Raw genomic sequence first — 63,074 nt, forward strand, 5'->3', positions numbered from 1 at the left:
GGACCTCAGTTGTTCTCATACGTCTTGCACTCTAGGCCCTTCACCATATTTGTAGTCCTCCCCTGGACACTCTCTAATAGTTTTATGTCTTTATACTGTGGTGCCCAAAACTGCACACAGCATCCCACAACTGTGTCACAACTCATTTGAGGCTGGGAGAAGCCCTTCCATAGTGTTAGGTGTCTTCCCCCTGGTTTTGGGCAGTACCAGAGAACAGACTGTGGATTCAGACAGGCCCCAGGGAATGATCGAGTATGGACATTGTTCTGATGTGTCTGATTGATTTCTGCCCATGTCTTACATGGGAAGTGTAAATGTAAAATTCCCTACATTTGTCTTCATGTGCTCACAGTAGGTTAATTCCTCAGCAGCTTTCTTTTAACCTCTTTTTGACAAATGCCCATGGCCAGGTGAGAAGGTTTTAATGGCTTGGCACAGGATTCAAGGTGTGTTGCAGGTGCACCCGCTGAACTGTGATTGAATCTCAGCAAGCCGTTAGCTGCCATTTTGTTTGTCCCAGGCTGACCACTTTGCTTCCACGTAGAGCCCACCATTAACAACTGAGCATGTTCATCTGACAGCAGGTGGGCCATCATCACACCAGGCTCGCTTCAGCGCAGAGCCCAAGGGCTGGCAGCAGGGATCTGCAGGCAGCACCTGGCTCAGCCCCAGCCCTGCTGGCTGGAAATGCAGCCGTGGGCTGTCATGTGCCTGCAGCCAGCCTGCGGCACTACCCAGCCAACTCAGGAACGGCAGCGTCCTTTCACTCACAAGACCCTGACATGCCTCCGTCCAAAGAGCTCTGCATAGTTGGCAGCCAGCCTGCTTGTGATTTTCCAGTGGCACGTGTTCAGCGACGGCTGCCGTTAGCTTTGGCAGATGCAAGGAAAACATTTTGTAACCCTGGAAAATTCCCAGCACTCACACTCTGTCTGACTGCTAAGAGCATCCTCCTCCAATGGTATCTCCAGACTGAGAAGCATCAAGGAGAGTGAGCAACAGGCTAGAGCCATAGAAAAGAAGGAAGAAGGGCAGGGAGAGAAGGAGGAGAAAGCAAGGAGCAATTTTTTGTCTCTTCAAGAATTTCATGATAATATTTCATATTAAAAGTATGGAATAATCAGTAGTTAGCCCTCAAAACCATGCAGCTTTCAAGCCATGCAGTTGACTTAAAAATCAGGCTCTTAATACAGCTGAGATTCCTTTCCATTTGTCTTCTGATCCTTTACCTTTAGGAGGTGACATTCTCCAGCTTTTCTCTGCAGTCTCAATGGCTAGAAACTTACTTTTTATTGTGAAAGCTGTGATCCTCACTTAATCATATGACTACAGAAGCTGGGGACTTAAGAAGTACATTGTGTGCCGTGGGACCAGCAATCAGCATGTTGGCAACACTGCAGCATTTCCCTGGAGAGCTCATCCTGCCATGATTAATGTCCCAAAGATAATGTACAAGGTGGCGGATGAGCCAAAGGAGGGATCTAAAGGTCACATTCAGCCCTGCACGATGAACCATCACAAGCCTATGGATCACGTACCTCTCAAGTAGGACCTCTACAACTTGGCTAGGCTGATTTTCATGGTGACCTCAACACTGGAGTGAATTTCACTCAGAGTGCATTTAGACGAGCCAACAGCTATGCTGGTGGTTGCAAAAGTCAGTAGATGCAAAATCTCAGAACTAGAAAAAGGCTTGGGATTTGGGCCTCCTTATGTATATATAATTTTTATTTTTATTTTCTGATAGATGTCTTATTACCCTCAAACCTCTCTCGTGTTGACCAAAAAGTTGTTTCTAATTCAGAAAGTAACTTTTGGACAAAGGTAATGGCACGATATATACAAGAGAGGGAACGAGATATGAAAAGTTTTGGTTAGTGCATTACATGTGTGTTACATACATGTATAGAAATAAAAAGGTTTAATTTTTACACATTTTCAATTAAAATGTTGTCATTTTTCATTTTGAAGGCAGGCTTTATTCTGAAACTTTTCTAATTTGATAATGAGAATAGAATAAAAGCTAAACAGACACAAACCATAGTATTTTGGATCCAGCAGAATATTTCAACTGTGTGTAAATAAATTGTTCTTTATTTCGACTACTCTGTTAAGAAAATCAATCCTCAGCCTGGGACTCATCTCTGGCACTCTGACAGTGCAGAAGATTGCACAGGTGTCCCCAGGGAGCCAGGATTTGAGGGAGCAGAGCCCCCAGAGCTGCCCCACGCTGCGGCGAGGCCAATAATGACTTTGTTGCTATGAGAGCTGTGCTGGGCAGAAGCGGTCACATTGCACCCAGCTGCCACTTCCTGCTCCAGCCGGTGCAAGGGCACATTGCTCGGAGCCAGAGCTTGTGCAAAAGCTTGCAAGGGAGCAGGTGACGACTGTGGGATGTGCAGTCAGCCAGCAGCATGTTTTCTGTATTTCTGTATTATGGTAAGACCCTTAAACACCCTTGCCAATAGCCATGGACATCGGCAGCACCATACCCAAGCAGATCCTACTTCTCTTGGGATCTGTTAGTTCTTTTGTTTTGTTGTTGTTGTTATTATTATTATTAAGGAAAGAAAAAGCAAGAAGAAGGATTGCTGGTGTTTTGTTTTGTTTTGTTTTTCTCCATGATTTGCACAGCCAGATAGAGGGTTTCATTAGATTCTGGAGCAATTTCTGGGTGAAGATCATTCCAAAGGTTGGATTTCTTGGCCCCATTTTCATGGACCACTCCAAAATGAAGGGGCATATGTTGCAAAATGGGCCCTCAGCTACTCCAAGGCCCCAGAAGACTCTGCCATGGCAGTGCATTTCTGGGGAAGGCATTTGGAGCAAGTATAGAGTGAGCACTTTGGGGCATATTTTGCCTCTATGATGTTTTCCCCATGCCACGGAATGGGGTAAAGCGTCCAGTGCAGGGTGGGGTGATATGCATGGCTGTGGTTTAGCACAAAAATAAAACGCAGAGTGGAGGAACATGCTCAGACAGGAAATCACTTATTTCCTTGTGCTGCTGCTATGACAGCAATGTTGCTATTGGATCTTCCCTAGTTAAAAGAAAAAAGCAAGTTAACCAAAATAGGGCCTGATTCCTGTAAGGACAAGCTGTCACCTTCCCTGAAAGGTGATTTTCTACAGCCCCTGTGCACAGAACATCAACCTGCCAGAGGTGGACAGTTATACATTTGTCTTCCTTTATCTACAAGATGCACAGCTCTGAGAAGGGAAAAAATAGTGATTTAATTCTGTTTGGTTGAACACAGTAAGAAACGAGAGGGATTTTCCAATAATACTTGTGACACTTTCATTCCCATTGCCCTTGAGACAGAGATTTATTGTCCTGTCACTCAGTGGCAGCTGCTTGTACTCTTAACTCCTGTGCTGCCTTGGGGAAGAGGATAACAGTCTTCAGTGACCAAAAGACCTTCTCAGGTCACTTCATGAGGGAGACCTTAGGATTTCCTGGCTCTGCTATGGTTTTCTGCAGCCTCTGTGGCTTCCTCTGAGAAGATGCTGTGCTCTCTGCTCAGCCTATCAGCAAAAGGGACCAACCTTGTTTCTTTTTTTTCCTTGGAATTTGTTCTCACTGTGTTGCTGAGAAAAGTCAAAAAGAACTATTGTTTTATATTTATTGTTTTATATTCCCAGCACCACAGGCAAATTTGAACTTTTGAACAAAGTTGGAGCAGGGAGTATTTGTGAGTTGTGTGGCAGCAACTGACTGCAGAGGAAAATCAATGCTCCCCATCAGAACAGCTCCATAGCCTCGTGTGCACCCACAGCAGTTTCGTTTCCAAGATGCCATGTTTTGCCCTAGTAACTTTTCCAGTAGCCATCATTAACCTGAGTCTCTGTTTCACCTGCAAACATTTCAGTCTGGCTGGCATATGAGCAGGCTCAGGTCAGTTCACCTTCTTTAGAATGTGCAGAAACGGAGACCTGCACCAAAGAGCTGGGGGTTCTGTGAAATGACATACAGGAGACTGCAGCAACGTGCATCTAATGACTCAAAGGGACCTGTATCTGATGTATGGGGATCTATATGAGACTGGAGTTGGGCACAGCCACCCCGGAGGTTTTAAGGCCCAAGAGGACAGCACACTGAGCACCCTGCCCTGATCTCCTTAGACCCTGGTTGGAGCAGGAGCTCAGCTTCAGCCTTCCAGCCCCAACCATTTGGTGATTTTGTGATCTCTTATGCAGGGCTCCCCATTGAGAAGCTGTACCAACTCAAATCATGCGTAATTTAAAATCAATGTGGACTAAGCAAAACAGTGGTTTTTGTTTTTGTTTTTGTTTGTTTGTTTTTTAAAAAATATTATTTCTAGATTGAAGGCTGTAAATTTACCAGGGCTCCAGCAAGTGCAGCTCCTGCACTAAGGCTGGGCTGATGTGGGAATCATGCTTGGGCACCCCTGCCTCACGCCCTGGGGCCAGGACAGTGCAGTTCCCTCCTTGTCTTGTTCATGGAAGCAAAGCATGAAGCATCAGCAGGATCCCCACCTCTTCTAGAGTTTCCTATTCTTGCTTAAAAAGTAGTTCTTTCCTTGAAAAGCAATCTATTCATGCCTGTCTACTTGCATGGCATCTCCCTCTCCTTTCCTTGGTTCCCTCCCAGCCTCACCTGCTGTTTGTCCTACTCTACGGAGCAATGTCCTCATTGGTCTTGTGGGCAGTGGCCATCATGTTGGTTTGTTTTCCAGGAGCATGCCACGACCCTCAGATCTGTCCTGGTGTGTCCCTCCCCAGCTCTGACTAACTGCTTTCAAATTCATCTCAGCTGCAGCTTTCTGGAGTTTCCCAGCTAGACCGAGACAGGTATCAGACTTCCCCTGCCCAGAGTCACCCCACCAGGGCTTTAAAGTCCACCTACTTTCATCAAAAATAAATGAGATCGGTTAGAGCCCAGCGGTCATGCTAGCAGCAGGGATGAATGATGCGGTGACTTGTGCAATGTGGAGGCTGCACTGTGTGCCTGCTGTGCAGGCATTTCTGTGTCCACACACATGGAAACCCCACGGTGAGGTAGTGGTGGCAGTGTCCCCACCAGCCAGCCGTCAGCTGGAGATGGGGTACCCAGTGCTGGGGAACACAGCAGGAGGGAGACACCTCTCCTGCCCTGCCTTCCTCAAATGCCTGCAGAATGGGAGTGAGGAGTCAGTCGAGGAACCTGCTTGGGCCAAACTGGGATGTGGGACGTGCTCACAGAATGACGTGGCCCTTCGTGTAACTGAGGCTGGAGCTACCAGCACTGAGATCGTGCTGTCCAAGACACCAGCTTCTTCCACAGTGCATGATCCCACCCCGCAGTACCATGTCAGACAAGTGACCTAGCTCCAACATACTGCTCAACCCAGTCGTGAAGGCATTTGGTTGTCACCTATGTGTCGAAAGACATAGACGTGCTGTTGTGTGCATGGGATTACTCCAGCAGATGCCAGCCTCTGGGAGTCAGCGCCAGCCTGAATGAACCCATCACTGCCTTGAGGGTTTGCTGCAGAAGGCAGCGCAGGATGGCACTGATGGGGAAATTTTTGTATCATGTTGTCCTCTGAGAAGGACAAACCCAGTCGTTTGCTCCAGGAGATGTCAACCCTGGCTCAGGGCAAAATGTATCTCTAGATCCTATCTGTGGGGTTCCTATGTAGCTTTCTATCTAATTTCTGATTCTGATGCGAAATCAGGCAAGGTTCATTATAATTTTCATAGCTATATGTGGGCCAAATACTTATGCCTAAATGTACTTGTTTTCACAAAGCATTTGTTTGAAATATTTGGGGCCAAAGGCAATAAAAAGAGAGAAGGGGAGGAGAAAGGCTCTGTCTATTTTAATACATGCAGCGGCCTGAAACGCCAGCCTGTGATGCCCGTGGCAATGGGTGTTGCATTGCAGCCTCCACCACACACGAGCCCCTGAACAGGGGCCAGAGCCAGCGCCTCGAGGCGAGGCAGCCAGCCCCTGCCCCTTTTATTTAGCAATATGGGCGTGAGCAGCAAGCCCACGACAGTTTGCTATAAGGCAGGTATTTCATATGGGAAATGCATTCTTCAAAATGAAATGATTTCAAAACAGCCCAGTCCTATTGCATGTATCAGAAACAGCCTGGTTTGCCACTAGATCCTTCAAAGGTCCTCACGCTGTGATTTCAGCATGTTCTCCCCTGAGCTCCTGCCATTTTTGTGGCAAACCTCACTCAGCCTGACTTTGCAGGGGCTCTTCAGACCACTTTACCTTGAAGAAAGTACATATAATCATAGAATGGTTTGGGTTGGAAGGGACCTTAAAGATCATCTCATTCCACCCTCCTGCCATGGGCAGGGACACCTCCCACCAGGCCAGGTTGCCCAAAGGCCCATCCAGCCTGGCCTTGAACACCTCCAGGGATGGGGCAGCCACAGCTTCTCTGGGCAGCCTGGGCCAGGGCATCACCACCCTCACAATAAATAATTTCTTCTGAATATCTAATCTAAATCTCCCCTTTTTTTAGTTTAAAACCATTTCCCCTTGTCCTATAACTACACCCCGAGAAAGAGTCCCTCCCCAGCTTTCCTGCAGGCCCCCTTTAGGCACTGGAAGGCAGCTGTAAGGTCTCACCAGAGCCTTCTGTTCTCCAGGCTGAACAACCCCAGCTCCCTCAGCCTGTCTTCAAAGCAAAGGTGCTCCAGCCCTCTGGTCATCCTCATCAATTGTTCCAATACATCCATGTCCTTCTTGTGCTGGGGGCCCCAGAGCTGAACTCAGGGCTCCAGGTGGGGTCTCACAAGAACAGAGGGGCTCAGTCACCTCCCTCACCCTGCTGGCAGCACTGCTGTTGATGCAGCCCAGGACACGGTTGACTTTCTGGGTTGCAAGCACACATTGCTGGCTCATGTTGAGCTTCTCATCCACCAACACCCCCAGCACCTTCTCCTCAGAGCTGCTCTCAATCCATTCTCCACCCAGCCTGGGTTTGTGCTTGGGGTTGCCCCAGCCCAGCTGCAGGACCTTGCACTTGGCATTATGGAACCTCATGAGGTTCACACAGGCCCACTTCTCAGGCCTGTCCAGGTCCCTCTGGATGACATTCCTTCCCTCCAGAGTGTCAGCATTAAACAGTGCTGGTCCCAGTACCGACCCCTGAGGAATGCCACCTGTCACTGGTCTCCACCTGGACATCGAACCTTTGACCACAACCCTTTGAGTGCGATCATCCAGCCAATTCCTTACCCACCGCGTGGTCCTCATCTTCACCGTATCATCTGGAGAATGGATGACTTTTATGGGTTACAAAACAACAGAAAGCTCACAAAACAAAACAACAACAGCAAAAACAAGCAGAAAAGGGGCATAACCACTGCTCAGGAGGCTTCCAATGGAAAGGCAAAGCCAGGTGTGAGACACGGTACCTGTCACAGCTGAGCAACTCCAAGCTGAGAAAACTAAAGCAGATCAGTCCCAAAGCTGCTGGGTTAGGTCTGGAGTTGTGGAGGTATTTTTATAGCAGTTCGACTGTCTTGGGAGTTCTGTGGCTCCTGCAGGATGAGATCAAGCCTCCGGGGTTCAGACTGGATTTACTGCAAGAACTCCAGGGACTTTCTTTATGGCTGGGATTTTTTATGACACTTGAGTTACCTGTTTCAGATGCCAAAAAGTCTCCGTATCGCTCTATTTATTATATTTATTAGATATGTTTAAGCCTGATATGCTCGATTCTTGGATATTTTTAATCAGACTCAGTGCTGTGAACTTTAAAGACAACCATGATACAAATTTATTCCTGGCTATTCAGGAAAGTGTCTGGCTAAGCTGCAAGTGGGCAAAAAATAAATCAAAACATAAATGATGGATGATTTTTTTGAAGAGAAGACATTAATTCCAGATGAAGGTTCCTCATGTACAGCTGTCAGGGAGAGCAGTTTGGAAATGATCATCTGCGAGAGGGTATGGTTTTGTCCTTCTTGGTTTCAAATAAATACATCTCTTGCTCCAGCTGGGGACCTAAGCAAAGGCAGGCTTGCACTGATTTTACACTGACTGGTATTAAAATGTCATTTCAGCCCCTGGAGGATAAAAATCAATGGCAGCAGCTCTCAGGAAGAATTGCAGCAGGATGTGTTATCAAGCAACAAGGGGGAAAGATAGGGCACTTGGTGTCTCCTCTAACAACCACAAACCTGCTCGTTAATTTGTTAGGAATTTGAATAAGAAGGGCACAGCTGCACACAACCTGCTCTGCTGCAACCCCGGTGGGTTATGAAACACACTGTGCAAATATAAGTCATTAGCATTGACTTTTTTGGCCCTCAGCCACAATAAAAGGTATCTGCAAGCAGCCTTTGTTTCATGCCTTTGGTGTGCCATGGGGGGGTACGGCCAAACGCAGCATAATTTCACCCAGCTGGGAAGTGCATTTAGCACCTTGCCAGTGCAGGATCCGGAGGGTGTCATTGCAGGATGAAGACTTTTTTTTTTTTTTTTTTTTTTTTTTTTTTTTTTTTTCACTAATAAAAAAAAACTATTTTTTTTTTTTTTTTTTTTTTTTTTTTTTTTTTCCAAAATTAGAGTGAACGTAATTGGCTTTGTGTGCTCTTTCTCAAATCTTTCTCTGGTGTGGGAAGTAGGGGAAAAAAAAACAACCAAACAAAAAACGGAAAGGCAGTTTACTTACCTATCTTTAATTATTTCCTTCGGTTTCCGCTACCCACCATATTTCCTGGAGAAGACTATCTTTAGCAGAGGATGGGGTTTTGACTGGACCTTTATCTTGCTCTAAAGATGCCTCACGCTAGTTTCAGCCACGAATACATCCTTTTTGGGATAAAAATCAGCAGCAAAACAGTACTCAGTCTTCTAGCTATTTTAGAGAAGCAGGACATGCCTTTAGTGTAAAATTTTGTTTTGTTTTGTCTGTTTGTTTGTTTGTTTTTCATTAGACTCCTTTGGTAAAAAGGGAGAGAGCCAGAAATGCTTCCTCTGTTGCTTTGAAGCTGCGCTATTTGGAAGAAACTAATTAAAACAAAACTGTCAAATAGCAGGAGATCAGTGACACGGGGACAAACAAGGACAAGCCAACATCTCAGCCGTCCTCCCTGTGCTCAGGCTCAGGCAAACTTTCCAGTGGTTGTGTCCCACCTTGTGGCTGCAGGGGCAGGGGAAATGAGGCAGAAGGGGCTGCCCTATTTCTTTTATTTTTTGCATCAGTGTATCAGAAAGTAATGCTGTAACTTTTAGCAGCTTATTAGAGACCACAGGTGTGCAGCCACAGCCCCACAGGCCCCATTTTCCTCCTGGGGCTGGTTACAAAGCTCTTCCTTGGGGGTGGACTTTCCTGCTCCCCAAAAATTGAAATTACAAAACTTATGAACTGTTGATCACAACATCTTTTTGCTTAGGTCAGTTTAAACATCTTTGTTCTAAATAATGCAAACATTTTTTACTTCAGTTCTATTTATTTCTTTGACTCATTCTATTTTTTAACTCAAACTGTAGATAAACTTAATATTTGAAAAGTTTTGCTGACAAACTCAGCATTTCAGAAGTCGTCTCCAAACTATGCATCAAATGGGTAGATTTATTGAAACCAAACCTTTCTGCCAACAGTTCTGGTTTTAACAAACTGGCATTTTTAAAGGAAAAATATGCTTCACAGGAGAAATTTCAGCTCTCTTTGCTGAAGTTATTGTATAAAGGCTTTCATAACAGTCAAAAGGTCAGTTTGTTTTCTTGGAGAAAGAAAGTTCTTATTTTCTTCTACTCTCCTCTAACTGAATAGGAAATAAAAACAGATAAACATTCACGGTAGTAAAATTCCACTTTGGCACTTCTATAAGCACTTTATATATCTGAAATACCGTAGAAAAAAAAAGTAATTAGGTAGCTTAAAACTTTGGTAGCTGAGCTGGGGATCCTGAAGCTTTGAAAATACTGAATTGTTGAGGCTGGGAGGTCTGGCACTTGCTGGTGGCTGGAGCCCAGGTGGAGGGCTCTGCATTTCAGAAGCCACCAGAGCAAGCAGCCAAGGCTGTGCCTAAAGCAGCAGGCAGGAGTGTGTGGTGCTGCATCAAACATTTTGTTAACACTCGAATTCATGTAAAATAGATAGCACATGGGACACTTCACACTGAAACCCATGCATCACCAAATGACAGCATATGTGGGAACTGCATTCCTTGCTTTAAGCAAGAAGCTGCTTGCTTGCGAACAGGGCACAAGAGATGGCATCCAGATGGACAAACAGACTCTGCCTGTGTGAGGGATTGATCAGTTCAGTTTAATGAAGACTGTCTGGACTTTCCCTGGGTTTGTGCTTATTATCCTGTGTCTTGGAGAAGCAACCTTGAGGGCATTTCCAAAGCTATTGTTTGTGTTCTGGCTTGCTGATGCTCTGGAGATGTAAACAGCTCAGAAAACGAGTCCAGTTTTTTTGGGTACTCTTCGGACCCTCACTGGAAGCTCAGGGTATGCTCTCCTCCCCACTCAGCATGTTCCCAGCAGAAAAGTCCCAAGTCACAAACAACTCAAAATAGCAAAATGATCTCATAGATCAGTTGCTAAAAATACAGGGAAGACTCTAGTTACAAACAGTGTGGTCTGCTGGTTTATTATTCAAGTGGCAGAGGAAGGCATCACAGAATCCTGGATTCTTCTACTTTTGAAATAATTTTTCATTTCTGCTGTTGCCTACTTTCCTGTCCTAACCAGCACAAAGCTAACACCAATCCTGTTAAGAGGACCTTATGCAGAAGAAGTGTCAGTGTGCAAGGCACATATCATGTGGGCCACCAGCTTTGCCGACACCTACCTAACAGCCGGGGGTACTCTGTCCCAGGCCTGCACCAACAAGCCAGAGAAACCCACACCCTGTTCTGGGATGGCAGGCAGCTCCCTGAAGGAAATAATCCCTATGAATACACCCGCTGGGTGTAATAGTGTTGGCCAGCAGCCTGACACTGCCTGAAGACTTGATGCATTTTTGCCATCGCTGGAGGTGGGAGCAGAGTCACTTCAGGGGCTGCTCCTTGCTCACGCTGGTCACCAGCTTGGAAGCTGAAAGGTCACTGGTAAAATAAATCCTGGCCTGTGCAGGACTCCTGTGGCAGCACCCATTCCTTTGGCTATTTTAGATGTACGCAGAGGGATTCAGCATCCACAGTGCTGTCTGCAGGGTGCCATGGTATGGATGACTGTGCTGTCCCCCAGCGTACAGCCTGGTTGACCTGGAGTTCATCTTTGAAACAAAAACGCATCCCGCTGGGATGGCTCAGCATGGAGGGACACTCCATGAGTGCATGCCAGATGACTTCCCTTCCCTGCTCACACCTAATGAGCAGGAGGAACTTGAAAGGGGAAAATGCCTCACATAACACATCCTTTTTGTCATTCTGTGGTATGCTGGGAATTTGAGGGGAGTGTCCTCTTCATCACTGCTCAGTTTGTTGGCCTCCCCACACTCTTCACGACATTGTGCTTCTCTGATCCAGGCATGGTTTGGATGTAACTCACTACGTTGAATTTTACACCAGCATCAGCTGTAGTTTGCTCTGGCAACGCCAATACCACGGTGGCCTCTCTGGTCCCAGAGCTGCACACTGCTGTCCAGAGGCCACAGGAGCTCGGGGGATGGCAGGGCAGTGTGGTGGCTCCACCAGGGGATAGAGGAGGTGCTCCTCCACGTCAGGGCCTGTCCTGGACAGTTGGAAACCGCTCCAAGCAGAGCCCTCTGCTACTCCACAAGGAATTTCACAGTCCCCAAGGAGCTGCACTTTGGGGCTGTGGTGGGAGTGTGAGTGCTTCTGCAGAAGAGGAAAATTCCTGGTGAGTGAACAGGACTGGAGGAACCCAGGGAGGCCACTGGGGCAGGCTCTGAAAAGCATATTCCAGTGCATTATCTCTGCCACACTTAGATAATCCCAAAATACAGCACATATCTGTGTCTGAGCTGCTCTAAAAATGCAGAGACCTCCCAGAGAGGTCTGTGGTGCCACTGTGGGTGGTCAGGCCCTGGCTGATACAGTCCAGTCAGTGAGCTCCTCCCTTCGCAGATCTGCTCCCTGTACAGCTGCCTGGCACCTGTGAGCACAGGGAAGGCCGGGACTTTCTTCTCCAGACATGTGTGGAGGCCTGTTCTGTGGAAAAGTTCATCACTGGTCAGACACTGTGCCTGTGGTGGGTTCCTGCTGCTGCTCGTGCTCATCCCACCCATGTCCACAGTTTCAGAGAACTCCAGAGCCCTGCGTCCCCTTTCAACAAAACTGCTGCACATGGATAATGGCATTCCTGGCTTTTCTTGAAAGGCAAGCAAGCCCCAGACTCATTCAATGCATTACCTTCTTTCTGCTGACAGAAAATTACCTGGGCTGGCTTATGTTTGACTGTTTGCCACTAGTGTAACAGGGGCTGGGGGCTGGCTGCCCCTCCCCACAAGGCAGCGGGTATCACTGGCTCATTCTGAACCTTGCATATCTCAAGAAGTTGTGCTCCCCTTACAAATTTTGTTCCTTGACTATCTTCTTCTACCTTATCAGCATTGCTCACTGTTTTGTGCTGACTTTTGGCACATCAACATTGCTGAACATTTATGCTCATTTCAGGAACCTTTAAATATTGCTGAAGCAGAATGTTGGGGACATAATATCAGCTAGGTTGTGGCCCACCACAGCTGTCTTCCACCTTCTGTATCCTCCAAGTACATGGGTCTAATTTCATAGAAGCAGAGCTGCAAGCTGCATGACAGTGTGATGATTCTGCCCCGCTGCCAGCCTCTGGCTGCCTGTCCAGACTCGGGTGGGACCTGTCCACCCTGCCCATGGCCCAGGAGCCCCATTTCAGTCTAGCTGGGGCTCCGGGCCTGTGGCTCAGCAAGGTTGGTCTGACACAGACATTTGCCCAGGGAGAGAAGAGCTGTCAGGTGAGAGGTGTGCCAGGCAGGACAGCCCCCAGGGTGATGAGCTCCTCTTCGTGTGTGACTTTACCAAGCTAACACACAACTTCTGCCTCTCCCCTGAGAGCAGTGATTTCTCCAGCCAAACATTCTCAGCACATTCCTTACCTAAAGGTATTTCCTTTCGTAATTAGGAATTGCAGCAGAAAGGAGGATTTGGCCAGCAGCACTTCCTGCTGAAAGCTAAATAGAGAATGAGGTCCTAAATGGAGAAGGAGGTATGTATAACCTTCCCGTTCAGAGCATTTTAGTGGCCAGTAGTGGCATAGGCAAATACTAGAGCATGGGTCTGAATGCTGTTGTCCTTTTAATGATGGGATTGCAGATATGTTGGATAACAAAAAATACCATGATAAAATATTAATTCTTCTAGGGAATTAATACACCATTGTATTTGGTTTTAAAAACTTGTGCAATGTGGAGTTACCAAGGAATTAACTATATAGATTAAAAACTGCTTCTTTCACAGACCTCTGATCATTGATTCATATTGGTCACTGGGAGCCACCAAAAAGCATGACCACTTTCAGCAGGGAAGCCAAAGGGTTGGTGTCTTTTTGCTACAATTCAGTTTGTTTATCAGTGAACTAGACAAAGACATAAAACTTCTGCTGGCAAAGTCTGTGGAAAATGCAAACTGGAAGGTAGTGAAGAGGGAGAAAGATGGGTTACTGTTATGCAAACCTGCCTTGCCTGGTCACAGTACCATAACACCCACTGGCAGGTAGTTAAATACCAACTTATACAACACCAGAGACAGACATGCAGACTGTCTTGGCAAGCAATAATTCATAGACAGATTTAGGAGTAATCATAGATGAACACTCCAGCATAAGCTACAAGTCAGTTGGCAGCTGAAAAGGCTGATTACACAACCCTTTCATCTACAAAATGAAGCTATCAGGAAGAAATGGGACAAGGATCCCTGTTCATGTTTGCGAAAAATCGTAACACATGAAAGATCACAGCCCATGAAAGAACACAGTTAGAATGTCTTTAGTCTTTATGGACATTTCCTTCTATATGTAGAATATACATGCATATGCATTCATCTATCTATTCATATATAGAGATTTGCATGTGTCTGTAATATATGTATATATACTTAGATGTATGTGATTCCTATACAGCCAATATGTATAAAAGAACAATTAATTATCTTGTCCCAAGGGACTCTGCTGAAATAGGTGACTATTAACAGATGAATAAAACTGCAGAACTGCACCATTTGCCACTGAGAATTTTATTCCTGTAAGGCAAAGACAGCAGAAGAACAAGGATCAGTTTCACAAATGCCATGAATTTTCTGGAGTTTGATTTTCCAGATCTCCAAAGGATTCTTGATCTTGTTGAGAAAGGCATAGAAAGGCCAGGTGGCTGAGGTTGAAGTTAGACAAACTCAACTCCAAAACTGCAGTGGTAGGAATGAACTTGGGCTGCTGGGAAAGAAATGTCCCTAGATGACATCTCAAGAGGAAGTCACGTTTCACAGGCCAGAGTTCTTTGAAGGAAACAACAGGTGTGTGGATAAGAGAGATCCTTTTAATACAACCTACTTTTATTCCAGAAAGGCATACAATGAGCTTTGCTTATCAGACATCTTCAAGGAAGCTAAGAAATTTTGTGATATGAAGGGAGGTACTTACATGTATACAACATTGATCAAAATATAGGAAACAGTAGGAAAAATACTCAGCTTTCACAGAGAGGAGTGGAGTTTCTTAGTGATCTGTGCAGGAACTCATGCTGCTCAACATATTATGAAACAGTCTAGAGAAGGATGAGTAACGAGGGGACAGTTTGCTGGAGATGCTGTTATTCAAGGTAGTAAAGACATGTATTGATTGTGAAGAATTGCTGAAGATCTTATGAAACACCATGACAGCATATTCAAATTGGAGATGAAATCCAGTGTACATAAACTGATGTATATAGCACATAATCCTACCTCACACATGAAATGATGCATTAGGAATAATCTACTACCACTTAAACACAAAATCCTGGAGTTATAAACAATAGATTAATAAAAATGCCAGTACAAAGCTCAATAGCACTAAAACCAAGCAAACTAAGCAATTCAAGTGTTAGGAAAGAACGGAGAGTGTGACACAAAGCTTTATGCCATTGTATAAGCCCTGGTTCTCTTGCATCCAGCACACCTTTCCATTGATATTGTCCCATTACAGAAAAGGATGAACTTGATTTAGAAAAGGTTTAGCGAGATGAAAATGAAGATCGAGAGCATGGAAGAGCTTCTGTACAAGGAATAACTATGTAGGTTAGGACAGTTCAGCCTGGAGGAGGACAATACAGATCCATACACACACAAATGGCTTAGAAAAGGTGAAATGTGTTCTTTCCTTTTCTGAAGGGAAGACTTAGAGTGAGAAAGTAGCTGATGAAAACAAACAAAAGCACTAGCTCTTAACACAGTGTCTAGTTAAGCTCTGCTATTACAGTAGGTTGTTTCAGATGCTGAAACTGCACATGGTGTTTAAGGAGAGACTGGACAAATTCAAGAAATAAAAGACTATTGATAAGTTAGTAAATACGTGTTTCCTGTGGCTTGGAAAATCTATGATCTGCAGGCTGGGGGTGGTGGATAAAGAAAGTCAGCTGAAAAAGAACTACAGGCAGCCTTAGCTAACAAACCTCTCTTGTCTTTCCTACAATATTGTAATAATCACCTGAGTGACAGTATTAGTGTCTAACTGATTGACTTGGGAAGGAGTTATTACTTATAATCATACCACAATCTGTAAAGTCACTTTCATGCTCTTCTCATGCTGGTTTACAGCACACTACATATTCTGTAACCATATGGGTTCTTGTCTCACAATGCCTTTGGGCAGGACCCTGTTGTAGCATGGAAGAAACTGATGAAGCTCTTTATGCGTCTTTCCCAGTTCCATACAGGCTGTAAAAAATCGATGAGGGATGGAACACGCACACACTTTTGTATGACAAAATAGCCATTGGAATAGTATTCACCGGTAGAAGCAGAGCTGGAGCGGAATTAGACCAGCAAAACCTAGAAAAAATGCAATTTTTTTTCCCCTCGTGATCAGGACAGCAGCAGGATGTGTATTTCACAGTGTTTGGAATTTCACAGTGGATGCAAGACACAGCATTGCACTCTGTATGTTTGAGCACTTTGTCTTGCTGCTCTGTGTGCAGTGCTGCCTTTGTCTGATGGGATTAAGTATGTGTGCAAAGCCTCTGGAATCTGGCTGAGACTGGCGAGTCAAGAAGCAGCTGCAGAAACCAAGCTAAAATGTTTGAATATTCAGCTATGTTTCAGTAATTAGAAAGACTATAACTGTATGTTTCAGTATATGGCATCATGGCACGTATAATTTTTAAAGAGAACAAATGCTTTTAGTTTTGCCAGGCTCATGTATATTAACATTTTCATGGTCACAAGTCAGGACACGAAAGGCTGCACAGGGACAGCTTTCTCTTTTGGTTTTACTGTGCTAATCTATTTGCTTTTGTCTGAAGGTGTAAAGATTGCAAAACCTTGTACAGAGGTGAAATCTTCCTTTTACCTTGTACAGATTTATAGCTGCAATAAAAGCAAATAATGGTCTTCAGGCAAGAGTGCTGGAGGTGAGGCTGCAAAAAACACTGTGTGTGGGAAGAATGGTAGCTTTAATGAAGTTTGTCATTGGCACTTGGCTTAACAAGTAGCTATAAGCCTTGAAAAATGGATTAAGGTTAGACTGGGGCACATTAGCACACCACTGCTTTGTTATCACATGGACACGGCCACCCTCTGTTTTGGTTGAACAGCCTCAATGCTTTTTGCAGCAGGTTATAGAAGAGACTTGAACCTCCTCAGCTGAGACAGAAATCAAGGGGAGGCACCCTCACCAGAGGGAGATTAGCTGTCATGCTCTGACCCTTCTGTGACTTACAGACATATCCATACCCAAAGCCATTTAACCTACAGATTATCCTCTTAAATTGCTGGATAGGTCATCTTTCTGACACACCAAAAACAAAGCCACAATTCCTGAGGCTTAAACGAGGGTAACATCTCTTAAAACATTAAAAACTCCCTCAAAGGGCAGAGCATGCTAGCTTGCTCTCTTCAGTCAGCTGAGGAAATTGCATCCCAATCAATCTTACAAAAGAGCTTTCTTCTCCTCCCTTTAGTAAGAAAAAGAAGGAAGATCAAGACTGATAGTCACTTTTCTTTAGAAGGTAAAAGGTTTAGTCCACACAATTCACCTGACATTTTATTACCCTTTTGGTGGTATGAATACTGAGTCATTATAAAATATTTCCTCATCCTCTTTCATAAAAGAGCTGTTGTGAAAGCTTTAAATAGCTACATTAATAACACAATCTAGTGACAAAGAAGTGAAAATTCCAACCCCTCAGATCCTTTCATGCATTCTTTATCCATCTACTTGCATTTCTTAAATACCGCAGTTTCAGAAAATGCTGAAGCCACGTTCAATAATTTATAATTCCCTGGCTCTATCCAAAATACGTACTTGACACAGGCATAGGAACAACCCCCAAGAATTGGATTTCCAAGTCTCACAGTATTAATCAATGAAACAACAAAAAAAGTGTCGCATATTGTAATAAAGTATCCTTGTTTAATTATATCTATAGATCTAGAACAAATGTTAATTGATTTAGATAAAATCTAAGCTGCTGGAGAAAAAGGAGTTGTAAAATCCAAATGTTCTGATTTCTGATGTAACGGTAAACTAGCTATAAACTTGTCTTTCTTCTCAGAAGAGTTGTAGAAGAGGGAAATAAAAACACTGCTAGTCATGAGGGACTCCTCCCTCCCTCTCCTTAGGAGACCTCCCTGTTCCAGCCAGGAGCAGGATAGAGAACTACAGTTCTGGTTCCAGGAAATCTCACCAGAAATTGAAAAGTCTATCTCTGCTTTTTGAATAGAATTTTTAAAGAGCTGTAAGGAAACAATATTAAACAAAATATGTTACTTGAGAAGAATCCTACTGACTTCACTCCCAAGTCTTTTGAATTGCTCTGTATTACCTTACAGCAGAGAACAGGTTACCTATCAATATAAGAATGCTACAGGAAAATACTTTTAGTAAAGTTCTATTTTTTTGATTTCAGTAAGCCTGACTTTATGAAGTAGCTTTAATCTCAGAATTTCCTTGTTTCTGATAGCCAAGTTATTTAGAAGGCATGCAGCTCCCCACGTGACATGCCTCTATCTGTCAGGTTGAAAACAAGGGGATCACCTTTCACTAAGCTGTTTACAAATTTCACAGAGAAGGTGTGTACCTACAGGATCCCAGTGGGACTCTCACAGACAAGCAGTAACACACATTACTGCACGGAGAGGTAATTACCATTGCTCAAACACAAACTCATAGTTCCAGCCTTGAGCAACTCAGCACAGATACTATTTTAATCATTACAGCAGAACTGGGGGGGGGGGGACGGACGGACGGACACAGAGAGACATTTGCAAGTCTCTTGCCTTCTCCTGCACAGTTTGAGGCTTGAAGTCTCCCTGTAGACTCCTTTGCACGATGATCCGGGAGCCCACCAAAGCACACTCACCATTGGCAGTCACTTTTAACTTGCACCAAGGCTACCTAGAGTAAGAAGAGCTGGAGTGTTACACCTGGATGTTTGTACCAGCATGGAAAGGAGAAGGAAGAGCCCTGCTTACCTGCCACTTATGATGTGTATGCTCTCTGTAAAGATAACATATCAGAGACTTTGAATTCACGTGTTAAAGGCCATTATTGTAGGCTACAGGTGTCGTTTGTTATAGTCCACCACAACCTAAAGGGACTGGCATCAAAGAAAGATAATCTTTACACATGTGTTAGAGACTGTGCTTAAGGTACAATTCAAAGTTAGGTAGGAACTAAATGTGCTATTTCTTCCAGTTAGGAAAATCCTGTCCAAAGGGACTGGAGACATTCTCTCTATTAAAGTGCTGATATTTTTTGATAGATACTGGAGCATTTTTAACTGCTTTAGAGGTAAATGTCTAAATAAAAATAATAAATCTTTGAAAAAGGATTACGTGAAATGTAAATGGAGGATGTAACCTCATTGCAAATTCAATGGCAAGTGCTCCATTTTTAAGGAAAAGCACACCAGATACCAAAGTACAGATGTGCTCATACTCAGCAAGAGAAAAATAGAAAAGGGGGAAAAAAAGAATCCAGTTTTTCTTTTCTTCTTTAGAACTAAGCTGACCACAAACTGCATGTGAGCCAACAGGGCAGTTCTCCTACAGCAGACTATAATGACAGCACAGCTGTACTCCGATCTGTTTGGCAACAAAGAGCACATGAACGGAATCTGATGCCCAACATCACAACTTTAAGACACAGTCAAATGGCTCTTATTTTCACCGCCAGAACTAAACTTTATTTCCATGTGTATTACATACTGGTATTTGATGTCAAATACATTAAAATTACTTTAACAGAGGATTTAAGTGAGGAATACTTATTCTTCACTAAACAGTTTAAGAAGGAATGTAAAAACCTACACAAAAAAAATGTTTAAATGTTGTTTTGACTTTGGCAAACTGAACAGTTAAATACTCTTCTGTTCTCTCCTCAGGTCTTTCGAAGTATGAAAAAAAGCATCTTTTCATAATCATGCAGCTTAAGAAAAAATAGTTTTATAAAATCCATTTCTTATGCTAAATATGGTTACAAATAAGTGTATTAACACAACTCCCAATTCCTATTTTTAAATACAAATACTGTGTTATATTATGAAATGGGGATAATTAAAATATATCGATGACTACAAATCTAGTAATTTAAAGCAAACTTAAACATGCTGTTTGCTTTTATGTGGAAGAATCAGGATACTGTAGGTTCAAGCACTGTACTAAGTTTTATCAACTCCTTGATGCCCAGAACATCAAACTGCCAAACACAAAGACATGTATTCAGGTGTGAATAGCACCAGGTGTTCTGCCCCCCTCCTCTCCCTTTAAAAAGATATTAGCATTATTAAAATGTGTGACGTGACAACCTTCTGAGAGTGACATGCACAGGTAAAGAATCTGCTTTAAGTCTCCAGCTAACACGCGAAGTTTTGGAGAATACTGAACAACTACTGATGCGTTTCATTGTTACACCAGAAAACAGTGCTTCCACAGCATATCCTAACTTTTCAAGTACAAAAATATCAGTTATGGGTAGTTAATAGTTATCAAAATTTTTATTGGTACAGAATGAAAGCAGCATTTACTCTTATTTTTTAAACCATACATCATAAAATTCCCTAGTACATATCTGGAGGAGTAAAATAGGCTCTGTTCTATTTACCTGCTATTGATCCTAAGTCCAGATTTAATTTTTTTCTTGGCCAAATACAAACAATATCATTAATAGCAAAGGGAAGGCAGTACCTCAGTGTGAAAGGTCAGCATTTAAAGTTTTACTAAAGCACTATTTTTGAAACAAGACATCACTTAAATGTATAATTACATACACTAAGAGTGGAAAACAAGTTTTTATTAACAAGAACTATTGAGACTGGGCATAAATGTCTTAACCACAAACCCTGGAAATATTATGAATGCTTTGATGTGGTCCTTGGTGACAGAAAGAAAACAATGAAGTATGGCTTTTCAATCTTCCTTTAAAAGCATATTTTGTATAGTTTTTGTAGGCTTAAGTGATTTTAGAGGACCCCTAACATTTTCCTGTAACATCATTTTCTAATTAGAAGCATTAATTACATCAGTATATTAAGTCATTGTCTGACAGTTGATCATAAACAAAATACAGAAGCCATTTTTTTCTTTTTTTCTTTAAATAAGGGAGGTATTCCTTTTCTAGTGAGAGCCATCCTACAGTACTTCCAAACATTTCAGAGGTTACTACATAGCTTCTCAAATAAAATCCTCAGTTTTGTTTTCTAGCAGATATTCAAATCAAGCATATGCAGAGAGCAAGTACAATCGAGTGCAGACAGTTCAAAACTCTCTCTGAAACCTTGTTTTTACAGTTACCCTCTGCAAAATAAAAGCCCCTCCTTGCCCCAATGAGACAGGGGAGAAGGGGAAACAGGTCTGCCATTCATGTAGGAGATTGGCTAGCATAAAGTTTTATTAAAGTTGTTAACAAAAATAGTTAAACTTTTTTTTTTTTTTTTTTACAATTTAACATCCAGTCTGACAAAAGGCAAATCAATGAAAAAAATACAAAAAAGTAAAAAAGTGCACTACCGAGTCCAGTATTTTGCTTTAAAGTCATGTCACTTACAGTATATGAAAAATAAACCCAGAAGTGTAATTACTTTAAAATACACCGCTTCCATATTTCAGTATTTTACACATATATTCTATAGTGGAAGAGGAGATCTCTTAAAAACTTTACTCTTAAAATATGAGGTGCATGTGCCAAGTGGGATAGACTTGGCAAGTTAAGTTGCAGTAGAGAATCCTTTCAAATTTGGCATTCCATTTATACACCTTACCATGCCAGCAAGGTCTGTAGTACCTAAACCTTCTAGTAAGAACAGTAAGTTTCTTTAATGTAGATTAACTAATACAGACAACTACAAGAAACGGTGAGGTCAGCAATTCTATGGGATCTTAAGGAAATACAAGTCCTGATTTAGTCGTCAAATGGTACAATGTCACAACAAACTTTAAGGCCATGTTTTATTTGCTGATTAATGGACAAAAGGCAATGGATTCTCCCCCCCACCAAATATTTTCTTGAAAGTCTGTGCTCATAAAAATCATGAAAAGTTGGAAAGACTTAATTATTGAAACTTTAAATATATTTTACACAATCTTGTTTGTACAAAAATACAAGTTAAATATAAACATAAAGCAATCATGATAATTTTATGTAAATCCATTTTGTGATATTCTGTTATATATAAAAAAGTTTCTCAGCTCTGTCTCATTTGTGAAAAGATCAATACCAGATTGAATCACTACTGGCAAAGGGCCCTAAAAAGCACACTTGAGCATTAAATATGTTTTACATTGTAAGTACCATTTCCTGATTTCATCTTTTCTAAAGACTGGCAAAAGATAGGGCAGTATGTCCATAAACCAACAAATAATTTGGCTGCAATGTCATAAAACACAAACACACAAATCTGTACAGTAAACCCAGTAGCTATGCAGTACATACTTGTTACACACACATACACGGACAAGGAATGAAACTTAGTGAGACGCCATTTCTAGTTCACTGTTCTTCAGCCTGGCATTTTGTCTTACTTCATCAAATGAATATGACTTCGTTACCTTTCCATTCTTAAATACTGTATGAAGGAGATCCTGCAAGAAACACCACTGTTTTAGCAAGATTCATTTGCCAAATGAACAAACACAGGTTACATAAGCTACAAATGAACTCAAAAGCAAGGACCCAAATCAAGACCAATATGGGACAAGAGCTTTTGACTGTCAAGATACTAGACTTTTTCAATTCTGTCTGGTACCTTTCACTAAAAGTTAGACAGAGGAAAGGATTTAGTCCATCCTGTGTACAGACAAAAGTTTTGTGCTGAGAAATCCCTTCAGTAATTGTCCACATCAGGCCAAAGACAGAAAGAAAAAAACACCTAAGTTTATCCTACTAGACCAGCTACTGGGAAAGAGACAACCAACCAAATTTTAAGTACAATTGAACTTCAGAGGTTTAGATTAAATCTTAATCTTTCTTTACGCCAACTATGGAAAAAAAAAACAAAACAAAACTTTTTTATGCAACGTGGTCTGTTACAAAATGTTAAAAAATGCACCAAGAAGTGCTCACAAATAGCACACTGAAAGGGCAATAAACATAGCTTTGCACAAAAAAGTTAGCACATAAACAATGTTGGACAGCTGCTATGCCTGGTGTCCCATTTGACCCATGTGTCTTGGTCCCATTACTGACACATGTGTGTCCCTGGTGTCCCATATTGACTCACGGTTTTAGGGAATTAGGGCCCACATGGAGCACATCTCCTCACCATTTTCCCGAGTTCCACAGAACCTGTACCCCATACACAACCTTCTCTAGCATCCCATTACAGAAAACTACCTTACGAATTCTTTCACCTCTCAAAAATGAAGGAACTGCACATCAGTTTAATTCAGACCACAAGGGTTGTGATTGAGTTGTTTGGAAGAACTTCCTACCACTAACTCCCATTTGTGTGTACATATGTACACACACACACATTTATAAATAGATATATATGAACATGCATCACAAACATATACATGCGTATACGTATATACAACTCTGAAAGTACACAGAATGGTTTGGGTAAGGGACCTTAAAGATCACCTCGTTCCATTCCGCAGCCATGGGCAGGGACACCTCCCACCAGACCAGGTTGCCCAAGGCCCCATCCAACCTGGCCTTGGACACTCTCAGGCATGGGGCATCCACAGCTTCTCTGGGCAGCTTGTTTTAGTGCCTTGCCACCCTCATACTATAGGATTTCTTCCTTATATGTAATATAAATCTACCCTCTTTCTGGTTATGCCTTGTCCTATTATTACACTCCCAGTTGGAGTCTTTTTTTTTTTGTTCTTAGGTCTTTGCATCAAGAGCACGTTATCTACAGAGTATATAACTGTTTGTCTTCTATGTTTAAATTTCTCAGAGATCTCAGTTTTATGCTTAAACAGCATGCCTGGAAATATCCCTCTGCCTTGTAGCACTGAAATTTGTCTCTACATACCAGAAAACTCAAGAATCTTCGAGCTTGTAATGGCTGAAGTGCAATTTGATAGTGTGTTTACTTTCAATCCTCTTAATTCAGGAAGAGACTCAACATACAGCTAAGCATTCTGTTGCCAGTTCACTGAATACTTCAGAGATCTCCATGTGAAAGCCTGAGACTGGCCTTATTTTCGTTGTACTTAATTTACTGAAATAGCACTTAATTTTGTGATTGTAGAGACTTAACAAGGAAACAGACTTTGTAGATTAATTTATGTCTTTGAAAATTGGGAAACTACTCCAGGTATAGAGCATTAACACCTGAAGGAACTATTTACAAATCTCAGTGTAGAAGTAGAAACAAGTTCAGTTAAGCCTCTATCCCTCTCCTCCCTCTACCTCAAGCTACTACTCTAATACAACTCAAAAGAAGTACTTTGTTAACATATTCTCATAGAATATCCTAAGTAGGAAGGGACTCACAAGGGTCCAACTCCCAGCTACACAAAGGACCACCCAAAAATCCGACCAAGTGTCATGTCTGACAGTGTCATTTTTGTTGCTCTCCTTCAGGCACTCTAATGGTTTTTGTCCTGCTACATTACGAGACACTAGTTCTGTGAAAAAGAAGCGATATTCTCTTGTTTCTTAACAGAAACAAAAGAGAAAGCTAATTATCAAGCCTGAACATCCTAGCATTCTACTGTTACTGAATTTGGCACTAAAGAAGTGAGACAGGAGATGAACAAAAAGACAATTAAAAACTAGTTGTGAAATTATCTGGTTTTTTTCAGTCTATTTTTGCATGAAGAATGATGTAATGTATCTTGAAAATTCATACCTGTCCATACTCTTCAAGATCTCCCTTGCCTTCTTCAAGTGTCACATAATCTCCAGCAGGTGTCCTATGCAAAGACAGTCGGCCTTTCTTTGACCGTTTGTTTGGATCGGCTACTGGATCCTTGAAGACATTTACCTAAAATGAAAGGTTTTGTCAGACTTGTGTACCTTATGCTGACGGTGGTAATGCAACAGGAAACACGAAACAGTTTTCAAGAGGCCTCTAATGACAACCTAATGATAGACATAGTAAAAGACATACCCCAAGACCGTTGGTCACCACGTAGCTACATTTGAAGGAACAGTTTAAGAGATCTCTGGTTAGTTTCTGCAACAACGCTCCACCAGATCCAAAGGCGATATTCTCAATACTCCATTTATTCTTCTTCATTCCTTCCACAATCTAATAACAAAAAGAAAACTATGATGGAACATGCTTTTAGACCATGCCTTTTTTTTTCCATAAAAATATACTACTACTTAAACAAGATGCTTTTACAGACAATTAAACCAACTAACATTCAGTTTCCAGGAGATATATGTAACAATGCTGCCAATACTTGGCATACTGTTTGCGTTTTTCATTGCGATTACAGCACAGGATAATTATAGAAAGTTTTTGCTGAAAAACTATTATAATGCTGGCACAGATCCTTTCCAAACTGGGGTAGCACAGCTATACAATGCCCAGACAATTAAAGAAAACAAAAGACTTTGTGGGAGTTATTTCAGAGCCTTCTGATTTTTCAGAACTATGGGCAGTCCTCAAAGCATAGCATGTATCCTGAAAGAAAGCAAACATCTTGCTCATCAACTCCAGAAAAATACTATCTGCTTTGACCAATGACTTCAGCAGAGCAGTTCTGAAAAAAATCACGTCTAGAATTAAGATTGGCAATTTAGAGGATGGGAAATGGAAATACATAAAGTTGCTTAAAAAGTTTGCCTTGGCACCTTCTCAAGCAGATACAGATCAATGTGAACTACACTGGTTCACATTGCAGTTCACATCAATTCAACCGTCAATTTAAAACTTACTACAGCATTCCCATCCTCCTCACCACATTCTATCCACACAAACATAACATCCTCTAGCCTGGAGTCATGGGTGCTAGTTTAGTCATGCTCATAAGCAAGCAAGATTCGTTTCCCTGGCCCTTTATCCCTATTACAGACTGAAAAGGTGGCTATGGCCCCAATAAGAGTGTTTGAACTCCTATCTCCTAAATATTTCACTAACAAAAGCGGGTGAGAAAGCTTCAGAGTAGGTAAAACATCAAAATCCCATCCATCCAGAAAAAGGAAGGTGAGGAGCAGAATTAAAGTACACAACACATGTAGAACAGTGCAGAGTTTCAGATATCAATATCATGTGAAATGGGGTAATCTTTTTTGTCCTCCTGCAAAGGAAAACACCACGGTAACACAACATGACTGTTCTAGGAGTTACTGATGTGAAGTCATTTCTTCAAAGGACAGAGAAGGCAAAAATAAAACTTTTATATGGAGGAAAAAAAAAACAACACTCCAATTTCAGACAGTAGTAAATGGGTAGTTAATGAGTTAATGTAAACAAAAATATATAGTAGTTTTTTGTTTTAATGTATCCATTTAGTTACATTGTCTGTCTCAAGGATACTCTCAAAATCTGAATGCCTGACAGAGGCCAGCCAACACAAAAGGTGGCCTTGAGAGCCGTAATTTGAGGGTACACCTCAAACAATTTCCCACTAGATTTTTAGCAGATTTATTTCCGCAGCAGAGATACCATCAGTGAGTCTTCCGCATTCTAATGGTAGCTCCTTACCCAGCCTCATCCAACAAACCAAGCAAATGGAATCTCTGGGCCCATCTCCATGACTTTTGTTTAGGGAAACCCTTGGGAAACACTATGTCCTGAACAAATACTGCCTCAATATGTGAAAATCCTGTGGATTTTCCATTTCCTATCAAGGGATCTCCTTAGTCAGACTGATCTTTGGCCAGTTAGAGGCGGAAGGGAAGGGAAATCGAGACTAAGTTGAAAGACAGTTCTAACTTCTACCAGTGACCCACAGCAGCAACCCAGATTACAGTTTCCTCAGATATGGAGAAGAGATGGCAAACAGCAGCAGTGATGGGGAGGAACAAAAGCAGGAGATCCCAAACAACTAAATCCTCCTCCAGAGGAAAAACAGAGAACTGATCGTATCACACTTCCAAACTTATACAAAGAACAATTTCAGTGACAGTATTTTGACCAGCTTGGCCTGACCATTATGAGCATGATTAATACATCAACTGTGACTCCAGGTTAGAGGATTTTTTTTCTTTATAACCATTTAAAGAAATCTGGAAATTGAATGTTCAAAGAAAATCCTTTGAAAGTGTAGTATTGTGGAGTTAGCAGATTGGAATGATTTTTAAAAGTGAAAATGCTAGAAGAAAGTCAGAAAAGGTTCCTTACCTGTTCTACCAGCAATCCCTATTAAAACAAAGAATTTTAAAATCCGGTTTACACTCTGTTTTCTATATTTTTCTTTCAGCTAGGTCTGATATTTAAATGAGACTGATCTGTCATTACTCATTCTAAGTTTTCCTATTGTACCAACTACCTTTCACTTGACCCATAACAACAGGTCGACCTAAGGCTGATAAGAAGTAATTAGAACAATCACTTGCATAGGTTTTAAGAGGAGAAAAAACAGATAGCCATGACAATGCATTCAGATTTGTTCATGTAAACTCATGTATCAAAAGAATGAAGAAACTTGGGTTTTGCTGACATAAAAGGAAAGAAATCCATGACATCTTAAGCATGACCAAAATTAGGCTGCAAGCTCATGGCCTTTTGCTCCAAAATAGCTTGCTGCTGCCAAATGAGAAGTGTCTCTTTCCTCCTTTTCTGCTTCCCCCAGCTCAAGACAACAGTTTGGTTTTACTCTTGTATTGTACTAGTGGCTACTGGCCCCTTTTATGTGCTAATTTAATTCATTAAAACAAAAGAAAATTTATTGGTTTTGGCCAAGTTCATTTGCTGGTACATTTGTGGGTTAAATTTGTTTGATGTTCAGCAGTTTAATGACCAGAGCTGACATGACGTGCAGAGCCAGATTACAGAAAGGATCAGAAGGTGGCCACTAAGCAGCAACAAGTTCTGTCAGCTCCATAAGTCTTGAGGAACTGAATCCTGAACCCTCTTCTACATATTACAGATAAGACTTGTCCTCGTAATCAGCCAGTTTCACTGAGAAAGATACATGAACAGGCAGATCATCTGAACAAAGAACTTCTCCTTCTGCCTCTTATCCTCTCCCATTAGCTACTAGAATTAATTTCCTGCTCTATTTAGAACTTGGAGAGGAGTGCATTTTAATCCTCTAACATAAATACTTTAACAAATAGTTTAGTCATTTCCACAGAATGGCTGAGGTTGGAAGGAACCTCTGGAAGCCATCTGGTCCAACCCCCTGCTTGCCCTGTAGCAGGCTGCCCAGGACTACATCACGTCCAGGCAGCTTTTGAAGATCTCCAAGGAGGAGACTCCACAACCTCTCTGGGCTGCCTGTGCCAGTGCTCAGTCACACGCACAGCACAGAAGTGCCGCCTGATGTTCAGGGGGCACCTCCTTTGTTTCAGTTCGTGTCTATTGCCTCTTGTCATGGCACTGGCATCCACTGAAAAGAGTCTGGCTTCATCCTCTTTGCCCTCTCCCTTCAGGTATTTATAGACATTGATGAGATCCCCCTGAGGGATCCCTCCTCTTCTGCAGGCTGAACAGCCCCAGCTCTCTCAGCTTCTCCTCATAGGAGAGGTGCTCCGGTCCCTTCATTATCTTTGTGGCCCTACATTTGAGTACAATCAATGCTATATGAGCTTACCTCTACAAATTTTGCCACGTGTAACTTACAAAATGAAATTTTTGAGTTCCTTGCAGGAAAGGATTAATGTTCCAATTTTTTTTTTCCTGTCACAGACTCACAAAAATCTCTACAAGTACATATTTTGCCTAACACAGGCATCAAGTCACGGTTAAATCCTGTTTAACAGTCATTGAGAAGTTTATTAATAAAGTCTCTTCCCTTAGTATCTAACCATAAGACTTCCTTTCTCGTTATTAACCTCTCATGCTTGTGTTTCATTAAGCTTATTAGCACAAATTATTCTCAAGAAGCCAGAGGAAGAAAAATTTGCTTCAAAGGCTATAGGAACAGAACCATGGTGTATAACTGCACTACAGATGGCTTATCAGGAAACAATGTCAGCATTAACTGCTCTCTAAGGATTTGAGTGACAAACATCTTTGGAGTTCCATGGTTGAGGTTAACGTGATGTGCCCACGTTAAATATGCAGATAGTTTCAAGCCAGCGAGAAAATAAGCTTGCTATCTCTCTTATCTAATTTGAGAAGCGGCAGAAGTCAACTTTGTTAAGAAGAGTCTAAAGGCGCGCCAGCCTAGGAAACTAGGATAAGGTTCAATAAAATCCAGTAAAATTCATCTTAAGCTTATCCAGCTAATTTCTGGTTTGGAACTCTAGTACAGTTAATGATGACAGACCCAGGACAAGCCTGATAAAATCAAGTCCTCCTCCCCCTCATCACCTGCAGTTGCTGCAGCCTGTACCTTTATAACTGCATTATATTAGTATCTATACCTCGCCAATAGTGGTCAATTTGTAACTAGCTTCTAGCACACAGCATCCACTAAAAAAAATATTTTTTTGGTCTTACTGAAATTGCCCTTTTTTATTATTACTAAGAATTTGTGTATTTACCAGACTCAGACATCAGTGGTGTGACATAGTCCAATTTGATTCGGACCACAGACCTGTTATTCACACTTTCTGGGCTTTCAGCAATCTTTATTCCATTAGTTGCCAAATCAGTAGACTCCTTACCGCCATTATGTTCATTCTTAAACAGCCACCTTCACAAAACATACCTTCAAAATCTGACTGCAAGCACTCTTCAGAACATACGTAACTAATGAGCTAAACCAGTTAATTACTACTATTGCTACAGCAAAGCAGTCATGCAGCGTGCTTTAGGTATCAATGAAAGAACCAAACACTGCCAGGTTTTGATCTGAATTAGGCTTGACAAGCAGGATAAAAGCAAACAAAGGGAGAGACAGTGGGAGTAGAATGGTTACGACAGTAAGATTAGGATACGCCTCTTAGTTTTTTATGCATCTTAATAACTCCCTGTGGGCTTTTAATAAATGTGTTTTATGCATTAGGATATCACTGCCAATGTCTAGGATGAATGGCAGGGTGGGGTCAGTAGAGAAGCTGCAGCACCTGACTAGTCATAGCAGATTCCAGATTAAATAGCAATATAACCAGTGTCTTCCTGATACACGAACAGGATCTCCTACCTCTTGCAATGTGTTGATATCCACACCATCCCCTTGAATAACTCTGAGATAGGGTGGCAGCAGTTTGTAGCCTTTAGAGTTCTCTGTAATGGGAAACTTCTTCCCTAAGATCTCCAAGACCTATGGTAAAGAGAAAGAAGATGGTTCAAAAAAAAATTAAAAAAATCTGCCATTCCAGTAAAGAAACCGATTTCCACATTTAATTCAAGCTGAAAACAAAACATAACAAACCAACCAACCAAACAACCAAACAACAACAACAAAAAAAACAAGCACAAATCCATGAGTATATCCACATATCCTGCTCTAAATATATCCATGTAGGTACACAAACAAAAAGCACGCCAGCTACTGTAGTGGAAGCTGTTAGATTAAAGCAGTCATAGAACATGTGGCCTTTGTGCACTTGTACCCAAAAGCTAATCAGATCCATGCCTCCCTCCTTTCTCTCTTTGGTTGTGTCATTTATTGCTATTCATGAGTCAGCTGAATATTCTGCTCTTCTTTTGGCCTTAAGAGAGCGGATGAGGCTTTCAGTTTTCTAAGATTCTGTTGGCCATCAATAATTAAAATTAAACTCTCCAGATGGGATTTTTCTTATCAGCTCTGAGAAAGATTATTCAAAAGTTCCTATTTGTTATGTCATTTGCCCCAAAGGAAAAAAAAAAAAGGTGTTAAAAGCTATATGGATCTGATAGACTACCAACATATCTAAAATCTCCCCTACTTTCTTATTAAAACAAATTCAGAAGATTATCAACAGTTTTTGATATAAAACTGCAACAATCATCATGCTTCTCTATACAGCTAGAAGGCAAAAAATAGTTTTCAACTTAAAGGTCATATGTCACTGACTTAAATGCAAGTGGTTACAAAAGGGAGAAGAGCACTAAACATGTATTTGCAGCATAAAATAGTGAAATACATTAATATAGGACTCCAAGGTACCTAATCTTGGAGGTAAAAAGTCTTACTTGCCTGGCATTTATCAATACTCAAGTTTTTTCCCCATTTTATTTGTTACTAAGTGATGAAAGACTTCTTTATAGAATCATTCCAGCATCATTAGTCCATCAAAACTGGTAACTGTTGTACAGGCTTCAAGGAATGCAAGAATGGTTTTGAAGAAAACAGTAAAACCATTCAGATTGCAAAAGAGTTGTCATATCTACATTTAAATAAGGTAAACATTTAGATTTTTCATAGATAAAAAGCATCCTAAGCATAATAAACATACTAAGTTAGAACATTTTTTCCCTATGCTTACTAGTCTGTCATTACAAAACGAAGAACGGTCCTTCCCAACCATGTATGCAAATGACTTCAAGAAAGCATTACCTTTAAAACAGTGTCGAGAGGATTCCCAGAATCTGGTCTAATAATAAGCGGTGCCTCTGGACTTCGGGCTTCAATTATATGCCTTAAGTCATCACCCCATATTTTTTCACAAGCATTGTAAATGTCATAGCTGTCGCTAACCACAGATACAGGCACCGAAGAAAACTGTGTCACTATGTGTTCAAAAGCATCTTTTTCGTGATCTTTCCCCCAAGCTGTTATGGTACTGTGAAGTCAATTGAAAAATACATATTAGAAGAGCATTTGCATTAAATCACACATCCTGTACTTTCTACCAGAAATAATTCAAGATAACAATAGGCAATGTGATTACAGGAGAGCACACACTATATGTTTATCAGCTCTGTGCTACACTGATAGTAAACGTATTAACAGCAACCTGGATTCATCTTTGCAACTCAAACAAACACTGGACACATGAAACTTCTTTCACAAAAAAACTTCTATTAAGAGTTTCTCAAATCTGACATTCAGGCAATTAGGGAACTACAAATACAAGAACAGATCTGCTCTGGCAACCTCAGACCATAAAAAGGGAAGTTGAGAACTAGCAGCATAAATTAGAAAAAAAATTAAACAGTTGCAATGAGAGGTAATAAGTTACTGAATGCCAGCTGATCTGCAGCAGCTGCCTGTATGTGGCTGTCGCAGAGCAGCAGACAACTTACATCAATAACTTGTGTGTGAACACTAAATGCACTCGTACCAAGTGTAGGTGTGCAGTAAGAGCTAGTGTCCACTGAATTTGTACCATAAAATACTAGCATTAACTTCTGTGTATATGAGCCCTGGATCATGGTAATGAAGAGACAAAAACTTATTTTCCAGCAGCTTGGGGCAGTCACAGGAACCACCCTGCTGGTGTGCCAGAAGTGAGCACCACACACAGCTTTACACTGGAAGCTGTTACAGCAAAACAATTCTGGAACACTTCAGGTCTCTTGCACAAGATCCTTTTGGTGAACTAGCTTGAAAAGAGTGACTGCAATCTATATTTGGCAATACAAACTAACACTTAAGCTGTCTGCTCTCATACTACCACTTCAACTTGCTGTACAAAAGATGCTTCCATGTGTTTCCTTTCAATACAAAGGATTTTATAGTCACTTTATTAATCATTTTTTGATTTAACTGTAGTATTAAGCTAATCAGAGATGAGTCAGACAAATTTTGTTACTTCAACTGATCAAGCAGCAGTTTTAGAACAGCACTATTGCAATGGTCCAGAAAATTATATGAAGGTACCTTCAAAGACAATCATGTTAGACCTAGTCACTTGAATTAAAAAGAATTATATTTGTACTTGCTAGGAGGAAAATACAACTGTCCCTTCCTTTATAGCGTGCTCATTTCAGTATGCAGAGACACAAGTGAAATCCAAAGATTTGCCCTCACTTCTGACTTTGTACATGATTCCTGTATCAACACCAAGAGCTCTCCATCTCAACTACCTGTTTGAGACCAGTTCCTTACTCTCAAACTTGTGAACAACTCTTAGAGCAAGATTAAGGATCAATTGGCTGAATTAGTTTTGCTGATAGGAAGCTTTAGAACAACTGCCTCTTTTGGAGGGAGACCATGATCTGGGAAAGCCCAAAGGTGCATCTCATACAATTTTTCATGTTACTATTTTATGTTTAGAACAAATTTAAAGTTCATAACATGAATCCTCAATATCTACTTTTGCCTGTAAGCCCCCAAGTCCGTTCTAAAAATCATCTACATTTAGAATCATAGATTTGCAGAATCATAAAATATCCTGATTGGAAGGGAGCCACAATGATCATCGAGTCCAACTCCTACTTTACTTATACTGTGTTAAAAAGTTTATAGTTAAAAATATGAAAAAAAAAACATTTTGAGTTAAAAACAGACATACCTGTGTATGTCTGTCTGTACATACCAGACATTGCTGTGCCCCTAGAACATACAGAAGACATCAGTATGGAACTTCAGCTGTAATAGCTGGGTCAGTCATGGCTAATACTGTGTGGTATAAATGAAACAGTTTAAGCCTGCCTCACCCTTTTAAGTGAAAAATTTCTGGATACGAAGACGAGTAAGTTTAACAAAATGTAATTTTTCTCTTTTCAAAAAAAGTTTTGATAGCCAAAAATCTTACCTGTGTTCAGCAGCTGGAACAGAATATCCTGGAACTGGATCTTTTGTTCCATAGTACTTTTTAATTAATGCAATTCCAGCTACAGTGTCTGTTCCCTTGAAGTTTACCAAATGAGCTGAAGCTCCTATTCCTGCAGTCTGAAAAAGATGCAGCTCTCAGTTGCCATGCCAAATATAGAAGCCTAAAATCAGTTACTGGCTAGCACTAGATTGAAACAAAACTTTGACTCAGTTCCTGTTTTACCAATACACTCTTTATACATTTACACAGGAAAGACAGTTTCTACTGTGGAAGAAAACTCTCCCAGCTTAGTACTCAGATACAGTTCAGACACACCCACCCACCCAGATCTACTCCCTCCATGTAAGTCCAAATGTAGTGCTCTGTGTATTCACAATTTCACTGCTGCACGTAGATGTAATTGTTAACAAATACATGATGCTATCCCTTATAGTTAAAAACAATCAGGCTTCTCCAATTATTAGAAAAGTAGCTTTACCTCTTGTGAAGAAACTCCTCTGTAGCCAAAGTCATGCAGTTTATATTCCAGTCCTTCTAAGCTGCCAGAAGTCTCCAGCAAATACTTGGCCAAAATCTTTTTCTGTTCTCTAGAATTCGTAGCTACTGTGATTGGATACCATGACTGAACAAGAATAGTCTAAAACAAAACCCAACACATTATTAGATGCAAGTTTCCCTAGGATTCAAAAAATCGCACTTGGTATTTAATCAGGTGCAAAAAGGGCTATTTATTTTCACCACCTCTTCAGAAAGTACTGATGTCTCCAACAATTTGGTTTAGGTTAAAGTAATTTCCCTTTATAATACCTTTATAATGTAGGGTAAGTACTGGCCATCTTGGGACTTACAGCTCCCAAGCTACAGACATTTGTCTCCCTTCATCCTCTTTTCCTTGTTAATAAAAGTACTGCTACGAATTTCCTGTAAAAACTATTACAGTCACTTGCCGGGTAGTGGGAAAAGGTCTGTGTAAGAGCACTGAAGAAAGAATCCAGGCTTACTTAAGCAGAAGATGAAAGCTGCCAGAGAATCTCTTTAAGCCATTAAGGGATTCAACCCTTAAATTAAGTGCGTTAATATTTATTTAGAAAAACATACTAGCTTTCCAAAACTGACCTCAATCCAGTTTGTGAGCCAGTAGCATTCTGGATCTGTGTTTTCTACTGTGAAGAGAACATTTCCTCTGGGAATGACAGAGCCCTCAGGAACAGCCTTTATTTCAATAGGAAGATGGCCATCATATTTCTGTGTGAGAAATAGCAATATTGTTAGGTAACAGGAGGGATGGAAACTACTACTTATACTTCACTGCAGTGGATAAAAGTCAGTCTGTGAGTTTATTGATAAAGCTTTTTAGTTCTTTCTTTCGACCCTAAAAATAATTCAGTTTATATACTGACCAACCCAAACAAGTAAGAAAAATGCATTTCTCAAAAAAAGGAGTAAAACTCTATAACCTAATAAATAAATAAATTATATAGAATATCTTTATCAATCCAAATTCTGGTTATCACTTTCATTCCTTGATGCATAAAAGCTTAAATAGTCAATAAAAAGAAATATGCTCTATTCACAAAACAAGAAGTATCTGCTATGCAGTTTTCTTCCACGCTTTCACGTGAAGAAAGCAAAAAATCCCAACTGTTTAGCTATTATCTAGACCTTCAACAAAAATCACTAGTTTTGCTTGGTCTAGATGCGTGCTTTGTTAATTTATTAAAGTAGGATCTATTTAGCATCTATTTTAAAAAATATTTTATCATCTCAACTATTCACTAAACATTAAATCCAATCTTGAAGTGTCATTCTTCTGTCAAATTCAGTCTTTTGTCTCTGAAAGAATAAGTAGTCTGTGGAGTATGCCTTGTGCAAAAGAGTAAGTTGCAAACAGTGGCTCTAAAACAGTAATTATAACTTTGCAAGCTAAACTGACAATACTTAAAAACATTTTGCACATTAGTATTTTTTGACAGAAATCTTCATGAGATATTACTTCTTTAAAGGTAACAAAAATTGCATCACTTTAAAGAAATTACACAGATTTCTTAAGTAGCATCAATACATCTTCTCCAGTGTCCAAAACATAACAAAGATCTCTTCTATAGCAGAGTTAAAAGGCTTCTTCTGAAGTGCAAGATGCTGAAGCAAGTTGTGTTTACACACCACAAGGGATTTATTTGTCAGACTTGGAGATGACAGTTCTGGTTTAATGAAGGACAACGAGGCCTTCAAAACAGCTCAAAATTGTGTATTAATGATTCAATCAAAAGTATATTTGGTGGAAAAACAAAACAGATTTAGAAGTTGCTAAAGGTGTTCATTTTGTCCACGGAAAAAGCAACAGGGTCATGTCGTAACACTATAGCACCATTCATCAGAATACTGTAATTCATCATAACACATCTGACTGATGCTTTGAAAAGCATCTTTCAAAGTTTTCAGGTAGAGTCAGCTTCTTTCTTGTAATGAGTTAGCTCCTGAATGTACACAATGTGTCTGGTAAGCATTTTAGGCAAAATGCTTTATTTACACCCTTTTTAGCCCAGATCAACTCCATATGCTCAGGGCTTACATCTCTAATGCTCCTCACCAGCTCCTGTCTGCTTCCAGCCTCTACCGCACCCCCTCATTCCACAGGAATCCCATTCCCCCCTTCTACCCCCTCCATCCTATAGGTGTTTACTCTGTACAAGTTCATGTACATACATTTCAAATTCCTTTTGAAATGTCACTCATACAGCTGTTGCTCCCACCACTTTACCTAACACAACATACTAGTTAACGGAGCCAGAGAGAGCAGGCAATAGTACAGAGGGGTAGAAGCACATCTCTGGATGCTCCTAAGAGCAGATAAGCACCCAAAGGGAATAAACCATTCCACTTTGAGCGCTGTTAGCATCCAAGAAAAAAATGGAAATCATCTTTGTTTTTATATATGCACGGTTTTAGCAAGAAAATCTGACCAAGGAATAAAGAATGTATACAGAAGGTTCTTGGGAAGGCTATTTTGAATAAGGCATTGAACCAGGTTTAGTTAAACCATGTCAAAACTCAGTGTGGACAGACATGCAGTATTAACAAGGCAGTAGTTCAGTTTAGCCAAAGAGGGGTCAAGATTAAATACAGATTAGAGTAGCCCACAGTGTATAATGTAACTTAAAAATATGGCTTCACTTCACATCTGTAGTTGTTTCAAATGGATCCAAGTCCTCTACAAACACCTCCCTAAGTTCCTCTTAGAGAACAATGTTATTTACCTTGCTGCCATTTTCAACACTTAAATTCACTTTTCTCTTGCACTCCTTATGGCTCACCCTTATTGCAAGATGACATCCAGATATATTCACAGATGCCACCATAGAATACATTCAGTCAGGGTATCCACATGAAAATAAATGCAAAAGGCTAAAAATTGTGTTTTCAAGCGTCAAATGCTATTCATAAGAATCCACAATGACACTTCATATTTAATGCATCAGCAGAAATTAGAACAGCTCTGATGAGCATTACTAGTCTGAATCTGCTGGCTTTACAGAGAAGAGATGTTTGCAATTACTTGAAGACTGATACCTTTTTAAACAAAAGGATAAAACAAAAGAGGATAAACTGAGGAAATACTTGGAAAGATTTGTGTGTCAAATGCTCAAGCCTTGTACTTCATAAAGAAGTTCAACTTAAGTATCTCTGGAAAAATTATAAAACAATTGAACAAAACACCTTTTCTGGAACTATTTACACATACAAGAAGTTGTCATGCTTCCTGCATTGGAATAAAAACAGTTACGATTAGTTACAGAAAGCAACATAAATGATGCAACCAACCACTAAGCACTATATTATAAATGGAGACTTGCCAACAAGCCCCCACTTATTCTAACTGGCTGACAGCAGCCATAAATCCTTATTACCTGCAAAGCCGTATTTGGCATCCAAAAGGATGAAAATTGTTTTTCCTCTATGGACTTGCAATTATATGATTATTCTCTGACTGCTTCTACTCCCGGTACACTGCATGAAAAAGCTAAATTTACCCACACTTTGGTATCACAGTTAAAATATCTTGATTTAAAGAAGAGACTGTGAAATTTATTTATCAGTTTATACATAAATCCTTCAGGATGACCTTGTATTATTTTCATAAATCTTTACCTCCAGAATATAGTTCCATCCCTTTTCATTGAAGACATCGTCTTGAAAGTGCTCCCTATACACTTCTTTGGCTTCCTTGATTTTCTCTTTGGTTACCACTTTACCTGTGGTTCCAGAAACAAATGAAAGATTAGGAAATAACAAATAGGTTCAGACACGGAAAAGTTACTTTGCCTCAAGAAAAACCCAACACAGAAAACACGTCAAGTGCAGTAAATCAGCTATGCTCAAACCAAACTTAACTTATTATATAGGTTAGGATGCTAAGGAAGCTGTGGTCAGCAGGTGACTCAAGAAAAGTTTCAGCTTTCTATTTTACGGTGGTTAATAACCTGTCAAGAGTTTTGTTTATCAGTGGTTTTCCTGGAGGATTGTGATGCTTGTGCAACTCAGCACAGCTCAGCACAAGACACAACCTGACTAGCTCAAGTCTCAAGCTACACTGCTCCAGGAAGAATCCCAATGGAGAGGCCTTAAAAATCAGATTAAACACTTCTGCAATACAGAGAGACTAACTCCATTACTAGAATTATCGCCACTGCTTTATGACCAATCTTCTATTTGCAATGTTAGAGAACAATCCTCAGATTGCTACAGAAAAGATTATCAAGCGCTTTGATTTTAGTCTAATTCCAATATCTGGCAGAACTGGCAGAGAGATTTACGAATTCTGGTTCGAGATAAAAGACAAGTAAGCTATATGGCTAAAGTTGTCCTTCCAAAGCCTGGCAGAAGGCAATTTGCATTTGGGTCAGAACAGATGACATTCACACATAATGCAAAAAAGCAAGCGAAGTCTTAAATGCCACCATGGATTTTTCAGATGTTACTTTAAAATTTGTCAATATTGAAAACACATTCACATGTAGCTGCCTTGTTCAGCAATCTGAGTGGCAACAGAGATCTAAGGGATAATTAATGTTACTGCTTCACAAGCTATATAAATCAGCAAATACAGACTAAAATTAATGTTCAACATGTGAAGTGTACCTTCGTGTGATTCCATGAAATCTTGCTCTACTTCATTTCAGTTTAACCCCATGAAGTAGGGATATGAACACCTCTTTATTTTTAGTAACCCATTGTCATAAAGAATCAGTAGAATGGTGTCTGAATTTAGAAGTCAGTACCTTTTAACAAGGGTGGTCATCTCATTTTCAAAATCACATAAATAAGATCTTATGCCTGCCACTACCTGCATTATACTGAAATAGTCTGGAATTGTTTAAAATTCTGCAGCTCCAGCAAGACTTGAGAAAAATTAAGGTATTTATTTACAGGTAAAGTATTACTTTTGAGACAGTTACCTTTTAAGTATTTATTCAGAATGTATTGCAAGCCATAAAAAACAGTTTCTTCATATTTCACTTTCCTTAATTTGGAATTTTCCGTCTTCTTTTCACGACATTCGAAGTAGGAATATACTTTGCTTGTGTTCGGTGGATATTGCTTGTAGTGTGTAACCTACATTAAGAAAAACTTCAGTAAGTACTTGAAACAACACTACAAAAAGGAGAAATCAAAAGTCATTGGGCAATATTAGGGTTTCCAGCAGAGCTCTCTGTATGTTAAAGCTTACAGTAACTCCAACTCTTCTGGACTATTCTCCGTTCACACTCTACAGTCAGCAAGTCTTTGGGGGATTTCCCACTTCTTCCATTTTCAGTTCAGAGGTCTGCCTCCTTTATCTCATTCTTTGCGTCCGTAACAGGCCTTTTTCCCCAGTAACCTTCATGGCCAGCTCTCAAAGCTCTGCTTTGACTAACCGGGAAGGACACCGGCTGGGGTTTTAGGAGCAGCACAGGGCACTGACCTACCTACCCAGTCGGTTTTCACCCCACCACGCTTTGGCCAGACCCAATAGCTGCAGGAAGCACAGAGTTGTCTGCCACTACCAACGCGGAGGTCTCTGCTTGTAGTTGAAGCACCGAAGGCTATAAGTGAAAGCCATCGAGGCTCAAGAAGGCATTGACAATGGCACCTACCCAAGCGTCCCATTACCCACGAGCAGAGTGCATTTCTCAAGCTCAGATTATGTTAAAGCCAGCTTACAAACCTGTTACTGCTGGTAATGCTCTTACGAGATCTGCTTGAGGTTTGTACCTCCCCTTCTGTACCTTTTTCCAATTTCTGAAAAAGTTCACATTTGGCATAGAGGAAGCAGGAAAAGTTGCAGTCTCAAAGCGTTTATCACATGGAAATTGGTCTCATGAACATATCCAGGTAAACTGGATTCAGCCACACCAGCTTTTATTAGCTACTGGTAATTAATAAACTTACCCAGAAATTTACTTAGGGTAATGTGTTGTTTGCAACAACTGCACTTTAACAATTTTGCAGATTTAAGTTGATAATGTTTATCTACTAATATGTAAAAAGCAAACCCCACGCAAAATCTCTAATTCCATATTAAGCCAAAAAAAAGTGACATAAATTTGATACTAGCAATGTTGAAATTACAGGATACATAAATCAGCTTAAAGCATACCCAGAGGTGTAGCATCAACATTTTTCTAAAATTATTAAAAAACATCTGTGAACAAGTTTATACATTCCATAAGAGAAAACTTACAGAGAAAACTGTTCCTACAGCCGGGTAAAGCACCATCACACATCAGAACTGAACTTGAAAAAGGCATGAAATGCATGTCTGGATTTTTCTGAAACGTCCAGATGTATAGGCTCAACTATGAGTTAGACTTGCTGCTACTCCTTACTCCATCCTAACAAGTGTCCTTTCCAATACCACACTGAATTGGAAAAAGGTTAGTTTAACATTGTCCTGTCTTCTTAAAATGTATCTCTGACACTTCCAAAATAAAACATTTGAAAGTTTCCCTTACCCGTATTGCTAAAACTGTCTGTTAAAGAATTTAAAATCATTTTTTCCCTCTTAACTGTCATTTCTATTCAGTATTTCACTCAGTTTGGATAATGACTGCTCAGTTGCACTTTCTGGTTCTCCTACAGCAGCAGTTCTGTTTGGGCTTCCAATGCTGCGAGGAAACAGTCAAATAACCAGAAGGTCGATTTTCTGATCTTCCCATTATCTTTACTGGTATGAAATTTTCAAGGCCAATCAAATAAAATCCAAGCTTGGCTCTGCAAGCTAGCTGCCTTCACTTGAAGCAAGGCACCGCAGAGCGGAGACACTGAACGGAGCACAACCTGCTCTGTTCCGATTCCACTGCCAATCCAAAGGGAGCATGTGCACGGCTCATCATGGCAAACCAAGTCAAAAACTGCCCCATAGATTTAGTTTTTATTAGGAAAAGTCTCGTTATATAACATATATACATGCCCATTCCCAGTTCTAGGCAGAACTCCCCACGAAGTGCCAGCCCAGGCGGTTCTGCTCACCCCATTACCACGCACACAAAACTGCAACCACAGCCATGTAAAACACCGACTACGGAGCAGTCCAACGCAATGCGCTGTTTGACACGTCTTTCTAACTAACCGGAGTATGGGCACCCACACAATCCCCTTACACGAAAAATTTTGTTCTTTTTTGGACTTTAAACTGGGGCTTTTCATTTGATCGTATCACTTGGGAATTCTGGTTAACTTCATTTTCATTCTTCATCCTATTTGCATGCTACAGCTTCACGATTTCAGAAGCACTCAACAGAGCCCACCAGCTTGAAATGCACATAGCCAGCGTCCCAGGAACAATTCCCCAAACCAAGACCTTAATTCCTGGAACATGCTCTGGAACAAAACGATGCAATGTTGGTTTTTATCCACAATGGTTAAGCAAGGTAAAGAAAAACAAAACAAACCTACATCCACATGAGACTGCCTAATCAAGTCTCTTTAACAAAGTTTAATTTTCCAAGTTACAAAGGCAGGTTGCTGAAGTTAACACCTACATTATCATGAAAATTAGCATGACTCTCAGCTACCAGCTTAAAACAAACAAACAAAAAACACAAAACTCTGGCTTTTGCTGTTCCAAAGCATCTCCTCCAGCTAAACATTTCTCTCCATCAATGGGTTACAGGCCCCAGATTCACTTAAGGTGTGCAGTGCACACACTGAGTCAGTGCCACCTTTCCCTGTGCATTTCAACACAGTTTTCCTCATGGACTTCCCATTGTAGCTGTACTCCCAAGCATGATCCCAAAACATGATGCTCTGGCTGTAGACTGGAACTTGAAGGCTGAGACCTGGCTGAAAAGCCAGCAGTCTGATTTATCCTATATGGGCACGCCTGGGCAAACAGCTCCTTCAGACTACCTTGCTGGCAGTTTCAACCTAAAAAGATATATATATACTCTAGTTCCTCAAACGGTAAATCACAGGTTTAGAGAATTTTTCTGACTTTGGATTAGATCTTAACCTGAAAATATATACCCACTAGCATCCAGAAAAGTTACCTCTGAGGATGAAAACCTAGATAAAAATTGCTTATGAAAGAAATGTCAGTTTATCAATTAAATTTCATCAAGTACTTGAAATAATTTATTTTCCAATGGTTATGTGTGTAAGATTTAATTCTATTATTCACATACTAGCATCTATTTGGACAGTGAAAAACACACATCCTTGGCAATTCAGATATTTCACATCTAAGCAATCTTTACCTTTGTAATCTTAAGTAACTGGTGCTTTTCTTTGATGCTCTACAAAGCTATTGGTTTTAGCTACAAGAATCAAAACACCCACTGGGTGTCTGCAAGGATCTCACAGACTTCTCGGTATTAAAAGGCACAAGCACAGCATGAAAGGACCAGATCTTCCAACCACTGCTTACTCCAGGTGTGCGAGAAGTCAACCACAAGAGCCATTTCCCTGTTCTTGATGGGTTCAGCTGGAGCTGCAGATCTCTGGATCCACTCCCAAGCTTCCAGGTCCCTGCTATGCTAGGTCACGGTGTCACTGCACCTCCAGCACGCATCCATCAGCCAAAGGGCACTCATCTGGCCACTGGCTGTGCCTGCAAGCTGCTAGGCAGGGCACAAAAGGTGCCTAGGAGGCACATCTGCTTACAAAGCATCACTGCAGCTCTGACCATTAGCAGGGATTTCCGGATGTCTGGGAGGTAGGAAAATAATACGCATCCACCAGAGTGATGGGCAGCCAGTTGGGTACGTAGTCAAATGTCTGGTGGTAAAAAATAAATGAAATATGAGGAAGGATCAAGCCTTAGGGAGCAGGAACGCTCGCTGCCACTGGAAAACAATTCAAAACAAACTCCACCACCAACCACACAAAAACAAACAAGACGACTACAAGGCGCTTGCACAAGGAAAAGTACACTTTGAAAAACGCCAGAACAGGCCTTGTTGTCAGATGATGTTTTGCTTCTCTCTGTATTCTACATAAGAGTACAAAAACAATCAGTGACAATAGATGGCATTTGAAATATGTTTTACGTGACTTACAGATTGAGACAGCACTGATAAACCCATGCTTTCAGGCAGGGGATGACAGAAGCTGGACCTGTACAGACAGGCTCTCAATAAGCAGAAGTGACTAGAAACTCACAAGGAACTCAATAGGAAACCCCCTTTTCTACAGAAATGAACAAAAAACCAAACCAAAGCCCCAGTAGGGGATTAAGACACCCCTTACAAAAAAACAAAACAACAACAACAAAAGAAAAAACCACAGAACTCCAAAATCTCTTCTATGGCCTTAGATCAAGACTGTGGTTCAGGTTTTGTCTACTCCAAGTCTGACAACCAGCCATCTACAACAAGGTTATGTACTAAGACCGCACCTATCATCCAGTTGTGACAGCTCCTTATCAAATTTAATCCAAGAAAAGGTGAATGCTGGACAAAGAATACCTCTGTAAGGTCTTCATCTGTGTAGCTAAACCTAGTCAGCCATTTGAGAAGAACATAAAACACAAATCTGATTTAGGTCAGGCATCCAAGGAAACACCCAATATTAAAAGGTGCATTTTAAAAGAAAGGAATTAACAGGTATCATAACAAAACAGGAAGAACTGAGACAAAGGCTGTATTAAATTTTTTTGTAGGCTAGATGATAAACCCTTTGGAGTAACAGCCTGTGTTTATAAGCTTTGATGTACAAGAGTTTGCAGTGAAACTATTTTAAAAAGGTTGTTTAAGCCTCTACGCATCAACCATTTGAGAACATGAGGGAAACCAGGTCTGACGTAAGTACAGGAGTCAGGTGCGGCCAAATTCTCCAGCGGTGGTTTATTCCTGGTGTTCAGCAAGTTGTTACCACAAATCATCAGAAAGATGCCTCTGAGCCCTGTCTAGAGCGAAGAAAACAAAACCCAGAATATCTACCAGCAGGGTCTGGCCTGTACTGTAACTCCACGAGTGATAAGATAACTCCAGCTCAACTACGAAGGTACTTGAACATTCCAGCGTTAGTTGAAAAATACTGCAAAATAGGTACAGAACAGCCCAGCTACTGAAACCAAGGCAGAAACCTGAAAATAAACCTGAAGGAACTTGGTCCTGGAAGCTAGTAGATGGGCTATGCAACTGGGTCACTTCAGGATCTGCAGAAGGTTATTAGGGCACAGATCAGGGCTTGCTCACTGTACCGCAAGCCTTGTTCATATGCCAGAATGGGCTATATCCATGTCAGAATAGGTGAAAATTGTTGTAAGTGATAAAAAGGAGAGCCAAAGTCGCAGGATGCAGTGTCAGAACAGCTTGTTGAACAAACTAGTGCTGGAAGAGATGTGTCTGGGGATCCTCGCCCCCACATACAACCGCTGAGTGAGATGACTTTACTGCAGTGGGGCTTCAGGCATTTCTGCTGGAGACTTCCAGATAACACCTGTAAGACCCCCACTAGTGCTGGTATTACTTACCTCGTGTAGGGAGGGGGAGGTCATGATTTGAAAGACCACTTCACCTAACCCTTTATTGGGTTCAACCCATGGAGAGGTTCAAAGCAAAGCTTGCCAATAACCTTTGTGGAAAACATGGTTAACAACAGAGGAAATGAACCAGTACTTGGGAACAAAGGAAATACAAAGGAAATACTTTATCAAATGGGATGAGACATAACTAATAGCAGTTGTGAGGTACTGCTGACCCTCTTCAGGAAGAAAAAAACCTGTGAGTAGCAATTAGATTCAACAAGGATGCTGTTGCAGCTTCCAAAGCAGTCACAAAAGGAACACGTACCACAAACAGAAATGAAAACCAAATCCAAAGTTGGCGCGGTTAAACAACAAACTTATGTGAACACAAAAGGCAACCACAGCAGAATCAACCTTTAAGGAGTTAACTAAAAGGGCATTCAACAGTAGTAGGTTAAATGTAAGATGCTTGTAAGCAAGGGTAAAAAAAAAAAAAAGAAAACAACTAATAGCCAAGTACAATCTTATTTTCATCATATGAGCTTCAAATTATCCTAAGAAAATAGCTTTACAGAGACCCCAGATGACTTAAGTGGCACAAGTGTAGCAAACACGGATTAAGGCAGTATTTAAGTGAGAATATTGGGGTATCTGCTCTCAGATGAGAAGGAGAAACTAATTCACGTTATGACCAAGACTGAAAGCTGATTTTGTACCACTCTGAATGTCTCTATTCTGGTTCATCCATCATCTCTTACTTACAGGTTGAAAACTAAGAGGATGAGAGGTGAGCAAGAAATAGGTAACAGATCAGAGAGTACTCTGAAAAATAAGGAGGGCACATGCACGCAACCAACTTCTATGGAAGCTGCTCATAACAGCAAGAGATGCTCTAAGTGACCATGTTCACGTTCATCTAGAAAACAAGGTCAAGTGTAAGCATTACAACTAAATGTATTCTAAAATGCTCAAAAAATGTTTTAAAAGTAACACTTTACAGATTTATTTACATCCCAAAATTCCGGTGTTTCGCATCCAAGATTACCATAACAAAGATGACAAAACACCTTATGTTTGCTGTTTACACGTTTTTGAGTAGTCCTCTGTAATATTTCACATACTGCTACAAGTTTCCTGATCCTTAAACATAAAGACAACGCATTTAACTTTTTGAGAATGAAAGCTGCAATGACTCAGTGAAGGTGTACTACCCATTCATTTAAAAACTGTCCGAATCCTGTCCCGTTGCAGTGTTCCCTTGGAGCAATGACGACTTGGGGGCTGGGACACCACCACGTGGCTGTGAATCAAAACTTGGAAGATAACAGCCCCTGACAGAGCAAAGGCTGCTTCCTACAAGGAATGCCAGCCCAGAAGTTTCTGATGCCTTCCGCTGCCAAAATTACAGGAGGTAACAAAACACATTTGCACCCCTACCAAAAGATTTTAATTCAATAAATATATATATGTGCCACAGAGCAGAATAATTTGCCGTCATTGAGTACCAATCAAACCCAATGAGCTGAAGGATACTCATGACTCTTCCTCGCATACCTACAGCCTTCTAAATAAAGCACACGCAGCCTGCCAGAGCCTGAGAAGAAACACACACTGGTGTGAAAGGCTTCACAAGTGCTCCCCTGCATCCACGCAGAGCGTAAGAAGTCACTCGCAATGACAAATAATTAAGATTCAGCATGGAAGATGGACGGAGTTAAGCAAAAATCTTTAAGCTGCCTCGAAGCATCCCGAAAGAGAAACAGATCTCATTTACAGTCCCGATGGCAAGTCGGCTCCTCCTATGGAGTAATTGCATCGCAGCTTGTTAGAGCTATCAGCTTAATTACAAACCATCCCAAGCAGCAGTCAGGCAGCCCACCGGTAAGAACAACAGAAGCTATCACTGCTTTAGCAAACGCGGCTAGTGCCTCCCTGACAGCCCTTCCCCTCGCTCCTCATGCTCTCCAGACCAGGCTCACAGCTCTGCCCAGCTGCCCCCAGGACAGTCTCTGATACGGATTCCCTGGAAGATTTGTTGCCTGTGCACAAACAAACAAATGTAGGATGAACAGGGCACTGGGAAACAAAGAGAAATGAAAGAGGGGCAGCGTGTCTGCAGCACCGAATGCACGAGGAGCTGAGGGACGTGGGACCTTTCGCTTGAAAGCACCATGAGGGAGCAAACCTGTCGGAGAGGGGCATGAGAAAGGCACCACAGGGAGGAACAGTACAGCCCTGCTGGGAGGAAGTGCGATGTTAAGGCACATTAACCCCTGATAAAAAGGAAAGAAAAAAAAAAAAAAAAGAAGAAAAACCAGACTGAGGAACTTCCTGGTATAGACAGAACAAGACAGCATGCAGTATGCTTGCATGAGGAACTGTGAACTTCAAGGAGGCTGCTGACGGCCCCACTTAGAGCTCTCAAACTAGCAATGAGGATCTTGACTTCACGTGCTGAAATTCACCAGCTGGGAATGAAGTCCTATCTAGGAAAACAGAGCATACAAGAAACAAGCACAATACTGAAACTGGGTGCTTGATAATCTGCTGTGACTTGAGATGAAATGTCCTGTGGCACACACCCAGACAGGAAAGTGATTTGGGAGGGAGGAGGTTAGGTCAGCTGTCACTGGAAAAATCTTTGCCTACCAAATTACTTTGTTTTATGCTACTTGTTTCTGGGTTTTGATAGGCACTTAAACCAGTCACCGATTTTCTCGCCATCCCAAATTTTCCATTGTAGCAACACAGAAGTGGGACAATGGAGCCAGCGCTGTCCTGCCTCAAACTAATGAGTTGTGACAGATACGAGCCGGGGACACCACAACTTGTTACTCATGGACAGCTGCCTGAGCTAGGGCTGTACTGGTTGGGACACTGCACATTTTGTCCCCGAGCTGTTTATTTTCACGTGGCTTTCGCCACCACCATTAGTTTGCATGGATCTGCATTGGGATCACCGAGCAAACTTCCCAGCACAGCTACGTGTTTGATTGTTGTGTTGCACGTAAACAGATGCTGAGATTGTGGATAGAGCCGAAATATTGAAAATAAAAAAGAAAACCACAATGTCAACTCTCAATTTTGTTCTAATTACTAATCAGAGCACTTGGTAGCTCCTGCAAGAAGTCTGGTGTTGTAGACTACCAGCTATTTTAGCGCGATTGTTCCTGAAAGTGCTTCCACTAAGTGTGCTTCATTGATTAGGAAATGACAGTATCATCCAGGGAGAAGGCAAGTGATGCTTGCTCCGTTACCTAACAAGATAAAAGAAGCTACTTGTAAAAGTACTGTTTAACGATATTGGAGCTTTTAAGACTTGGAACAAAGTATATGGGAAGATAAACAATTTGAATGGCCCTAATAAAGCGAAGCAGGCAACTCCAACTGCTTTTGATACAATACAAAATGCTCCTAATCGCCCCAGACAACTTCATCCAAATTAAATTTGGACTAGAAAAAACTCAGGCCTTTACTTGACTCCTTTAGGATTTCTACAACTTGGGGGCTGTTACCACATCAGCCTGCCTACAGGACAGCAAACAGGACAGAAGTGAATGTCGTCTGTCACCCCAGCTCTCCTCACTAACACTAATCCTTGACCAGATGCAGTGAATTTAAGAGAAGTATCGGCACATTATAATTAAAACAGACGCTGTTTAAACCCATGCCTACAGTATTTGGTGTGATTCGTCTCAAACATGGACGAGAAGCGGCTCTTCCACATTTGAGCCAAGGTTAACAATGCACACTGAGCATGGTTCTTAAGAAGCACTGGTGCCAGATGAAGCCCTGAATGAAAGCAGTTCCACAAGCCCTCAACGAGATGCTCTGAGACTGCATCAGCATCCTGCAGGCTTCCAGCTCACCTGCCTGCGAACAGGGGGCACCAACTGGAAGCGTGCCCCCCATGAGCAGATAAACCTTTAAGGCACTGTAACAAAGTAAGTAGCGGTACTGTAGCAGTGCTTAGTGCCCCAACAACCTCTTTGAATTGCAATTCAGCTCCTGAAGGGAAAAAAGTTAGTTGTTTTTTAGCCTAGGTGCTACAGGGGGCATGTGTAGCACCGGGCGCGGGGTCTCACGGGCCCAGCGTTTAGGGGCTGCAGGGTCAGGCTCGGGCAGCCCCGAGCAGAGCAGGGCTGGGGCCTGCCCGCACTCACCTCCTCACGCGCTAACGGCGCTTTGGGGTCAATAACGATGGAACTGGGGGAGCCGGGAGCGGCTCCAACGAGGGCGGGCGGGCTGGGAGGACACCCCGCTGCCCCAGCGACCCCTCACCTACGGGGCCGGGTGCCGGTGCCGCAGGGCACGCCCGGCTCCCCGCCGGATACGAAACTGCCCGCACCCGCCGCGCTTTCGTTTCTCCGAGCCCAGCGCCCGCCGCGGCCCACACGTGCTCGGGGCACCGGCCCCGGGACGGACCCCCCCCGCGGGGCCCCCGGGGCCCCCCGGCCCCCCTACCGGGGCGGGGGGGGGGGGGGGGGGGGGGGGGGCAACGGTTCCCCCCCGGGGGAAGGGCCCCGCTCGGCTCTGCCCGGCTCAGTGCCCCGCCCGGTGCCGGAGGTGCCCCCCCGGTCCCCCCCACGCACCTTGTAGGAGTCGGTGGCGAGCAGGATGTTGAACTCGGCCCCCGCCGCCGCGCACTCCATGGCGCCGGGCCCCGGCAGAGCGCGGGCACGGCACGGCGGGGCGAGGCGCGGGCACGGCGCGGACTGGGCTGCGCCGCCGCTCCTCCAGGGGAGGGGCGGGCACCGGGGCGCTGTGGGCGGGGCCTCGGCGCGGTGCTCCCCGCGCGCTGATTGGCCCCGCCGCGGGGCCGCCGGGGGCGGGGCCCCGAGGTGAGGGCGCGGGGGGCAGGGGGCGGGCGGCTCGCTATTGGGCGAGGGGAGGGGGGGTGGGAGCGGGCGGTGTGACGCGGGGGCGCCGCGCGATCGCTTGGGAGGGGCTGGTGACGTCAGCGCGCGGCCCGTGCGCGCGCTCCCCGGATTGGCCGCGGGGGCGCGCGCCGCGGGGGCGCGCTGGGGGACGGGGGGGCTCCGCTTTCCTCCTGCCCCAATTCCTGCGGGGCTTTCCCGGCAGGGGGGTGGCTGGAAGTGAAGGGCCAGCTTCCCTCCTCTCCCTGCCCCCTGGGCTCCTGCGCGGCGAAATTTCCCGGCAGCGAAGGGGAAATCCTCGTTTATGTTCGGGAAATAGTACGGCATGCTGATTAAGAATGAATTAATTAGATCAGTCCTTTAAATTGCAAAAAGTCGGGCCCATGCTACAGGGCTCCCTTTTTAACAGCAGACACTTCCTGGCTGCAGAGCGCTGCCGCTGGGTCGCCGAGCCTCCAGTACCACAATTAACGATGATGTGCTCAGGCGGAATTTTTAATTGTCAGCATCTCCCCACTCCTCCTGCTGGCTCCCTCCTGGTCGAGCCAGACCCTGAAGAATGGTTTAATTTAGCTCTCGTGAGCGTATCTGAAGCCGTATCTGCACTGAAATATTGTGGAGTCAGGGTGTCGGGGTACTAATAGGGAACGGTATTATGCTGAACGGAGCCGCATTAAATCACGCGTTGCTGGTTAAGGGAACATATTTTACATCTGGGAAAAAATGAAATGCTCCTGCGGCAGCGGGGGTATAGTTAAATGGGGGAAGAGAGGTGCTCCTCGGGACCTCTAACACCAGATGTCCGTGCTGTATTTGCCATGCTGTCCGTGAACCTGACTCTGATCACCTGGCTTATTGAAACAAGGATTTGTAATTTACGTGGGGCGTAACTCCTTGTTCAGATGGCACCCCATAAGGAAATGTCCTTCAATTTAAATGCATGTTCAGCTAAATCGGTTCTGACACTGTTTAGCCTACCAACAGAGTTGGGGATCTTCACTCATTATCTTCTAACATTTTCCTTTGACATACGAGACACTATTAGAGATACTCATTTTAGGTATTTTTAATAAACAGAGCCCTAATGGTGGGTCTAATAAAGCCATATTAATCCAGGGACGTGTTTTTCTCCCTGGGGATTTCTGATAAGAAGTGATATTCTTCGTGGTAGAAGTGTCCAGTCAGCACTTTATGTATATAAAGTCTATAATGTAGCCCGCTGCTGCAGCTGGGGGGAAGCTTTCCTGCAAATGCGTTCTCAGGTTGATGTATTGGGAGGTGTGTAAGGACAGCCAAATTAAGATGGAGATTAGATCATATCACTTTGGTCACTATTGCAAAACTGGGTATTTATTTCCTCTAGCTGTGAGAGTCATGCCACAGCTGCGCAGAAAATCCGTGTGACTGAAATTTCTGCACACACCGTGGTTATGCACAGTGTGAATTTCTCACCTGAAGAATTTCTGGTTAGTTTGGTAATTCTGAGCCCAGACCAATCCCTCATGCTCTGCTTATCTTGGTGGTAATTCCAAGGCATATCGATGAATTAAATATCAGCATTATCATAGAATCATAGAATCATTAAGGTTGGAAAAAACCTTCAAGATCCAATGCAAGGTCCAACCACCCACCTACCACCAGTGTCACCCACTAACCCATGTCCCTAAGCACCACATCCAACCTCTCCTTGAACACCCCCAGGGACGGTGACTCCACCACCTCCCCGGGCAAACCGTCCCAGTGCCTGACTGCTCCTTCTGAGAAGAAATGTCTCCTCATTTCCAACCTGAACCTCCCCTGGCACAACTTGAGGCCATTCCCTCTAGTCCTATCACCTGTGAGAAGAGGCCGACCCCCAGCTCCCCACAACTTCCTTTCAGGTAGCTGTAGAGAGCAATAAGGTCTGCCCTGAGCCTCCTCTTCTCCAGACCAAACACCCGCAGTTCCCTCAGCTGCTTCTCACAGGACTTGTGCTCCAGGCCTTTTACCAGCTCCGTAGCCCTGCTCTGGACACGCTCCAGGGCCTCGACGACCTTCTTGTACTGAGGGGCCCAAAGCTGAACGCAGTACTCGAGGTGCGGCCTCACCAGAGCCAAGTACAGACTATCTTTAAATACTGATATTTTCTGCTTAAATAGGCAGGCAAAAGAACAGAGTTCCAGCTGCCCTGCTTTGTGCTTTAGGTTTTGTATGGCTTGGTGCAGCTAGTACTTGTGAAGTTTAAGCTTATAATGGTTGGCACCAAATGCCTCTGTGCCTGACAGACAGGTTGGAATTGCTGGATGGTATCAGACATCTGTGTCTCTCCACCTCAGTGCAGACATCACGGTTCATTTTGGAGATATAAGGAAAAGAGTGGAGCCTGGAGACTTTTTTTTTTTTTTTTTTTTTTTTTTTTTCTTTAAGACTAAGTCTGCTAAATCTCCTTTTATCCTTCCTAAACCTTCCTACCCTACACCATTCCTCAGCACCCCAATGCTCTTGTGGCATTCTTTCATCATGGATGGGGCTCCAGAGTTAATCAGTGCACAATTGGCTAAGATGTTAGTGCCATCTCAGTAGATTTCATTAGGCTTGAGAATTTTATTATTGCTAAAGAGTATCCATCAATAGTCTTAAATAGAATTGCAATCACAAGGAATCATGGAGAGGTAGATTACTTTGCAAAGAAGTGAATAAAAGAAAATCCTGACACATCACTTTAAATCATAGTCAGTGAATGAAGCAAGCACTAGTGTTTCTCCCTTGTAGTTTATCAAAGGCTTGTGTAGAAGCCTCATTAAATCGTAACTCAAAGTACTCTTTAAAAATTCTGTGTTATGCAGGCTGTATAAATAACTGAATGTAACGTGTATGAAAGTAAGAGGAATGCACTACAGGACAAGGTTAAATCCAGTGCAAGGCTCTGTTTGCAGGAGATGGCAGAGCCTTTTGGTGGGCAGCCACACTAGATAATATGTAATTAGATGTTTAGATCTTTTGTCTCTCTCTGTATGTATATGTGTGTGTGTGTGTACACAAACTAATGTTCTGTTAAAATACCGCTTGGTGGTCTGGCTACTGAAGTTCCTGTTCAGCCCATGGTGTAGCACCTCTTTTCTGAAACTGCAGCCTACCAAGAGGTGTTTAAATGACTGCGGGACCTGGGTCAGCAAGATTCACATCTCAGGACAACCAGCCTTCAAATGGTTATCAGTCTTTGTGGTTCCACGTGTGCATCACAGCGGGTCAGTTTTTCTATATACCTTCCTAAGAGCTCCATCTCACTGTTAGGTCTTATCTTTGGAAGCAGATGTATATGTATTTCTGCTGGGGGTTGGATTCCTAGCCTTCCAGATATGCTGCCAGACCTCTTGCCTTGGTTTTTGGAAGAGGTGAGTTTCAGGTTCATAAGGCTAACCTCATTTCAGGTTATGATTATGCCTTTATGCAGCACATGAATAGTTATTTCTTGACATGCAATGCATAACCCGTACTGAGGTTTTTGCTAGTTCTTCAGGGAGTAAAAGTTCAGTCACTTCACTGCCCAGAGTAACGTGAAGGTGAGATAACTTGAAAATGCTCCCACACAGATGTACAAATGCCACTGGATCCCCTGGAGTTTCTGAAGGTCCTGAGCTATTTGACTGCTTCTGCATAGTCACTGTGGATCCACCACAGCCTGGCAGCTTTAGCTGAGTCCTGAGGCTCCCTCCACAAAGAGCCACTCAGGTGTCTGCTCTGTGTTTTGCTGCTGCTCACAAGTTAAGTGTTGTGCATAGATATTTGAGTGCATCTGCCTAGAACCAGCTTGGATCAAGCCAGACCTTCCTGAGCCGGGGCTTGCTGGATCTGATGTCTCTCCATGAGTAAAGGTTCCTGTGCAGCACGTCTGAATCTTCCTGGTTTTGTAGTGTGGTTCAGATAGACAGTGAATGGAGCTAGCTCAGTCAGTAAAGCTTACTCATCACATCCCAGATCACATAAAAACAGCGCAGCCACTTCCAGATCTGCACCGACACTGAACACTTGTAACCTTGTTTGTGCAGTGCTGCACCTGAGCCGATGAACTTTGTATTAATAACCTCTGAGCTATACTGAGTGTGTCTGTGGCACAATGTGCAGCTGAGATCACCCTCCACAGCTAGTTAAATGTTATCTGTGGACTGTGGGAGGAAGGAAGGTACCTGTCATGAATATTAGACTGAATCACCTGTGCTATGCCAACACGTCAAGGTTCCCAAACATCTGAACATCTCAGTTTCTTTTTCCTTTAAATCAAGTAAGCACAGAGTATTTTCTTTGCCTCCCAAACCAAATTTCCTCCACTTCATTAGAGTGCCCTGAGGCTCAGCTTGGGCAAATAGAGTTCATGTTAATTAATGCGTCTGGCTTTTACAGGAAGAAGAGTGAACTATTTCCAGTAAATTTATTTCAGGACTCAGAAGTACTTCTAAACAGTTTCTTCAGCATTGTTTGGCCGATGGAGAATTTGTGCGGTTATGGTACAGCGTGAAGATTTTACTGTCATTTCTGTAGAACAACATTTGTTCTATTAATCACTTAATTAATCACTTTTTACTGTTCTGGAGTAAAACAATAAATTGTAAGTCCTCTGGAGCTGAGACCACTTCTAGTTCTGTGTTTGTCTATTGCCTAATGCGGTGAGGACTGACTCAAACCAGAGCCACTGCATTTCCACAATAGCAGCAACAGCAGTGTCCATGGAGTGTGACTGAGTTTTGTATGGTTTGGAGGGACAAGAGACCTCAAACAAAGCTATTCTTTTGTTGTGTATTTGAAAGAACTATTTCCAAAGAGAGTGAGATGTCCAGTTGTGTGTCTAGGTAAGAATTAACAACAGGTTAACAGGTTAACAACACCCAATGCACCATTGTGTTAACAAAGCATGCAAAGTTCAGCCACGCTGCCACAGATGTATCTGACCACCAAAGGACAGTTGTCAGGTTTCGGAAGCCCAGAGAATACTTCCCAGTGATCCAGATCTCCACGCTCATTCTAGCAAGGTGAGGGTTATATTTCTCTTTATTGTAGTTCTACATACTCAGGAAGAAAAACCTGTAGTACCTTAGAAACTCTGATTCCCCAGAATTTCTGGTTTTGCTGTATTGGCAACAAAGAAGATTATACATACATGGTGACCACCCAGTTTCTGTAACATTCATGCTGTTTGTTTGTTTGTTTGTTTGTTTTCAGATAAATTAGTTAAAACATTTTTAAAAAACAGGAGACTGTCCTGACACTTACTTACCACTGTGCTTCAACCTGCTGGGTGTAGGAGTGGCGGTTTCACAGGTGGTGACATCAACCAGTCTCCTCACATGAACTTCAGCCTTGAACTGGGGTCGTGTTAACATACTCAGACACTTTCTACTTAGGCATGATCCCGTAACAGGCAGCACTTCTCCAGTCAGCAGTCCAAGCTGCCACTGACTTCAGTGAGCTCAGGATCTTGCATGCTGTCTCTTTAAAGAGAGAAAATAATGAATAATTTATTTCTGCTGCCTAGAAGAATGGTAGAGAGGGCAAGCAGTACTGAGCAGAGAGTATTCTGGAAAAAAATATCACAAGGCTACAAAATTTGTTGCACTACAAGTTTACAGAAATGTGTGATTTTCTTTTCTTGCACCCTTTCTAAATGGGAACAAGATCTCGCTCCTACTGTTCCTGAGGAGTGCGAATATTTAGATTATAAAGGGACCAGGACTGAGCCTCAAGTAATGTCCATTTTCATAACAGCTCATCACAGGCTTAGGGTTTGGCTATGGAAAAAATTAAAGTCCTTTCAGGCAGTCAGCAAGGATATTTGTACCTGTGGCTGGAGCTGAGATACTGCATACAGATGCAGGGCTGTTCTGCTAAGTCATCCTAGCTCTAGGTGAGCAAGCCCTGCATGCCGATGCAAAATCATTTCTGCTCACTCAGTGCTGGTGCATTTGAACTGCTGCGGGCTGTGCCATGGCTTGTGCTTCTCCTGTGCAGAAGTGGAAAGCAGGAAAAAAATAAAAGAGGTGGAAATTGTCTAAGAGAATACCTTCAGATCAGGGAATTTGAAATGGAAATCATGGAAACTGATATTCGGGTTTGCATTCTGTTGCTTCTGAAGTAACAATGAAGGAAAAAAGAGGAATTTAGAACAATAGCCTAAACCCATAACCCACAAAAACCACCTTGTGTGCTTAAATTTAGGGCGTTAGTGGATTTATTGACTTGCGCAGGATTGAAGTCAGCACGTTTGGTGAATAATTGCAAAACTGATGAAGTAGTGTGTGACTGTGTGCACGCTTTTGCGGAGCTGGAGACCTTTCCTTCTGATGTCCCAGACAGAAATGATCTTGGCAAAAAAAGCTATTTTTTAAAAAACAGCAGTCTTACACAATATTTGCACTGGCACAGGACACTGTGCTTCACAAGATCTCTATTGACTGGTTTATGCAAAATCCAGTCACTGGAGCAGCAGACAGGGCTCCCAACATAGTGCTCACAGACTTTAGGGCATAGATTAGACATAGGTCTCTTCTGCTCCCTTTCAGACCCAATCCATCTTCCATTCTCTGTACAGCAGACAACCTTGAGCAGGTTGGCAGGCAGCCTGGGCTCCCTTGGCCAGGAAGCTCTGCTGGAGGGCACACACATGCTGGGAGCAGCAGCCTCTTTCTGCTGGGCTGTCATTTAAATGGGTGGGCAGTTTTCAGCTCTCGCTCTCCACGAAGGAAAAGATTGCAGCTGCATTTTGCAAAGACCTTAATCCCATTAGTGTGCATGAAGTGTGGCCTAGAAATGCTCGCTGGATGCAAGCAGAGGGATGTTGTCTGAGGATGCTGGCAGGCTGAGGTGCTGGGGCAGCTGTGGTTGTGCACAGAAGCAAACTGACCAGCACCAAAAAAGTGTTTGGGCTAAACAGAAAGGCACCTACTATGTTATATACAGTTTTCTATGAATGCTATTATTATTATTATTTTTAATTCTACTTTACTCACCTTTGTCCTAATTTTCCTTTAGGACTGTGTTTAAATATGAAAGCAAAAATGGAGATGAGAGACTGCTGTGTGGCAGGAGGAGATAAGGATGAAGATTGTGCATCAATTTCTGATCATGCCAGATTGATGCATTCTATGATTCTATGATTCTATAAATAAATTAAAAAAAAAGGCAACCACCATATTACCTCAAATTATGAGGAGCTACAAGAGGTGCTGAGCAGTGGAAAAGAAGGAAAAGCTGCCCAAGCCCAGGAGGAAGAGAGATGGCAACCATGCTATGTAACAGCTTGTGCTGCATCGGGAAGCGACGTGGGATCCCAGTTTGAGCAATGTTATTTGGATTGCACCTTCCCAACAAGTACCTGTAGGGTCTGGCTTTCCCTTTTCACTTTGGCAATGTTTGGAGAGTTTGTCAATCCGATAAATTGCATGGAGCTGAATTACAGCATGGCCCCCTGCACACGGTATTTTCTTGCCAGCTTCTCTTCTCACCCTGGTTTGCCAAGCTCTCTGAACTCAGTTCCTGCCTACAGTCTTGTTTCTTCCTCAGTGCTCTCAAGAAATGAACCAAATAATTAAAAAACACCCCTGAAACCCCACTCATTTATAGCTAGCCCTTCCTCTGGGATCATTAGCAAGGTGACTTTCAGTATTTATGTCTCTGTAGATTAGATTCTGAGATCTCCAAGTGAGTAGAAACATGCATGAGGTTTTAGATTGCTGAGTTTAGAGGCAGGAGTTATGTGTCAAACCAGCAGTGAGGTTATTGCTTGGGATGAAGCAATAATCAGCTCTCTGGCAGTATTATTTTTTAGACATGGAAATGGGATAATCTTTAGCACAAAACTAAAAAGTCAGGTCTCTAGATGACCAGGTAGCAAGCAATACTCATTCCATAAAGGTTTCGGGTATCGTGATCCAACAAACCCAGTGAGGTGAATCGTTGGCTTATGGCAATCCTCAATGTCAAATTAAATGTGAAACCTTCCATAGCTGCTGTTAATTTTACTATATTGAATCATTCCCTTCCTTATATTTTCATCTTCTCATTCATTTTCTCTATCTAAAGCACCCCTTTTCCTGCTTCTGGCAACAGTTTCTTTCTTCTTGCTGGGGAGGCAGAAGGTTTTTGATATCTGATCTATTTTTTCTCTGCAGATATCTCCTTCTGTGGTCTACGTAATACTCTTTTCTCTCTTTTACAACCTGATCACAGTAGTGGAAATTAATCCATATTCCTTTTAAGAGGATTTATTTCTGTTTCACCTTATATTTCTCAGTGGTTTTGCATTATCCACTCAACTAACTCCTGCTGTCACAAAGATCTGCCATTTGATAACAACTTGATTCCAATTAAAAGGTTTACATTTGTGAGGCTTTTAAGATTTACATTACAATGGCCTGATAAATATTGTACATTTGTTAATCCTGATGGTTTCTTTTATAGAGAATGGAAACTGGAGGAGTGGGGGAATATCTGAGTGTGTAGCTCAAGAAACATTGTCCTATTTGACGCTGAACTACTAAAGAGTCAAAACTTCCTCCTCAAGGGAAATATACAGAGAACAGTGAGGGATAAACTATCTAGGCTGGAGCAATGGAAAAGAGTGGGTGTGAAATTAAAGTCTGAAAATAGATGATCCAGAAGACAACGAGAGTATATTGAGTATATGTATATACTCAATACATGAGTATATTGGGTATAAGGAGAGTATAAGGTCCTTGGCTATGCAAACACTGCTGGAGTAATCTTCCCCACCCCTCTGATGAGTCATAGCTGCGGGAGGTTCTCAGCAGTTCCACTAAATCAGGAATCTTGATTTATGTTTTCACATTTTCGTACATGGGTGTTTGGGCTGCTGACTATCCACCTTAGCATCTATTCTAGTAGATCAACTTTCCAAGAGATGTACCTGGGATTATTTTGTATGGTGTTCAAGGCAGGGCCAGGGCAAGGAGAACTGCTGTGAATTTCCAGTCTAACAAGTGTGATATTGGAGCTCCAGATACAATTAGGATGAGGTATAGTTCTAGATTCAGATGTGGGACTTAGAAGATATTCCTGGATGCAACGGTGTTCTAAATAGTCTCGAAAAATACTGCATTATTTTGATCTGGGTAGAGAGGACATGCATCAGAAAGGGAAGAAAAAAAAAGGGGAAAAAAAAAAGTGAGCTGAATTCTTGGCAAATCTCTAGCCCATTTCTTTTACCACAATTGCCTGATGGATATCAGGGAACTCACTTCAACTCTCTGTGATAATTCATAGAACTATCCAGGTCAGAAAGGACCTCTGAAGATCTCTAGTCTGGCCTGCTGCTCAAAGCAGGTGAATATGGAATTCAGAGCACATTGCCCAGGGCTTTATCAGGTCAGGTCTCGAAAATTTCCAAGGACAGAAGTTCCCCAGTCTATCTGGACAATTTGTTCCAATGCTTCATTATCTTCCCAGTAATTATTTTCCCCTTATATCCATCTAGAACCTCCTGTTTCAATCTTGTAGGCATTGGAAGGCTGCTATTAGGTGCTCCCTAAATCATTCTCTAGGCTAAAAAAGCTCAGCCTCACCTCACAGGGTATGAGTGCTCTGATCATGTTGGATGAGACAAGATTTCTCACTTTAATCTCTTCCAGGGAGAAAGCAGTTCTTCTTGGCTCCTACTTCTAGACATAGTGGGCTGGGAGACTGTTGGTGATGACTGAGGTGAAGGAAACAATGAGTATTTTAGCCTTATCTGTGCCCACAGCCTCTAAATCACCCATCCCATTCACTAATGTAGCAGTAGAAGCTCTTGTTGCTCTTGATGTCCCTCACAAGTTTCAACTCTGTCTTTCCTGACTTCATCCTTGAGTAACTGAGCAATGTTTTAATATTTCCTTAGAGAGCCTTTGTCTGTCCATCCATCCATCCATCCATCCAAACATGCCAGAATTCTGCTGGTATGACTAATCTCATGTCTCCATGATTTAAGTGATATCATAGCTCTGTATCCAAATGTGGAGTTCCTGCTGCTGTTTGTTTCTCTGACTGCATATGTTTGTGTATAAGCATCTGAGGTAGCCCCTTTACATCTGTTTTATCCTTCCAAAGGGCTTTCTTGCTCCCATCACCTTTTCCCATGTACTTACCAACCTGACCTCCCTTGCTTTACTGCAGGCTATTATCACTGTTCTCTGGTGTATCATTTAAAGTCCTCTTTACCAGCTGGCAAGCCTGCTGCCTATTTCTTCCCTGTAACATGAGGGTGGTTGTATTTTTCTGTCTTACAGGCATGTCATAATGATAGATACATGAACAAATTTTGGGCAGAGCTGGTGAAAACAGAAATATCTACCTTGTGGGAAATATGTGTGTGATGAAAAATCTTTATGTTAGAAACAAAGGTAGAAATGTCAGTATTTGATGCAGAGGGATTTATTATTTTTTTAAACATAAATACAAATATTTTGTTAAAAACAGACTTTAAAAATGTTGAAATTGGAGCAGAGAACTCAGCTTCCAGACACCCACTTCACCTGCAGTGCACAACCTGGATGCTCTGCTTGGAGCTCCAGAAAGATGAAGTGAATTAGCAGGCTGGAAGCCCTGAGAAGAGTGTATGAACCCAGAAGCTTCAGACTCAGCAGCTGCAGGGTTTCTGGGGTCCTCTCTTTGTGTTGGAGCACCAAACAAAGTTGGGTCTTCCATACCTTTGGGGGTTCCTGGAAGTCCAAGCATGCTCTTGCATAAATAATAAATCAGTTGGCAGCAAGCTAGAAAAGGTTTTATCTGAACTTCTCTTTAATAAAAACAAACAAAACGACAACTATTTAAAGTTTGTATGTATTTATGAGCTCTGTTAGTTCTAACTACTCAGTGGCCTGTAGCTGTTAAATCAGAAAACTCCCCATCCAGTTGCTCAGACAATACAGTACTGAGGGACTGTAACCATACAGATCTGAGTGATTCCAAGCTTGGTGGGCAGCTGGAGGTGTTTTGTGAGCTCTGTGATGAACAGTTAGCTCATTGCACCTGCCCTAACTTCCTTGTGGAGGTTACAGCAAAGGCCGCTGGCAACACAATAAATGGTAATCTCTGTCACCACAAGCAGAGATTGTGGAAGACTTGAATGTTATGCCAGCAAGGGAAGAAGATGACTACCATGTGGCACATGAATCAGCTGTTCCCCTTTTACTGTGTACAGGCAATAACCTCACAAATATAATTACTTCTTTTCTTGATGGGTGCAATGAGCTGACTGGAAGACCCATCAGATCAGGGCATGTAGTGTGCAAGTGCATGCCTGAAGAACACTTTTGAAGGACACTACAAGCAATGTAAATACCTTTGGCTAATTGCTGTAGTAACTACTTCCTCTGATTGTTGTAGTTCATGTGAAAGTAAATCAGAATTATTCTTTTTCATGAAGTGAGCTCAAGATGGTGGGGAGTCTGTACAAGCAACACATACTGAAATCTTTCTCCATGTAGATATTTCTGTTTATTTATTGAGAAAGATTTAGAAGTCTGTAAATTCATCATAAGGAGCCAAGAACTTCCAATATTTCTGTGAACTCTACTGTGAATTACTCATGAATAAAAGATCATGTTGAATTTTATCTTCTTTAAAATTTCTGATCATTATCGGGGCTATCTAGAAAATCATAGTGAATTCCTGCATTGATTTAATGCTCTTGCTTATAGGTGACTAGGGAAACCTGAACTTCACTTAACATTTTCTGTGAAACACCTAGCAGTTATCACAGAATCAGCAGAATTGAAGTGTTTTAATCTTCTACAGCTCAGGTTGCCGTGGCTCTACCTGGAACTTAGTGGCAATCAAGCAAGTTCAGATAGTCCAGTTCTTAAGGGCCCTGCTGGAGCATTAATTTTTACTCTTTTCATACATACTAATAAAATACACTTTGCTGTGTGAATAGGAGAGGTTAATAAGAGTTGAATTAAAATACTTCGGCCTTGCTTCACTCTCTGTTACATTGATATAAATGAGGCATAAGCATATTAAATTCAGTAGTGGTTACTGCTATGTAAAACTGGTGTAATGATTACAGAATTTGGCAAATTTAAGGTGAAATTTCCCCCTCTTATGGTTTAAGTAAAATATATTATCACACGTGAACTCTGATTCAACAAAGGCAAAATACTTATTTAGTGCAGCATTTCAATCTCCCTTCCCCCATTTTTTTTCCTGATCCATCACAGTTTTGTTCAATCATAACAACTAAGTCCTTCAAAGATCAAGAGAGACCTGTACCAGTAACATATTTCTTTTTACATACATGATAAAGCAAAGATGGTGAAGGGCCTAGAGTGCAAGACGTATGAGAACAACTGAGGTCCCTGGGTTTGTTCAGCCCAGAGCAGAGCAGGCTGAGGGGAGGCCTCATGGCGGCCTGCAGCTCCCTCACGAGGGGAGCGGAGGGGCAGGCGCTGAGCTCTGCTCTCTGGGGACAGCGACAGGACCCGAGGGAACGGCATGGAGCTGGGACAGGGGAGGGTCAGGCTGGGGGTTAGGGAAAGGTTCTGCACCCAGAGGTGCTCGGGCACTGGGACAGGCTCCCCAGGGCAGTGGGCACAGCACCGAGCTGCCGGGCAGTTCAAGGAGCGTTTGGGCAGTGCTCTCAGACACAGGGTCTGATTTTGGGTGGTCCTGTGTGGAGCCAGGAGTTGGACTCCGTGATCCTTGAGGGTCGCTTCCAACTTGGGGTATTCTATGATTCTATGATTCTATGTCTTTTAAATAATAAATAAAATTGCTGTATTTCACATTAGTGTGACTGTATATCAAATCAAGACTGTTACATTAAATCTGATGAAGCTCACAAGGCCTGGGTTTGTCAGTATTAAAAGCACCAGCAGGAACAGTTGTAGATTCTTACCTTCAATGGACTATTAGTGGGCAAGATGAAAGGTATACTTCCTTATTAAAATGGACTGCATTTTTACTTTACAAGTATCAGTCACTGATTGTTTATGCAATATTCACCAAGTCTTGCATTAAGGAATGAAAAAAAAAGTGTCCACATCACTATATTTTCATATAAAAATTGTTGGAAGGTTTTGTTAATGCCATCAATGCAGTCAGATATTGGAAAACATCGTTAATGGAAACTTGGTAACACATGCATTCCCTGGTTAATGCCTTTTTATGTACAACACACAGATTTCTTTTCTTTTTTTTTTTTTTTTTTCCCTGCAGGATCTGAAATTTAACATTTTTCTGTCTCTTGCTGCAACCAGATCAGAAACCCAAAGAGATTTGAGATAAAAATAATTTATACTTTGATTTATTTGTGGTTTTATTATCTTACAGAATCTTACAGATTTTTTACACATAAGAACATTAATCCAGTATTCTGAATAAATTTCTCATCTCTTCAGCTTATTTGGAATAAGGGTCTTCAGGTTATTTTTCACATGTTGTCAGACACTGCTGTGTAGTTTTGAAATGTCACTGCAATTCAGGGAGAGAATATTTCCAAATATATGAGAGATTTTGATCAATAAGATGGCAGACAAAAAGAATATGTTTTGTACTTCAACATCAGTCTACCCTTTTAAGATCTTAGAGCCCTTTGAACATTGAAGGAATGAAGCCTATAAAATATACCAAGTAGGCAACATTATTTTCATTTAACAAATTGGGAAACTAAAGCATACAGAATTGTAACCATTTTTTAAATGTCCACTGATTTTTCTTTCTTTTAGGAGGCAAAGATTTTGTCTCATGCTCTGGGTTCAGAACAGTTTCTAGTATTTAATTATGTTTATCCCCTGATTTCTATTCCATGTATTCACCTGGTAGAGTGACCATTTTTTTTGTTGTACCTTTGTCACTGCGTACCTCACTCTGACTTCACTTTGCTTGTGTTACTCATTGACCTGTAATGTAGTTCAAAGAAGAAGCCCTGCACTCAACAGCCTGGACCCATTGGCACAGGCACTACATTTTGCCATTTTGCTGCTGTTTGCTATTCTTTCTTTCTTTCTTT

At 42.0% G+C, this 63,074-nt stretch overlaps 1 protein-coding gene across 2 annotated transcripts; it reads right to left on the minus strand.

The window, feature by feature from the left end:
• Positions 1-20,092: 20,092 nt before the first annotated feature.
• On the minus strand, positions 20,093-48,952 carry NAMPT (nicotinamide phosphoribosyltransferase). 2 transcript variants are annotated; one of them, XM_035332701.1, is made up of 12 exons: positions 48,815-48,952; positions 38,731-38,887; positions 37,424-37,527; positions 34,391-34,519; positions 33,753-33,911; positions 33,254-33,390; positions 31,111-31,336; positions 29,773-29,892; positions 26,862-26,879; positions 24,678-24,818; positions 24,417-24,551; positions 20,093-22,194 (listed from the first exon to the last, which is right to left on the minus strand). In XM_035332701.1, exons 1-12 carry the CDS (start codon positions 48,872-48,874, stop codon positions 22,081-22,083), a joined length of 1,500 nt encoding a protein of 499 aa, XP_035188592.1. In that variant the 5' UTR covers positions 48,875-48,952; the 3' UTR covers positions 20,093-22,080. The 2 variants fall into 2 exon arrangements, with proteins under 2 accessions (XP_035188592.1, XP_035188600.1); XM_035332709.1 differs by lacking the exon at positions 26,862-26,879.
• Between the last annotated feature and the right edge of the window lie 14,122 nt (positions 48,953-63,074).

The sequence above is a fragment of the Oxyura jamaicensis genome, chromosome 1 (genome assembly GCF_011077185.1).
Source record: "Oxyura jamaicensis isolate SHBP4307 breed ruddy duck chromosome 1, BPBGC_Ojam_1.0, whole genome shotgun sequence".
NCBI classification, from domain to species: Eukaryota; Metazoa; Chordata; class Aves; order Anseriformes; family Anatidae; genus Oxyura; species Oxyura jamaicensis.

Coding starts and splice junctions, on each gene's coding strand:
- NAMPT (XM_035332701.1), bottom strand. CDS start 48,874: ATGGAGTGCGCGGCGGCGGGGGCCGAGTTCAACATCCTGCTCGCCACC. Junction 37,528..38,730: donor TCTGAATAAATACTTAAAAG/GTAACTGTCTCA, acceptor CTGGAACCACAG/GTAAAGTGGTAACCAAAGAG. Junction 24,552..24,677: donor TGGTGACCAACGGTCTTGGG/GTATGTCTTTTA, acceptor CTTTCATTTTAG/GTAAATGTCTTCAAGGATCC.